The sequence below is a fragment of the Perna viridis genome, chromosome 7, assembly GCF_037379345.1.
Source record: "Perna viridis isolate PV_CMFRI_1.1 ecotype Kerala chromosome 7, ASM3737934v1, whole genome shotgun sequence".
In the NCBI taxonomy this organism is placed as follows: Eukaryota; Metazoa; Mollusca; class Bivalvia; order Mytilida; family Mytilidae; genus Perna; species Perna viridis.
The window spans coordinates 38,268,639-38,319,469 of record NC_142451.1 but is presented as its reverse complement, the minus strand read 5'-3'; the positions used below and the strand labels follow the sequence as shown (position 1 = coordinate 38,319,469).

General features: G+C 34.1%; 1 protein-coding gene across 12 annotated transcripts; it reads left to right on the top strand.

The window, feature by feature from the left end:
- Positions 1–13,476: 13,476 nt before the first annotated feature.
- Positions 13,477–42,649, top strand: LOC148612600 (ceramide synthase 2-like). 12 transcript variants are annotated; one of them, XM_088594192.1, is made up of 13 exons: positions 20,009–20,306; positions 22,672–22,771; positions 23,361–23,464; positions 25,418–25,620; positions 26,119–26,248; positions 27,313–27,419; positions 28,053–28,110; positions 30,276–30,326; positions 31,442–31,534; positions 34,763–34,891; positions 36,475–36,581; positions 37,797–37,980; positions 40,068–42,649. In XM_088594192.1, the coding sequence occupies exons 4-13, from the start codon at positions 25,445–25,447 to the stop codon at positions 40,233–40,235; spliced, it is 1,203 nt and encodes a 400-aa protein (XP_088450318.1). In that variant the 5' UTR covers positions 20,009–20,306; positions 22,672–22,771; positions 23,361–23,464; positions 25,418–25,444; the 3' UTR covers positions 40,236–42,649. The 12 variants fall into 12 exon arrangements, with proteins under 12 accessions (XP_088450321.1, XP_088450326.1, XP_088450318.1 ...); XM_088594194.1 differs by having other exon boundaries at positions 23,361–23,577; XM_088594193.1 differs by lacking the exon at positions 20,009–20,306 and adding an exon at positions 21,783–21,799.
- Positions 42,650–50,831: the final 8,182 nt, after the last annotated feature.

Here is a 50,831-nt window from a genome sequence, read left to right as displayed (position 1 = left end):
ACACTCCTGTTTCTGACCCTACCTCATCATTATACAGACTTCTTGTCATCATTTTGGATATTGGTTTCCATAGATTCTTTAAACCAGTCTGTGTGAAAAGTCAAGATGAAGAAAAAGGATCATTTCTTCCACTACCGTTTGTCAACAAAGATATAGATGCAATTAATTTGCCTTACATCCTCCATCACAAAAACGTTACCAACAAAATTCCCCCATATTTCAAAGACAAATCCATACCAACTATTTCATATTCCTATACTTCACCCATTGCATCCAAAATTTTCAATTATAAAAGGCTATTGCAGAACCTCGAGTTTGAGGACTTCAAGGTTAAACCACCTGACTGTTCTTGCAAAAAACTATCCATTCAAATATGGTTCTTCTGGTCACGTCGTTACGGGAGATTTAACCATCATCGAAAACGAACCTCTGCGTAATATCCTTTTTAAAGGTCCCAAGTACATTGAACCACTCTCCATAAATTGGAATAATAACTTTAAAGTTCTTATGGATGCCGTGGAGGACTAAGCCAGAAAATAGATAAAGCGAGAACAAGAAGACATTGATTCTCTGTAAGAGTGGTTAAAGGCCGTGATGTCTTTAATTTTGAAACGAATGAAAGTTTTTAAGTAGGTCAATGAGTGCTAATTCTACATCAGCTTTCAAAGACCCGATGTAGCAAAAAACATTGTCTACTCTACATGACAAATATGTTGTCGTAAGCACAAAAAAACATTGTTTTTGTCTGCAAAACGTTTTACATCCAAAGTTTATTATCAGAGGTAGACGAAGAAAATAATAGAAGTGAGACCTATACTGCTACCACACTCTCCAAAGAAGAGATTGTGGAAAACCATAAATGTGTGCTATACTTTTTTGGTCTCTTTTCCAAACACGATGATTATGATTTACCGACTATGTACTCGATTCCCTAACTCCACTAGAATCCACACAAACAACGTTTTATAGCTGGAGCTGCAAAATGTACCACCAAACCTATTTCAAATATTTTAATTTCTACACTCACAGCTGTGAAATAGGGTCTGCAGTCCTACCACAACACTTGTTACTCCCGTAGTGGTATTAATTCAATGTGGATCCTGAAAAATTCGAAAGATGTTTTGGAGACAATCAGTTCAAGACTATTATCAGAATATAATAGCATTAAAACCTATGTGTTTTTAACACTGTATACTTCTATTCCCCATACTAGTTAAAGTCCAGACTTAAAAAGATTATACGTTGTCGTTTTTTCCCAAAAAGATGGTCCATCTAGATACAAATATATAGTTCTTGGTAGAGATTCCTCATACTTTGTAAGAAATAATTCCAAATCATCTTCCGATTAAATATACAGAGGAAGATGTTTACAAAATGCTGGATTTTTTTATCGGCATTATATTTGTCCAGTTTGGTGAATGCGTTTAAAAAAAACAGTCGGTATTCCAATGGGAACAAATTGTGTTCCTATACTTGCTGACTTGATTACTCTTTTATTCCTTCACTCTTATGAGGCTGCCTTTAGAGCTAATCTGATCCGAAAGAAAGAATATCGTTTTGCTAGATCCTTTAATCTCAGTTTCCGTTTTGTTGTGTATGTGTGTTTTCCATGCCTGGTCTTTGTCCCTGGATTACATTCTTTTGATTACCGCTTTCTTTATTCCCTTGATTATTCTTTGATTTCTGCTAGAATCTTGGTTCTCTTGACTACTTTTAGAAGTGTCAAAGGATGCAGAAAAGCGAATTCAACGTTACTATAGAATGTTATAGGATTAAGGGTAACAACAAAAATATCTAACACAAATCCGATCCATAATCAAGTCTAATCAAAAACAAAGCTGGCAAAATAAATGTTACACCACCGGTGAAGCTGTTACCATAATTGTCCTGACTTGGTGCAGGCATTTCAAACGAAATTGTGGGTTAAATCTAGGTTTTATAGCGCGCTTTACCTCGATCTTCGATTGCGGCTTGAATGTATTAATGGTGATTAAATAGCAGTTGCATACTTTTGCGTCATAATCGGTAAATCAGTGGTCACATTAGCACAAAAACAATTTACAAAAATAAAGCCATTACTCATTATTTTAGAAAAAAAACTAAAAACAAACTTAGTATTTTTCATCCAAAGGTGAGTTACTCTCTTTCGATGATGAGATTGCAATACATTTTTATATAATTTATGCCTTCAAATACTGATAATTAAAAAAAAAAAAATTCTATGAAGCTCGGGATTTTGTATTTTGTTAAAAGAATACGTCTGTAGTTTTTCTGTGAATGTACTGCAGTCAACCGATACACACATTACTCAATAAATTTGTTATTTGGTATCAGTGTTCCTTGACTTCAAAATACAATCACAGAGCTGCACATGTCGTTAACTGGTACAAAAAAAAAAGATATAAAATGGCTCAAACAGCAAATTGTAACCATGGTGAAAGCAAAATCCAAGGCTCATAATCAGCATAACCAAAAATGAAGAGTAATCTTCGCCAGAAACATTTAACAGCATAAAGAAACCAAATGAAGTACACAAATAAAGTAAAATAAATGACAAAATCAGCCTTTGTTATTGCAAAAGTTAAAATAAAAAAAAGGAAATTAAATTGATTCAAAATGAATGAGAAAATGTTTTTCAGAGGACAGAATATTCACGCTTCTAATGAAAATAAATGTTATTCACTTCTCACGTATAAATGATATTGACAAACAGTCGGATGATCTGCACGTATTGGTAGGGCTGCTTTTTATAATAACAATATTATTTCATACAAAGAAAACTTTGGGTCTAAATGCCAACTGAAAGTATTCAGTTCGTTCTATATTTCAAAACAACTTTTCAAATCAAAGTTACAAGAATATTACATTTCAAAAATTAATTTTCATTTCTCTAAAATTAAAGACGAGCTCTTGAACTCCATAGAGTCTGTGCAAAATTTTAACAGCAAGATAATAAATAGCTTCAATATTCAGAAATAAATTTGCAATAAATAACCAAACTACGAAGTAGTGCTCCTTCACTAGTATTGAAATTGGTAGATATTCCAAACCAAGACCTGAAAGGCTTTGCAAGTTTTATGGAGGATGAGATCCATTTTTTATTAGAGTGCCTCCATAATAATAATTTGAAAAGGCATTGCAAATTTTGTGTTGATAAAGTGGAGGATGAGTGACTCCATTATTATAGTGTGAGGGTAAATTATGAAATCGATAAAGCAATATGTAATACACAAAGGATAGTAACAAAATTGCCGAACTGATGAACAGTAGTAAAAAGAGTCAGTGTAACAACACATGGCAATATCAAAGAGATATCGAAATGTTGGAATCACTGCAATGATCCTGATTTGGTACACAAATTTCCAATGGAATAGAAATGAAGGGAACCAAGATTCTGGCAGAAATCAAAAGAATGCAATCCAGGGACAAAGACCAGACATGCAAAATAGACAAACACAACAAAGAGCATAAACTAACTAAATAATACATACAAAGTAACAAAAGTAAATGAGCAACTCGGACTCCACTAAAAAGTGGAAGCATTGACTAGATGCAGCGGTAGGGTAAGCGTCCTCTGCTTTTCTGGAAACACCCACCGAGTTGCTCATAAAAAGTCAAGTCCAGGGTAGACGAAGAGGAAAGGAAAACTATGAACGCATTGAACAAACAGTTTTCATGGGGCAGATGGATACACCGTAACAGTATCCTTTATCACAAGTTCTTTGGGGTAGATGCGATGTATCAAATCCCCGAAACCAGGATTGTTTAACGATAATACGTCATCTATATAGCGGAAACTGAGATTAAATGATCTAGCTAAACGAAGTTCTTTCTTTCGGATGAGATCAGCTATAAAGTCAGCCTCATAAGAGTCAAGGAATAAGTCAGCAAGTAGAGGAGCACAATTTGTTCCCATTAGAATGCCGACCGTTTGTTTAAAAAAAAACGCGCCATCCACATTGGACAAATATGTTGTCGATCAAAATGCCAGCATTTCGAAAACATCTTCTCCTGTATATTTGGAAGATGATTTGGAATCATTTTTACAAAGTATGAGGAATCTCTACCAAAAACTCTATATTTGTATCTAGGTGTACCATCTTTTTTGGAACAACAACGATGTATAATGTTTTTGAGTCTGGAATTTTAATTGAGTATGGGAAATGGAAGTATAAAGTGTTGAAAATTCATAGGTTTTAATGCTATTATATTCTGATAATAACCTTGAATTAAGGATCTTAGAAGATTTTTCGAATTCTTCAGGATCCACATTGAATTGATACAACTACGGGAGTAACAAGTGTTGTAGTAGGACTGGAGACCCTCTTTGGCAGCTGTGAGTGTGGAAGTTAAAGATTTGAAAGAGGTTTGGTGGTACATTTTGCAGATCCAGCTATATAGCGTTGCTTGTATGGATTCTTGTGGAGTTTAGGAACGCAGTACCTAGACGGTAAATTACAATCATCGTCTTTGGTAGAGAGACCAAAAGAGGACAGCACAGATTTATGGTTTTCCACTATCTCTTCTTTGGAGCGTGTAGTGGCAGTACTTTTTTTTCACCAATCAAGGGAGGTTGTCAAAGCCAAAGTGTGGTGTTGGGAATGGGCTCTCAATATCATTTCAAATGCTCCTTTCGGCGTGCGTCTCAAACATCCTCTGACAACTCCAACCTTCACGAGGGGTTTACCAACTGGTGGACCTGGTCCGGCCGTTTCGACTGACTGGAGAAGGGGCGAAGGTGAGTCACTGGCGCCTTAAAACCAGATAGTCTCGGGTAGATGGGGCTCGTAAAGCTTGAAGGGTAGCCCATCTAGGAGAAGGAAAACTCTGATCTAAAACCTCCGCTGCCTTGCGGCTACACCCTTCGACAGGGAAAGGCTTCAGGAGACAATCTCGAGGAAAGTCCAGAACCAGAAATCTGTAACTTCCTTCCTGTACTTCCAGGATCAGAACTTCTGTTCAGAAGCTAAGAGTGAGGTAACCCCAACAGAAAACCTAGAGTGCTGAAGACGGAGGTGTTAGGCGATATAGCGCACTCGAACAGACCACAACACCACACACAAGCAGCCAAAATGACACTTGAAACCATGAACACACGATTTGTTGCTCGCCCTGTGAGGACCCACCAGGCAGGTGCCGTGCCGGGCTCTCTGTCTCGAAGGAGCCCTTAGTTTCGTCTTGTGGAGTCAGGCGACAAACAAGGAGAGCTACTGACCATAGAAAGATCAAACCGAAAAGAAAAGAGCAACCACATATTAACATCGTGTAGTGGAATGCAGAAGGGGTATCAAACAAGAGAAAAGAACTTCAACACTTTCTTCATGAAAACAATGTGAACATCTGCTGTATTTAAGAAACACATCTCCAAGAGGACAAACCTTTTAAGGTCAGAGGTTAACAAATCTTCAGGAGTGATAGAAAAGAAAGAAAGGTGGTGTAATGACTCTTGTAAGAAACAACATTAATGTAACAGTCACCCCAGACAAAATGTCTCTTTTAATTTTATAATTTTTACTGCCACCTCTCGGTTCAGAAATAGGGGAAACAAAGTTGTTTTCTCGCTTGGAATTGTCTTTTCAGATTATTTACCCTTTTATTTAAAGTCATGGTACTGTGTCCAGTCAGTGTCTCCCGAATACTAAAATGATCGTAGTATGGTTCAACCAGCCGTAGTTTTCTCGTGTTGTTAAACCACATGTTCACTTTCATTTTTGTCTGTGTGTAATTTAGCTATTGTGGCGTCGCCTTTTGTTTTGACGGCGTAAACATTATGAATATTTATGAAATAGTGAGTGACCTTTACTTTGTTGTGGTCAAATATAGATAAAAATAGAGAACGCGCGTATGAATAACATTCTAATTTTACAGATAGATTTTCTCTTTATTATTTATTAAAATATCAGATATTATTATTTCACTGCACTTCTAAGATATTTTAGAGCTCCGTGAACATATTTTTGTGAAGCTTTTACAGATAATTTATGACTATCGGGGATTATTTGTCCACTTAATACGGTTTCCACGATAGGCCTATCGGAAATCGGTAGTTGACCCGATATCATAGAATATAACTGAACGCAAACTGAATTCCGGGTTCCTTTTCATTTGAGTGTGGAAGTTCCTGGTTAGATGTGCTGAAGTTAATATTTTCGGTTAGTTTAAACTTGCCTTTTGGAATGATTTTCCATACATTATGGGAAACTATAGTTAGATATTTTGGCTATTAATTTATATTCAGATTTACTTAATTACACTCGCTTTTGCAGTGTTTTCTATGCAGTAGACACAGTTGTCTACTAGATATTTTCCAAATTAATTGCAAAGTTTAGAACTGTGATGCTTCTTGACTATACGTGTAGTAAAGAATATAAATAAAATGTTTCTGGTGATTCTGAGACATGTAGACTCAAACTTTGTTTAGCTAATGCTATTACATTGGGTTTCCATGTTGTAGGATTGCAAATACCCATTCTCATGAATAAATTACAATTATGCCTGATCTTACCCCATCCAGTCCTAGTAAGGGTTGTTCAACTGTGTGACCTTGGATGATATTTGTCTTTTGACAGTATTAAAGGTGCGTTTAAATAATGAAATCCAACTCCGGTATATTAGGGATAAATTAATCATATCCTAAATAAGGAAAACTTGTATTTCCTAAGATAATCTAGGAAGTACGGATTTCATCACTATTTATTCTTTATCATAATTAATTAAGAGTAACACAATATTAAATGACTAGATAATCATTATAAGTAGGTTTCACAGTTAAGTTGGCTGGTTGAACGCATGGCACTATGATGCATGTATTTTGACCACAGATTGTGTTTTTATCATTTATACATTGAAGACATAGTAGAAAAATGTATTGTCCTGTTATTGAATATTGATCTCAAATTAATAGATATATTCTGCTCCATATTTGTGTAGATTTTATATTACCCTATATAGTTGTCTGGTTGGTCTGGCTTTGTCGTTCCATGGTATTTAATCCTAGGAATTGTCACATGAGAGAATAGCATCCCAAACCGAACACAAAAATCTATTTAATCGTCTGACAATAACATTCATTTGCTGGTGAGATGGATCCTAATACATATTTAGCTTCCTCGTGAATGTAGTACATCACAAAACACACGTATCACGAATTGACACTTACACGAGAGTCTTACTAGTAAGCAAACCGCCTTTACGCTTTTTTGTAGTTAAACAGAGTATCATTTATCAATAATACAATCATTTCCCTATTAAATTACACATTGAAAACTGAACAGATTCACTCTGTTATAAACCTGAGAAACCGTGACCGTTTCTTCTGTGAGTACTAGCTTACTATGAGGTCCCTGTGTACCTTTTAAACACAGGTGGTGGCAGCACATTAACTGAACACCAAATTATCAAGCCAGGTAAACGTTACATTAATGCCTTAGAGACAAAAAAAGTTTATGGAGGAAGCAGAATACATTGAAATCAAAGCAACTATTGGGGAAAGCTCGTATAACATCGTTAACTTCTACTGTCTCTATGATAAGAAACTGTCACTAGACACCATACAAATACCAGACAGTTCATTCCTCATAGTAGGTGATTTCAACAGCCAATCACAAAGTTGGGGATATAATACCATGTACAAAGGAAGACTGGCAAGGAGAGCATTCAACACTGTTGTATTAAAGGCAGCAAAGGAAAGTATACCAAGAGGTGTAAGAAAGGCGACAAGCCACATTGATCCAGTGAGATACAGGCAACACACGAGGCACTCACAAGGGCAAGGGATGATGCAGAATTAAATCCCAGTCAGGAAAATAACACCAAACTCAAAAAGTGCAAGGCCAAACATCTAAGAACAAAGATTGAATGTCAAAGGAAAGGGTGCAGAGAGAAAACATCAGCTATGGATATGGAAAAAGATACAAAAAAGCTTTGGAACTTGACAAAAGCACTGAATGATGAGGGAAGCAAAGGTGAAAAGATCACGCTAGACGTTAAAGGAGAAACAACCATAGGGAAAGCAGCAGCAAATGAATTTGTTAAAGGCTATGAGAAAGAAAGCAACACTGATATACCACCATCACGGAAAAAAGAAATAAGAACTGAATTGAGAGAAAGATCAAAGGTGCCAACACATGAAGTTATGCAGAGAGATATCACCATGTTTGAGATGAAGGCAGCCATCAGAAACATGAAAATGAAAAAGGCACCAGGTCCAGATAACATCACCAATGAAATGCTTCAACACCTTGGCACCGTAGCATTAATAATTTTGCTAGAAATTCTCAATCTGAGCTGGAAACAAGGTCGAGTCCCTCAATATTGGAAAGAAGCCATAATGATGCCAATACTGAGTGGAAAGAACAAGTCGAAAGCCTCAAGTTACCGCCCAAATAGCCTAACAAGCAGTTGTTGCAAATTAAGGGAGCGTATAATCAACAAGAGCCTACAGACATACTTGGAATCAGAGAACATTCTTGGTCATGAACAAGCTGGTTTTAGACAGTAAAAGAGCACAGAAGATCAAACAACACATCTATCTCAAGTAGTCGGGGATGCATTTCAATCAAAGAAAGTAAAGCTAGCTGTCTTTGTAGATCTTAAGAGAACATTTGACAAAGTTTGGAAAGATGGCCTTCTTGTGAAACTTCTTAGATTTGGAGTAAGTGGAAGAATGTACAAATGGACCAACTCATATCTGTACAATAGAAGGCAAGAGTACTCGTAGATGGGAAGCACGGCCGAAAAATACTTCTAAAACAGGGTGTACCACAAGGAGGAGTATTGTCACCAACTCTCTTCATACTCTATATGAATGACCTAGTTCCAGAGCTACCAAATGGTGTTCAATCAGCACTCTATGCAGATAATCTTGTTCTATGGTGCTCTGAAGAGTATGCAATTACTGCAAGGTACAGGATACAAACAGCATTAGATATGGTAGTCAAATGGGACAATGAGTGGTATGTAACCATCAATAGAGAGAAAACAACAGCAACCCACTTTACATTCTCACCTAAAACCCAATCTGTCAAACTGACCATGGATGACATCCATATCACAATGGAAGATCAGCAAACATACCTTGGTGTAACCTTCGATAAAAGACTTACATGGGAACAGCATATAATGACAGCAGAAGCCAAAGCCAGACGAAAACTAAACATCATGAGAAAACTTGCTGGTACAAACTGGGGTGCTAATGAGAAATTTTTAAAATCTTTAAAAAAAAATGTACGCCCACATCTAGAATATGGCTCTAGTGCTTGGATGACAGCAGCCAAGTCTCACCATCAGACTCTAGATAAAGTCCAGAATCAGGCACTCCGCGTCATCAAAGGAGCCATGAAATCAACACCTATTGCTAATATGGAGGAAATTACAAACATACAACCATTAAGTAAGAGAAGAGAATGTAAAGCTGTGATACAAGCCACCAAATATCAATGCTTACCAAACCACCCAATGAATGAGAGATTGAAACAACTATCCTCAGGCAGACTCGAAAGATCCAGCTTCACTCTAGAAACAAGAGCATTGCAAAGAAAACACCAAGAACATCTACCTAAGCATGTTCAAACCTACAGATTTTAAAATGAATGACAAACTATATGCAGAGAAGGAGGACAATGTAACCATTCAGACAACAGTTCCGTTACTCAGTGCCAAAGATGAACAATCAAACATCGTCAGAAAAACCGTAACAATGAGCATGCTGGAAGAAGAGTATCCACCAGGATTGTGGGCAAGAGTTTACACAGACGGATCAGCCACAAATGCGACAACAAAAGGAGAGGCCGATATCTACATAGAATACCCAAATGGAGTACAACAGCCAATGGCAATACCAACACAATTACATTGCTCCATCTACAAGGCTGAAGAAGAAGCACTCATATATGCGGCAAATTACATCAAAGAAAGTGCAGAAAATATGCAAGTGGTATTCCTAACAGATATCCTCTCCGTAATACAAGCACTGACCAACAACAAACTACCACAACTTGAAAGAGCTATTTATTTCATCAAGAGCCTTAAAACTGTCATACAGTGGATACCTTCACATTGTGGAATCAATGGAAATGAAAAAGCAGATAAGCTAGCAAAGAAAGGCGCTCAACAACAGCAAGATGAAAATCCTGTCTGCTATGCAAAGATGAAGACCATCATCAAGTCTCTGCACAATATCCCTCTAGCTACCATCAACTAAAAAGATTTGAGCAAACTACAATCTTCAGGCTCAGGACAGGACACAACAGACTCAACGAACATCTGTACAGAGTTTTGAAGGTCATACCATCACCTATGTGTCCCTGTGGAGAAGCAGAGCATAATACAGAACACTTTTTTGCAGACGTGCAAGTTACACCAGGCACAGAGAGGAAAGAGAGGGAAGATACGGGATAAACCAACCCTCATTACAAAGAAACTGTATGGACCTGTGGAAGACCTTCAGAAGACGGCTAGATTTGTTAAGGAGACTGGCATTCAAGTGTAATGGCGAAGGACAAGAAGAAGAAGACCAATCAAAAATCCAAACCGTCATTTTGTGCAGGATATCCTAAAAACAGTAATACTAAGTTTCATTTAATTCTGTACAGGAGATTCCGAGGAGAAGATTTATGAATGTATTAATATAAAAAAAAATCCAAAAAGGGCAATACCTCCAACATGGGTCAACATATTTTCACCAAATTTTCATCTCATCATAATGAACACTTTTACTCCATGTCAGAAATTGGTTAAACCTAACGAAATAAATGCAAAAAACTGCGGTTTATAAGTGTACACTGTCGTAAACGAGGTTTTTTCGTACACAACTTCTTCAAAAATAAGAAATATTATTCAAACGCGATGACTTTTCATTCAGTATTGTCAACTTTCCTTTCATCTTTGGCAACATCTCTTCAGCATCTGCGTATGGAGTTTTCATATCACAACTAATATGTTATGCCAGAGTTTGCTGTCGTAACTGCGGTAATTTTTTGTACCGCGCCTTCTTACAACAAGGCTTCTGGAACAAGATCATGTCGCTACAAGGTTGAAGTCATCACTACAGAAGTTTTCTGGTCGTCATCATGAACTCGTCGATCGTTACGGTGTATTCATCCTGCACCATGAGTACCGATTTGTTCAACGTGTCATAGTATGCCATTCCTCCTTCGTTGCTTTGTATGTCTTATTTTGGTAATTTTACGTTCTTTGTTTTGGGTGTCTATTTACCTGTCTGTTCTTTGTCCCTGTATTATATTCTTTTGATTTCCACTGGAAACTTTTTTTTATTACTTTTTCACTAAAATTTGCTATTTTTAATCATAGTTACTTACTTTAAAAATAGAAAAATAGTCTTTTTGTTTTTGCAAGAAATATTACGACAAAATGTCAACACGTGTACAAAACGTGTATCATCCAACCAAAATCAATTCGAAATTACAAAACTACATAATATTATATCAATCTACATTGTACCATTCAAGCGTGAGTTTTCTACATAAAAAATAGCAATCATATAAAAGTGGCAAATTTCCGTATACTGTACACGTGTCCATGTTTTAAGGAGAAACCTCTCATTAGCAGCATAAGAACCAAATACTTCAATAATTCAAGATCCAAAATTTAAGTATAAACAAGCAGTACTCAAAACCAAGATAGCCAAATCCAGCACCGATAAGTTCTAACAAAAGTATGAAAAGACGTAATTGTTCTTCATCATAATAATTCTTATAAATGTACTTCCTTCTGTCCTGGACTATATATATCTCGTGGACGATACTTCGCGTAAAATAGTTACAAAAAATGGAACCGATGGGACTCGTTTGATTCATCGGAAATCTAGTTGAAATTAACAAAGAGATATACATGTAACCATCCATCCTGTTACAAATCAATGGTATTATTTGTTGAGTGTAAATGTACTTCTTTCTATGGCAAGCCAACGTGGACAAAAATAAGCATTTTCTAATATTAAAAAATGATTTTTTTAATATTACAAATTCATTTTCTAATATTACAAATTAGATTTCTTTTATCACAAAACACTTTTTAATATTAAAAAATCATTTTTTAATATTAAAAATTCAATTGAACTTCTAATATTATAAAACTATTTTTGAATATTAGAAATTGATTTTCTAATATTAGAAAATGGATTTGTCGTATTCAATGACGATTTTTTAATATCAGAAAATCATTTTGTATTATTAAAAAATGTGACTGATTTTTCTAATATTACAAGTTCAATTTGTAATATTACAAAATGTGTGATATTTTATAAAATTACTAAATCAGGACTTTGTAATACTAGAAAATGAATATATAATAATAGAAAATGAATTTGTAATATTAGAAAATGAATTAGTAATATTAGAAAATAAGTGCTTTCTAATATTAAAAAATTATTTTTAATATTACAAATTCATATTCTAATATTACAAGTAAGATTTCTAATATTAAAAAAACGATTTTTTGATATAAGAAATTGATTTTCTAATATTAGAAAATGGATTTGCTGATTCAGTTGCGATATTTTTTAAATTAGAAAATCATTTTGTAATATTAAAACATGTGACTGATTATCTAATATTACAAATTCAATTTGTAATATTACAAAATGTGTGATATTTTATAAATATTACTAAATCAGGAATTAGTAATATTAGAAAATGGATTTTTGACATTTCAAAAGATGAATTTCTAATATTAAAAAATCTTTTCTCATATTAAAATATGATTTTGTAATATTAAAATTTCATTTTCTAATATTACAAAATACTGATTTTTGTCCACTTTGGCTTGCCATATCTTTCAATGTAATTGTTTGATGTGAAGCATTTAAGAAAGTAAACGTAAGATTAGGGACACAGCTCTTACAAATGGTTGGAACGTTTATATTCAGCATTTTACATCAATCTCATGTAAGCATCAAAATAACTTGTATTGATTTCATTCTGTTTCAAATGAAAGCTTGATAGGCTTTGATGAAATTGAATATGATACCAACATATCACTGATTTCAAGAGTTATGTCCCTTACCCTAGGTCTACCTCCTTCATGGTTCTTATCAATTTTGAAAAAGGTATCTATTTGAAACTGTAATGTAGGGTAAAGTTAACAAATAGCACAATTAAGTTTTTTTAATCAAAAATGATTTGCGTCATAGAGTGTTTAAAAACAATTTCACGGGGACGACTTTTTGCGTTTTTCTGTCCACTGCAAAAATTGCGAAAAGTAGTACACCGCGAAAATTAATAACGTTTCAACTGCTGAAAAGTATTAAAAGTGTAAAATGTACTTTAACTCTTATTAAGTCTATGTATAGAAAAAATATTAAGGGTTGAAAAGCAAATTAAGATTTTCAGTTGTCGCAATTCAAAGTGGACATACCAATAGGCGCATCCAAAGCATTCAATACAGTCAAATGTACTGTGTGTATATATATAAATGATAATTGTAAGTGAACTTGAACTTATCATACTAAATATGATAATCAAGTATCACCTCACTATGTTCTTACCTATCACGGTAAACTTTGATCTGTAACTACATAAAAACGAGAAGATGTAATTTTACAATTGTGTGCAGGACGATACGTGTTTTAGAACCTAGGTAAGACAATGATATTACACAAATACCGTTTACTCCTAGTTTCAAATACTTCTAATTCTCTAAAAGGTAGATGATCAATTTATGCGTCTCCGTACTAAGCCACTTTCAATTATGACCGATCGTATTCTAATGTGTATGTTGGCTTCCTGGTTCGGTGGGGAATGATGTAATGTCACAAAAAGCATGCGAAACAATGATAACATAACTGACAAAGCTATTAAAACTAATCCCCATGTTTTACAGTGAAACCTAGATTGATATGAGTCCTTGCATGTGAACTCTCATAGATAAGTTACCGTATTTCAAGTCTAAACCAGTGATCATATCAAAAGGAAGATGTAATGTATTAATCTCCGTTTTCCCCGAGAATCGGATTATCGAAATTTCCGTCTTCCGCATTTGCGTCTGCAATTAACACAAACACTTGTGCTTCTAAATGACATTTTCTATTTTCTTTTGATTTTCGAGTAATCAACACCTTGAATGAATGAACATTAATTTATGACAGTGGTTTAGGTGCCGCCATTACCCCGAGAATATAAAACAAAAACGAAAATATCTATATCGCCGAAAGTGGTAATAGGGAATTCTGGTTAGGATATGCCTTTGGTTAAAAAAAAAGTTGAAAGCCTATTAAAGGTAGTTTATAAAAATGGACCAAATTTGTCGTAATTGAATAAAATGATTTTCGTTATTGCATTTATCACACTGCTGTTCTTTTGTTCCTTTATCGTTCTGTCATTTTGCTTACATATGTAAATAAATGCCCATAAGTTGAAGGAGGCAACTACCCCCTCTTTATAGTTTATATATATATTACTTATAAATAATGCGTATGAATATGTTGTCTATGTTTCTCCATAAATATGTTTAAGGTGTGGCTTGCCCAATCTGCATTTAAAAAATCAAACTACCAAGTAATGCATCGAGAAACATAAAATAATTAAATCAAATATTTTTATGAAGTGTAAATGTCTATGATAAACAAACTGGGGCGGGTCCAGGTGAGGGCGTAATGGGTTTACGCTCCCACTATTCAATGCAAAAAAAAACAAAAAGCTATCGTAATCTGTTAAATATTGTATTGAATATGGCAACAATTTGTCATATTCAAACATTAAACATGTCATAATCTGGTTTTCTTTCATACTGATTCTCGTAATTACATCCTTTCCCTTCATAAAATCTTGGATCCGCCCCTGACAAATACCGTTGTTAAGAACATTGGTTTGTTATCAAATGATACAATGCTTGCAATGTCAGATTCTCCAATTTAATTCGTCGTAGTTGAGTAGTGCTTGTGTAACATAAAATTATGACTATGTCATAATGACCGTTATCATATTGCCCGATCACGTCTGCTTTTAAGTAAACAAAGTACCATTTTAGCCCCATAATTTTATCATTAATGCACTCATACCTTGTGGGTCATAAGACCGCAACAAATAAATTTATTCCTTTTCGTGTGTTGTGCATGCTGCTATATATATTCCATCTTCTGTAACTCGGACAAGACCGTTTTCGTCCACGTGGTACAAAGTCCGCCTGATTTTCTCTCCTTATTAGGTTTCCAACGTAGAGGTTCCTATGCCGTCTGTGTTTTGCAATTTTAAATTTTAAGGAGTAAACAATGGAAACAAGACTCTAGTGGACTTGAAAAGAATGTAGTCCAGGCATGAAGACTATAGACAGGGAAAACAAACATATACAACAAACAAACAAATAATATGGTCTCTGCGTTAGTGTCAGATTCTAGAATATATTAAGTGGAACCATATTTTGAATACATTAACAAGGATGGAAGAAAGCTGTACGCTTGACCCAATTTTCGACGTTCAATCTTTCCTGACTCGGAAACCAAAGGAAGCTTCTTTCCAAACTGGTACTGACTTTATCTAATACCGATTAAAATCCTTTGTTGGGTCAGTTTTTCTTTATGATCGTTAGATTGGTAAATTTACAGGGCGAACATCGTTAAACGCTCATCGAAAACGGGCGTACAAAAATATTTTTTGTATACACAGTTCACCTCAAAACCGACAAGGTTTGCTACATATATATCTTAAATGAACATTGGAAAGGCTAATCAATCTGTAATAGGAATGTCTTAACCACAAAAGTACAAAACTTAAAATGTGAGATATGACCACACGGTGAAGTTATACGTCAAGTCCCGTTGTAACCGATCCTATTGATCACGTGATCGAAAGACTATGGCGGTTGGAAATAAAAATTGAAATAAAGACTTACCAGGGCCAAGCTATATCCAAACACCTGGGAGGTCAAAATAGAATACGAACACATGAACGTTTAGATAGGAACAACGACTGACATAATACAGAAATCAAATGCAAAAAAAAAGAAAATTGTTATACCTTGTCTGGTGTTACACGGGAAAAGACAACTATAATAATTGAAATGATTCTGTTTGTATGATGGAGTTGGATGTCCCATATCGGTCGACAAATAAATGATAAGGTGTCGTTCAACCTTTTAAACGATATTTATATCTCTATCGTACAGTATTTAATTCGTAACAAATTCAATACTATTTCACAGGTACGTAAAAATATGATAATACGATAATGAGGGGAGGGGTGGGGGGGGGTTATGGGGGTGCCATACAGCGTCCTGTTCTCACGTACCTGTGTACTCATTACGTTTTGGACGATGTTGAATATGAACGGTGAATGGATCATGGTGAATGGGTGATTGTGAATAGGGCATGGTGATTGGGACATGGTGAATTGGGAATGGTAAATGGTAAATGGTAAAAGGTAGAATGGCGAACAGAGAGAATGGAAAGTTTACCCCACACAGGAGCTGTACTAAACTTGCTCCAAAATCTTGTCGGTATAGGTTCGTGTAATTTCAGCAAACTATCCATAGGCGGCTCCAAGGTTATGTTTGTTAAGTAAATAACTATCTAAATTTAATCATGCAAATTCATTATCTATTATGGGAGATCCTTTTCAGCCAAATTTGTTTTTTCTTTTGCATCACAACTCATTTTCGCCTAACTAACGTAAACATATTTGCGTGATAAATTATTTATGTATTTGATGAAAAAATTGAAATGAATTAGGATAAACTTGTCAGCATGAAATGAAATCAGTGAATGAAATACTTTTGAACAGCCAAGACTTAAATAACCACCATTCCTCCATTCAAGGAGGTAGACCTTAGTAGGGGACACAACTCTTACATCAATCTCAAAGCATCAAAGTAACTTTGATTGATTTCATTCCGTTCAAAGGAAAACTTGATAGGCTTTGATGAAATTGAATATAATACAAACATATCACTGATTGCAAGAGTTATGTCTAGGTCTACCTCCATTTAAAACAGTTCAGAACATATGACTTTTGATATTGTGTACACGTGTTTCAAGGAGTATAACCTCTCAGCAGCAGCATTGAAAATGGAACGCTTTAAAAATATGTAATAAGTGCAGAAAGATTCTTTCCTACAACATTCCCTTATTGCCTTATTAAATTGATGTCTATTTTGTTTTCATTTTTATGAAGAGAAAAAGTCGGTCCAATCTCCTCAAACTTTTTTTTATACATCTTTGTCACTGTTATTGAAATACACAGTAATTCCGAAAAAATATTTTGTCCTGTGTTGTTCTACTTCTATTATCATCGTAAAAAGTCAAGCTAGATTTTTAAGTGTATTTTTCCTCCACATTGACAAAGATGTTAAATGCATGAACTGAAACAATGTGCACAGATATTTTCTTGTTTTGTCATGCATATCGTGTTTTGAGTAAGTTTCGTCCACTTGACGTATACTTTTAAATAGCATTCATCATTGTTAGCTTATCTTTTTAACTTATTATCAACAATAACTACTATCTAATAATACGAAAGTATTTTACTAAGACTTTTAAAATGAGAAAAATTAAAATTCATCTATTAATATCCTATCAAAAGAAACATTTTTATAGTAGTTGCAAAAACCAAAAATGTATAAATAATTTGTTTCTACATAATCCAAATGAAAGCTTAATCGTTGCTCCAAGATTTTAAGCGTATATATTTAGAATGTAAAAAATAATCTTAGAACAAAAATATTTTGGCTGCCAATGTCATGGTGGTGAGAGTATCAATTTTACCAAAGATAGAATCTTCTGCTATTATTTCATCTTGAACTTGACGCACTTTCCCACAAAGGTCAAGATTCTTTGAAACTCGTGGCTTGAATTTACATAAATTTCATTGTATTTAGTTAATGTATTTTCACTTTTTTTATTGTTCATGTTTTGGTACTGTTTTGACAACTGATTTTACCGATTTTTACTGATGTCAATTCCATGCTGCCCGTTTGTGTTGAAATATACCGGAAATTATTAACGTAATAGAAGCAGGAGGTTCAGCGCTTAATAAAACCTGGCTTAACCCACATTTCATTTCGAAATGCCTGTATTAAATCATGATCTTAGCGATGGATTCCAACTTTTTGTTTTTTACCCTGATATTGCTATTAGTTATACGGACTTTCCTTTTGACTCTTCCTTTTGACTGTTCCTTTTGACTGTTCCTTTTGATTATTTCTTTATATTAACAGGGAGCTGTGAGATCGGCTTTTAATAAAAATGCAGTATTCTATGAGTTTCGGTATTTTGTACTATGACAAATGTCGTAGAAAGCTTACATAATATCTTTTCTATCTATATAACAGATGGGACTTTAGGTTGCACGACTGGCTACAAATATAGCTCTAAAGCAGCATTAAGTAGTCTATGAGGCCCAATAAATACGATTTATTCTCCTTTATCAATATGATCAATAAGTAGAGTTTCGTGTATTTCCATTAATTATAGCTATTAAAACATTGATAGCAATACTTTGTTTAATCTATCAGTAATAACTAGTCTTTATAACTGGATATTCCGACAAAATATTTCCATGTATGACTTCACTTTCGCTCTCTATCTCCTTTACTCATAAAACATGATTATCGATTCGCCTTAAAAATGATTTTCCTTCTATCAGCTTCATTGTCGCATATGACGCTTAATAATGTCTATCTAACTCGGTGAAGTTCCTTCATTCATTGTCTGCTTTACTCACTTAAGGTCCTTCATTCATTGTCTGCCTTACTAACTTAAGGTCCTTCATTTATTGTCTGCCTTACTCACTAAAGGTCCTTCATTCATTGTTTGCCTTACTCACTAAAATCCTTCATTCATTGCCTACCTTATTCAGTGAAGGTCCTTTATTAATTGTCTACGCACTAAAGGCCCTTCATCCATTTTCTGCCTAACTTAGTGAAGGTCCTTCATCATGTTCTGCTTTACTCACTAAAGGTCATTCGTTCATTGTCTGCCTTACTCATCGAAGGTCCTTCATTCATTGTCTGCCTTACTCAGTGAAGGTCCTTTATTCATTGTTTGCCTTACTCACTAAAGGTCTTTCATTCATTGTCTGCCTTACTCAGTAAAGGTCCTTCATTCATTCATTGTCTGCTTTACTCACCTAAGGTCCTTCATTCATTGGCTGCCTTACTCAGTAAAGGTCCTTCATTCATTCATTGTCTGCCTTACTCACCTAAGGTCCTTTATTCATTGTCTTCCTTGCTCAATGGAAGTGGGAATTCTTTGTCTCAGTACTGATGGTTCCTTGTCTGAGTTTCCTACTTCATTAAACCAAGGCACTTTGTCTAAGTTTTTACTCCATCAAATTAAGGAACTTTGTCTCAGTTTCTCCTTCATCAATCGAAGTCACTTTGTCTCAATTTTGTCTCATAGTTTCTGCCTCACTCAGAGAAGGTCCTCGATTCATTTTCTGCTTCAATCCATGTAAGTCCTTGTCTAAGTAAATACCTCACTCAACGAAAATTCACGTACAGTATAAAATGATTTGCTATATGGAAAAAATATTTGAAAGTTTTGTGACCTTGATTCATTGAGCAAAAATGTGTGCATGGACTTCAGCGACGTTTTACCTTAAGTCTCATTTCCGTCTTCCCTTGCTACATATATGTGTTTTTGTTGACTAACGTTCGAATATAGGCCTAAATATGATCAAAAGTGCGCCAGTACGGGATTTATCCGTCAAATACGGATTTAGCCTCCAATACGGGATTAGCCGTCCAATACGACTTTTTTTCGTCCAATACGTCATATTGGACTGGTTAAAATCCATATTGACCTAGCGTACTAGACTAGTTAGCCAATAAAGGTATAATTGCGTAAGGTTTTCCATATTGGCTGAGTTCTTGGTCCTTGGCTAGAAAAATTGGACTTCGGCTACGCCTCAGACCAATATGGCTAGTCTCGGACCAATAACTAAGCCAATATGGAAAACCTTACCCAATAATACTATAATATCTATCTTATTGAAGTGTTTAAGGTGTACCTATATCAAATTCAATTTTATCAACAATAGAAGCCTTTATAATCCGGAAACATATGTTACCACTATATTTTGTGTGTATAGGTGATGAATAAGCTTCATGGATAAATCGACGATTTGAAAGTGATTTCAAAATAAATTGTCATACTTCGCATCCCCACACACGGTATATTAGGATATCAAAAGTGTCCAATTGACACATTATAAGGCAGTTCATCGAACCTAATCATATGACTCAAGTACGTGTGGAACAACTTAGGTATTCAAGTCATATGTTACATGTGAAAATTGTGATTGTGAATTTATGACAAATATGGATGCATCAGTTTAAATCTAACTAATATATAAACAGTAAGTTTCATATATTTATGTTTATTTTTATGTTTTATACATATATTTACGTTCATAAATTCGAACACCGGCGGCCTCATAGACATGATGTTTGGTCAACCACAGCGTGTTGATGACACGATGTTATGAAGTAGATTTTTTATCAAGTGTATAAATGTATTAAGTCAGGTGATACGTACACAGCAGATGTGCATTTATTTATAAACGTCAATTTGCAGTATCCTTTTTCAGTTTAAGAATTAGGTTTAACGGATAGTCACTTCCGTACATGTTCTGGTGAACCGGAATAGAATTATGAAACTCTTGTATAGCCCGGGAGATATCCGTTTGCATCAATTTCGTGTCCTTCAAACGTTTGACGTTTTTTTTTATTAAAAAAAAGTGCAAGAACTGTTTCAGCTGTCATGAAATATCTTATCAAGCAATAATCATCATCCAACATCCAAAATTCACAGCAACTCACTTGAAGTAAATGTTTAATAGAACATAAAAATGTACCCGATTTGTGAATCCTACTGGCTCAATTTTAAAATGACCAATTCGACGAAATAAAAGTACCAAAATGGCTTAAGCGAATGTGTTTGCGGAGCAAATGTGAGAAGATCGTATCAACATGAAAAAGATGAGATAAGATACGATTTGATAGTTTTATTCCCTAATGATGGATCCCCTCCGGTAGAAACAGTTTTTAACAATGATTGAAATGATTTTAAAACATCATCAATAACTAGACATACAGCCTTGTTTCGACCAGCAGATTAGGATGTAATATAGCGATGCAATAACCCCAGTAACACAGAATGACACCAATGGTCAGATATATAAATATGTAAAATTAACCTTGTGGTTTCAAGTTTCCGTGAGATTCCAAGCAAAAGTTAGTAGATAGATACATACAATCAATTAACTTTTTCATCTATTCTTAAGTTGTAAAAGATTGACTTGTCTGATCAAACTTTCCAGAAGGGTAACTACTCCACAGGGGGCTTGTGTACAGTGAGTATTTAAGATACCTAGACGCTTCCTCTCTCTCCAGGAAAGAGAGTGTGTGTCTGGCGATCTTCAATACTCACTGTATACTTGTAAGTCCCTGAGACTACCCTCGATGACACAAGGAATTTGAATTTCACAAGCAAGTCCGTGAAAACTGAAATGCAGACATGTGTTTGATCTATTTACGATTAACACACGTTTACGTGTACACTATTTTCTGACCACAACAGTTTACCTTGAAGCAACTTTGATAAACAAGATGATAAATGTACACATACATCAAGATACTGACCTCGAAATTATCATTGTCCAAGGGCGATAACTAAAGTCTATTGTTACCTTAACCTGAGAAATTTTGCAATTATTGTGAAAATCATTGATTAATGTGGACACTTCTAATTGTAGTAAAAAAGGGTGAATTTGCTTTAATTTTTGATAAGATTTCAGTGGAAATTTCTGCATGAAAGGAAATTGTAAATATTCACATTATAATTAAACTGGTAAGTTTATCTTGCATTAATACAATAGCGAGTCATGAGATTAATAAAAGGGAAAGGGGGAGGGGGGTTGGTACCAGAAAAAGTGAACAAAAAATAAGAGTCGTACTCATTTATTACATTAAAATTTAATACTACAAGTGTAACTTGCAAGAGTACCAAATTAAAAGTAAAGATATTTTGTTTAATAATTGTGCTTTCTAGAACTACAGTATAAATTATAAACATAACTTCAAAATGTGTGATATAAACAGAAAAAGCATTTTGTTTTTGTTAAATATGCAAAACTAGTATTAAATTAAAAGGTCCTTACTGGGTATTACAGGATCCTTCCAGACCAATGTTTCTAAGGTTGATGGTTAAATTGGTATCGATGACCATTATGAGTACGGTACTATTCTTATTTTTACTATATATTTATTTAAGTATGTTCTTTTATGTCTCATCAGTAGGGTAGGAGTTCAATTTATTGGCGGTTCGAGGTTTGAGACCCTCAACTCCTGACCTGCGACCTGACGTTCAAAGTATTATTTGCCTGGGTCCTGAACGTTGAACTCATTTCAGTGATTTTTTTTGTGACCTTTCGATTTTCTCCATATTGATTTGAAACTTGAAAAGTCCAAAACCATCCATGTATTTCATGGGTTCAATTTAATGGTGGTTCCTGGCCTGAAATCCTGACTAAGGACCAAAATATCATTTACCTCGGCCCTGACCTTTAACTTTGCTTCTCTTCAAATAGACCATTGATTTGAAATTTAGTTGGGAACGTCCGTGACCTTCCACGCTTGAAAATTAATTTGAACCACTGACCCCTTTTGATTCTCCTACGATTTAATGTTAACTAATTAAAACATCGTTCTTCTATTCTAAAGCACATGGTCTTGCTCAGCCTCCACAAGATTTTAGAGTGGAATAATGCCTGATATTTCATCAAATTGTATTTTGAAAAGTGGGCAGGTTTACAGGGGAAAGGTTTGTTTTTACTTATGTTGAATTTTTTAATCGAGTAGTTAACTCAACAGTAAAAAAAATGGTTTTAGACCTCCCCATGTTACCCTCTGTTTCATTTCTGGACTAAGTCACGTATACTTTAAGAATGCATAAATGAAAACTGCTGTATTGAATTAACAAAAAGCTTTAATACATCAATCTTGGATATATATATACACACTTAGTATCAGCAGTTAGCAGTTTTGTCAATACATGCTTTCATCAAAATATATCTAAGTTAACTGAAATTACATTCTTCATCCTGGGACACTAATGCGTTGTATTTGTTGTGTAGTTGACCGCTTTGTAAAGATCAAATGTTTCCTGCTCGATGTATTAAATGGGGTGTTACATGTACGACTTCCTGTAAAGTGTGTCGTACACAGAAATAACATCATTTTGTTACTTGTGGGAATGATACCCCGGTCACAGTTTATTGAGGTCAGTCATTTTGTTGTTGTTTCTGTATTTTGATATCTCATTTACTTATTGATTGTGATAAAGTCATAGATTTCTGTAATGAATGATATAATTAGATCTTTATCGTTTACTACAATTATCATCTTATTAGTGGTTGACTCAGTAATGGACAGAAGCTGCGCGTGCAGTGTTGATGTCGTCTGCTTTTCTCATCTGTTACTAACGAACTATACAGAAAAATGTCGACCAACTGCTGTAGGTTGCAAGTAGGAATGTGTATGGCTGATTGTTCTAGAAGAAAATGTTCTGTTAGTGGCAAATATTTTACTAGCAAACAGTAATATTTAGAGGAACATCGCAGACAAAAGGTTACTAAGTACTAAGCCATCATAACACAACTTATTAATTTATAGCATATATACAGAGAAAAAAAAATTACAATAACACAGTAATTAGTAGATAACCCACTATGAGTTACCAGAGAAAGAGCTATTAATATAAAAATATTCCTCATGAAAATATTGTTTATATTTTGTTACCACAGGATTATCCCGGGTTGGTGAATTCTATATATGTATTTTTTTCATCTAATTTGGTAATTATCACAATGCTCTTTTATCAGCTGGCGTCTCTTTATTTTCTTAAGACATCAAATGTCACTGTCGAAAATGAATGGGGTATGGAATAATTGAATAGTGCTAATGAATTATTACTAACCACATATTGTTTCGGACTTTCTTGTTTTGTTTTTTTTTATTTATTAGATTTAGTTCGACGAATTAGGTCATGTGTCCTGCTTCGGAGAGTTAAACCAAGGGATGGGGTGAGGTGGAATGAAAATGCGTAAAATTTTATCATTAAAAACATTGCACAAAATAAAACGAGCGTTGTCATTTCGTGTCAGTTACATATACTTAGAGGTAATGTAAACGATGCATTTTTTCAGTAAATAGATGCAAAACAGATATCTCACAGTAAAGCTATACGTGCCGTGTTCCGTATGGGAATTACTAGTGGTAACCTCTCTGAACTCGTTTTCACAATCGAAGGAGCAACTTGATTCAATAGTTAATCGACTTCGAATATTCTACTACAATAAAAGCTAAATAATATCATTTAAATATCGATGAGAAACCAGATGATACAAGTGTACCGAATTTGACAAATGATGTTTTATTTGACGCATATCATTGTAAATACCAGTCTTTGTAAAACTTGGGCAGGAATTTCCGTTTGTAACTAAAACGTTCACTAAAATTGTGCTTTTGAATCAAGTTAAGTGGAACGCTTTTCACAGTTCGTTTTTCTTCCATCAATAATAATCAAAACTGAATTTGAATTGAAAACGAGAGCGTAATCTCTTGGTTGCCAAAAAAATCAGAGGTAAATCGTTATTTGGGAGAATTTAGCACATTTCAATTCAAATGAAACCATTATTAGCAACAATAGCCTTATTATAATAGTATACGTAATATCTAGGTTTTACTTTATGTAGGCGAGTTCGTGACACTTCATTGACACCCTTAAAACTTTGCAGTAAACGCCCTGGCATAGATATGTAATAAGAATGAAAGTTATTTTCATATTTTTAAAAAATAATTTGGTTAGATTTTATATCTTTGATTAAATGTGTCATAGGTCACATTTTTAGGCAGGGTGTATAGGTGATGTATATTTTCACGATGGGTATCCACTAACTCAACGAACGCGGAGCTGTTTGGAGGCTTGCTACGAGTCTCTCTGTAATAATTAATATCACAACTACAAAAATTTTAATTCACTATCCATGTGCATTTCAGAGACAAATACAGAGAGACCTGTAGCATGTGTAAGCTGTTTGGGGAGACAAATGGGCAGCTCTATAGAGTCAATGTTAATCTAGAAACGACGGACCGCTGGCATACATGTATGAAACTTCGCGGTCCGTTGTGTCCAGAAAAATTAAACAATACCTCTGTAGCACCGCGTTGATTGTGTAGCTCTGCGTTCGTGGTGTCGCTCCGGATCGTTTTGCTAGAGTACCAGGCGTATGCTAGCATACTGTAAAATATCAAAAAGCAATTTTGAAATGCATACAGGAGCGCTGATGAAGCACGAGAACTATATGTCTTGCTTCTACACTGAATTGCTTTTTAAAAAGGCACATGCAATGAGCCAAAAATAAAGTAGCCTTTGACTAATTTTCACGATTTTCTTCCAACTTTTCAGATGTTGTAACCACGAGAAAACGTTACCATGGAAATAATAAATGCCATCAATGAACAAATCAACTGGTTTCAACCGGACATCATACGACCGAAAGACAGGGCAGCACTACCTCAAGATGCATACATTCCAATTCTGTCCGATATTGTTGTTCAATCTGTTGCCATGGCATTATTTATGATTTTTCTTAGATATCTTTTTGATAGGTAAGTACTTAACATGTTATCGTAGGTTGCACTTGAAGTGTTTTTAAAAGTCAATGTTTTAAGGTATTTTCATGTTAAATACTCGCTCATACAATAGAAAAAAATAAAAGATGTGGAATACCTGCAGAAGTTTCCTTGCGATACAAATTGCTTTTAAGGTATTGTCATTGACGGGACTGTTGTTTCTTCTTTTTTTTTGCATCTGTATAATTGTCCTTTTAAAATACTTGACTAGTGCATATTCAAATTGGATATACTAATTACGCAATCTCCCGTCTTAAAAGTGCATCATACATACATGTCATACACGTAAGTTATTGACTTACTGATTTCATAGTCAGATATAATTTGATAAGTGCATGACTTTACACAAGCAATCAACGCGTGTTTTTTTTCTTGAATTGTAGAACGGTCTTATTAACTCGCAGTAGACTCGCCACAAGTCTAAACTCGCAGCAGCCTTTATGAAGCAATTAACATTATGCCATTTTTTCATAGATTTGTTGCCTATCCGTTTGGTACATATTTTGGCTTAAAAGACCAGACGAAGAAAATACAAATATACCATCAACCCCTATTAGAAGCAGAATATAAAAAGTGTAAATCACCTAGTCATGATGCAATACTGGTGAGTAGGTATTCATGGGTAGTGAGTCATGATGCAATATTGGTGAGTAATTATTGATAAGTAGTGAGTCGTTATACAGTATCTGTGAGTAGGCACTAATAAGTAGTGAGTCGTTATGCAAGTAGGTATTATGTCGATCGTCATGATAGAATAATGGTGAATTTGTGTTAATATGTATATGCATTGAGTCATGACACAATATCGGTGTGTGTACCCCAGCAATGCTAGAGGTTGTCTAGAGCTAGAGCTATTTTCTGTGTGTTGTAAGTAGTGAGTCCCGACATAGTGAGTCCTGACACAATATTATTGAGCGTGTGTTTATTGCAGTTAGTGATGACACAATATCGGTGAATGTATGTTTATATATGGGTTAGTTTTGTGGGGACTCATAAACGTCAAATATGGCCTGATCATTAACGAGGAACTGTATTCAGGTTACGAGCTAATATAGTTGGAAACATCGGTCAATTAGTTACAATTCTGAAAGCTTCATGAGTTTGACACATTTATAAGTACGATGGAGTAAATCATGAAACAGTTCATACTGAGAGAACATTATATTTTTAAGTTTTTGTTTAAAAAAATGTATTTGAGTAGTAGAAAGCAGTAAGACGTAAAAATGAAAAAGAAATAAGTTACATTAATTTGAGGTATTGTCTATCCCCGGTTGAATCGTTACCAAAGACTTTAAAACAATTAGTCACTGTTTCATAGCCAAGCACGATGCACCACACTTGTAAATAAGATAAAATTACGAGTTATTCGCTATGAATCCCAGTGGAATGGTATGCCGACCTTTGGTGTGTTGCTTCTTTGAGAAAGCACATTTAAAATCCCACTCAGCGTATTGGTCCTGTACAAAGCATTGTCTGTTCATTGATTAAATATTTTCTTCCTGAAATGCATGTAATATCTGTAAGAGTACGTGAAATACAATCAGTTAATCACTCCATGAGAATTATATTCAGATATCATATTTATATCAGATTAACTTGTATCTGGCTTTTAATATACAAAAACATTGCCTCTCATTTTGCTCGTTAAATCATCTTATTTCCCTCCAGAGTTTATCTAAAAAGACTGGTTTGAAAGAGCGCAGTATACAGATATGGTTTAGAAAACGAAAGCAGTTAGATCAAGCATCAGATATAAAACGGTTAAGTGATGCTGGGTATGTACACAACTAAAATGTTGCGATAAACTCATTACAGCTGAAATAATCAAGTATGAAGAACCAAACTCTGGCATTTTACATTGTTTTACATAAGTTGACAGTGAACTTTGTACATGTGCCAACTTCTCTATATAGTCTATACTAAATATCTTTAAAAAAATCTTTTCTATAGTTTGTTCTCAATATCTTATAAAAACTTAACCTAAAAAGTATAGGTATTTTTTTTAAATGATAACAATAAGTAAGTAAAATGCCCAAGTAAGAAAAATTTAGCTGTTCATATTTGATTTTTTTTAGCTAAAATACCTTCGAATTAAAATATACATAGATAGATTAAAACGAAATTCATTGTTAGATACGAATTGAAATTTCTACGTAAGTAAAATAGTATTTTCGATCATATCTTAGTATTACACGATTATAAATTGTCAGGGACATCGTTAGAAGGCAGGAGCAACCTAACTAATTTATTTGAGCCCACTACTTCTCTTGTTTATTTTAAAAATAATTACTTAAAGTTTATAACTCGACTTCTCTTGCTTCAAGGATTTAACCTTGCCTGTTGCAGGAATGAAACATAAATATCTTCTTTGATTCTTCGATTAATATTCTCTTTTTTGTATATTTCAGGTGGTCATTCATATTTTATGCAATTTTGTCATTTTACGGACTTTATGTTTTATGGGATGTAAGTTTATAATTAGTGATATTTTAGTACTATAAATTTATAATCAAACTAACAGCAGCGGATGAAAAAAATCTGAAAAGGGACATGGCCCGATTACTTGCCTAAGATGGGCTCTCTCGAGTGATGTCCTGGGCTACAAATGTTGTTTCTTTAATTTCTCATATACTGATTTTAGTTGATGGAGTCACTTGGCTCGAAGAATTGCGGTAGCCGGAATTGCTAAGCCGGTGACTCAAACTTATTTACTAACTTTAACATTCTTTCAAATTTTAATTCGAAGTCAAGATTAAGTAAAACGATAAGTTTTCAAAATACGATGGAAAATGGAATTTAATCATGTCATAAAGCCCCATGTTCAGTATTTATTCATCCTTAATAGTAAATCCAAAAACATGTGCATCTAAGGTGTCATTTTCCTCAGTAAGTCTCAATTTGTATCTTGTATGACTTCATCAACAATATATATACTCCATTTCAAAGTTTTTACACCTCCTATATCCTAGCAGAGGGATATATAGAAAATCAGGAACCGGTTATACTGCGAATGAGATTAATATGACTTATTATACACCCCCTTGAAAAGCAGGAGGTATATATTGATCATACTGTTCGGCCGTCCGTTTGTCGGTTCGTCCGTTTCTTGTGCCTTGAATTGAATCTAGTCAACTGGAACGCTTTCCAAAGTTTTTGAACAATTAATAAATAAAACTGGTAAAAATTGTTAAAACATAAATTGTGAAAAATCTATCGACTATCACGGCTGATTATATGAGGACGACTATGCATAGTTAAAATGTAACGGAGACAAATAAATTATGCCTAATTAAATGCTCATTTTGTGTTGCTTTGACCATCTCAACACTTGTTATTAACTTTTGATAAAAATTTGTCTAACTCAACACAGGTATGCGGTGTTGTATGGACATTAAATATCTAATCCAATATTATGTGTATGGAGGTGGACAAAATAAGCCAAGAAAGTGTAAATGTGCATGGAGGTGGACAAAATAAGCCGAGACAGACATCCACAACAAAGAACATGAAGTAACTAAAATCATACACACAAAGCAACAAATGCAAATGAGCAACTCGGATTCTACTAAAAACTGGGAGCATGGACCAGGTGCACCGGTAGGGTGAGCGTCCTCTGCTTTGCTAGAAACACCCACCGAGTTGCTCATAAAAAGTTAAGACCGGGGTAGACGAAAGAGGAAAGGAAAACTATGACACGTTGAATAAATCAGTTTTCATGGCGCAGATGGATACACCAAAAATGTTTTAAGTCGACACATTTTGTCTACCTCAGCGCAAAAGGCGTTGACATAGACAATTTTGCCTTACTCAACAAAAATTAGGCACATAGCCAGTTATTGTCAAATTAAACACATTTTATGTTAAAGCCAATGAAAACAAAATGACTAACGCCACACTTTTCGTAGTTGTGGTAGTCAAAATGCATTTCTCAAAGGCAGATTAAGCTTTATGTCTTCGGACTCTGTGTGTCTGTATTAGTCATAGAACGACTTAATATATTGTGTATAAACATTCATGGTAACAAAATTACCGAACACTAATCCGTTTCATAATCAAGTAAAGTCCAAAATAAATCTGACAAAATAGATATTACACCACTTGAGCAGCTGGTACCGCAATGGTCCTGACTTGGTATATGCATTTCAAAAGTAATGGTGGGTTAAATCTAAGTTTTACAGTGCACTAAACCTCCCTCTTCTATTGCGGCGTATTTATACCAGTGGTGATTAAATAGAATTTTCATGCTATCGTCATAATCGGTAAATCAGCGGTCACATCAACACAAGACTATTTACAAAAAGCAATCATTACTCATTGCTTTAGAAGAAACTGAGTATTTTTCAACCAAGGACTGAAAAAGATTCATAACCACGTGACGTAGATTTTACTTTGAATCAAAGCCTGTTTTATACAAGAAATATTTCTCATAACCGTTTTATCTAAGAATAATCAAACTTATAACTATGCTATGTGGTTAAGTTCTTTTATAAGACAGAAATTCTGTTGCATCAATCTGTTAACTCTATACACTTTTAACAATTTTTTGTTTTAAAAAGTAACCAAGAATCGTTATTGTCTGTTTTTTTTTCACACCTTATCCTTCTGTTTTATGTTTATGCTATTCGTTTCAGAAACCTTGGTTTACAGATTCTATGCAGTGCTGGTATGGTTGGCCAAATCAGGTAAACATTGGGATATGTGCAAATATAAAATAAGTTAACATTGCTTGCAAAGATGGCTTGTCGGCAAAATTCTTGTGTGTTTATTTCTTTATGGTGGAATCATTTATGCCCTTTATATATCACTCTATTCCTCCATCTACAACAACTCTTTTGAAGTTATTTTTTTAAACTCTAACAAATAGACTTCTGGGGAATCATTTATGTCCTTTATATATCACTCTATTCCTCCATCTACAACAACTCTTTTGAAGTTATTTTTTTAAACTCTAACAAATAGACTTCTGGAACAGGGTTATGTTGCTACAAGATTGAAGTCATCACTACAGAAGTTTTATGGTCGTCATCATGAACTCGTGGATCGTAATGGTGTATCCATCTGCACCATGAAAACTGATTTATTCAACGGGTCATAGTTTTCCTTTCCTCGTTTGTCTACCCCGGACTTGACTTTTTATGAGCAACTCGGTGAGTGTTTCTAGAAAACAGAGGACGCTTACCCTACCTGTGCACCTGGTCCATGCTCCCAGTTTTTAGTGGAGTCCGAGTTGCTCATTTGCTTTTGTTACTTTGTATGTATGATTTTAGTTACTTTATGTTCTTTGTTGTGTATGTGTGTTTTCCATGTTGGGTCTTTGTCCCTGGATTACATTCTTTTGATTACCGCTATAACCTTGGTTCCCTTGATGACTCTTTAAAAGACATTATTAATTGAAAATTTTGTTATCATCTTCAATTACAACTTGTAAATTGTAGTATTAAATGTTATTGTGCTGAATATTTTAGATATCTTGTCAAACGCACGAATTATCAAAACACGCTCCATTAGAGCAAACCTTATGTACTTTGATCGAAAGTTTTTTTTTGTGTGTACAATGTTTTTTTCTCAATTCAATTGTTTTCTGCTTCAGATAATTATATTAGGAGAAGACGATTAATTTAATTATGAGCAAAGGAAACATCGTAACATGTAGTCCAAAATCGATATATCAAGAAAAGTTTTCATGAACCATCCGATCAGGTTGTTTCGAGCTTCTATTTGCCCGAATTCATAGTGCATTTTAAATCTTTGTATATGTTTATTATAGATACTTTAATCGAATATGTCTGTATTTCAGCACGTGACGAAAGATATCTACTGGTACTATCTTATAGAACTAGGATTTTATATATCATATTTATATATGTTATTCACAGATCATAAACGAAAGGTAAGCACGAATAACAAATGATTTGGTTAATTGATAAATTGTTTTGAAGAGGACGCTTACCCTACCAGGTCCATGCTCCAAATTTTAAGTGGAACCCGTGTTGCTCATTTACCTATATTTTTTTGTACGTATTATTTTGGTTATTTCAAGTTCTTTGTTGTGAGTGTTTATTTTCCATGTTTAGTCTTCGCTCGAATTTTGGTTCTCTTGATTTCTCTTTCAATCTGCTTATTTTCCTTTCTAGTGTTATGGTTTTTTGTTTGTTTTCTTGACTTTGCTTCCTTACCGAAGCACCCTACGAGGTTAGCCAACATTCTAGTGGGTTAGTGCTTTTTCATTGTTATTTTTTGTTTCTTTGTTTTTTGTTGTTTTTTTTTTTTTTTGGCGACTTGTTATTTCTTCGTTCTTTTAATGTTTAAACAAAGGATATCCCGTCTGTATCTCTATTTGTTCTTTGACATTTCTGTCCAATATTTGTTTCTTTTGATTCAGACTTCTGTCTTATAATGATTTCGTTATTAAGATATAGACGAAACAATAGTTTATTGGAATCAGTTATAATCCGAGTTGCTCTTACACTTTTGTTACTTTGTATGAATTGTTTTGGTTATTTTATGTTTTTGTTGCGTTTGTTTCTTTTCTATGTCTGGTCTTTGTCCCTGGATCACGTTCTTTTGATTTTCGCTAGAATCTTGGTTCCGTTGATTTCTATTTCTGCTTTAAAGTACTAAAAAATAAGGGAAGAGTAAGATAAATCAGCGATAAAAATATGGCAGAATGTAAGAAAAAGCTAGACAATTTCTACTTAATACTTTTTACCAGAAAAATACTTTTAAAAGTAGTTAACCTGGACCCATAAATACTCCTTTCACTTAAGCTTTATTCAGTGGCATCAATTTTTTTTCTTTTGATCGTTTAAATGAACGATACTCGACACCTCGCCGACATTATCCTGCATTATTAAATTAACGTTATGTTCATATGTAATACAAGATCGTTCATGTACATTCTACCATGTCTTTGATGCGAAAATAACATTATTAAAGGGCTTAGACACCTAGCATGCCAATACCATTAGGTGAAGTATCTTATTTGAAACACTAAATGATTCCACATCAAACTGCTGTACTTGACAGCTTACTCCCTCGAGGCTAAAAAAAATGAGAAAACTGTCCATCTTTTGTATCACAAATTCAGGAAGGTGTTATCAATGCAATGTATGTTTTCAATTGATTTGTACTTTCTAGACTGTAAATAATAAGCTATGGTATATAGTTAACACATGAATGACTGAACCAGATAGACAACTATCGATTTTGTATTCAAATGTATTCTAGAATCAGCAGTACCTCACTTCGAATATCAAACAAACTCAATAATATCATCTGCAAATTGAAACATCACTTTTCAGCACTATAGGATTCTTACAATTAGGCTTTTGTAACAGGGTACGTTGATACAAGATTGAATGTTTTATGGTCGTCACCATGCTCTCGTGGATCGTCTCTTTTTCAACCCCGGACTTGACTTTTTATGAGCAACTCGGCGTGTGTTTCTAGAAAAGCAGAGGATGCTTACCCTGGTCCGTGTACCGATTTTTAATGGAGTCCGAGTTGACCATTTACTTTTGTTGCTTTGTATGTATTATTTTTGGTTATTTTATTTTTGTCATGTATGTCTGTTTTCCATGTCTGGTCTTTGTCCCTTGATTACATTCTTTTGATTTCCTCTAGAATTTTGGTTTCCTTGATTACTTTTTTTTACTTTCAGGAGCATTTTAGTTACTTTATGTTCTTTGTTGTGTATGTCTGTTTTCCATGTCTGGTCTTTGTCCCTGGATTACATTCTTTTGATTACCGCTATAACCTTGGTTCCCTTGATTACTCTTAAATAAGACCATATGAATTCATGTTATCAAATGTTTTTGTGATTCCCTTCTGTTTCCTTAAAACATTTTTGCATTTTTAATGGTTTTTTAGGCATCGATTTTACGTGGGAAATTATCATCAAAAGTAAAACCTGAATAGACATGGTTAAAGCGATATCTGAAGTTACAAAGTCAATTGACAAAAGGAAGCAATTGGAAAATATCAGACATAATAAACAGACACGATACAACATGAAAAAAAGTAAATTAGTAACATACCTTTTTTTTTTAGCAATTAAACGTCTTTATTTACCATCAAGTAAAGAATTGAAGGGCTTCAATAAGATTATTAGGAAAATGTTCGCCATGACTCACATTTTTCATTCTAATTCCGGATTTCAGAGCATCAAATTAGTAGCAAGTAACACCATGGTTATAGATGCTATCTAACAGACCTACACATCTTAATTACTGTTTATGGTATTAGTTATCGTTGTTTCGTATGTTGGTCAAACTACAGATTATGTTTTTTTAAAGAAATGTAGATCATTAGTATAAACATTACCTTTTATATCAAACCGGATGCATTGCTTTTGCACCAATTAGTATATCATCTGCGCCAAAGAAATCTTTCATTTGCGCCACAAACATTTGTCAGTTGTTCAAAACTACAGGCGATTTGAACATAATATAGTAATACTTTTTTATTTATATCATTGTTTTAAATGTACCTCTTCAGTTTGCAAACATTATCTGTTACCTCTGCACACCACGCGGAGGTGGGTATATGAATGTTAAAACGGTAAAAACGCTTACTTTACATTTTCAACATTGTTATTTACGATTTGTCATCATTTTTCAAAACGTTTGACGATCTTTAGTCAGGATCGTCAAACATCTTCCTCTATTTGTCTCGGATAGGGTCATGTCAATCGTGAAATTTGTGAATGTATATAACTTTTACACCCGATGCTTACAGCTTTTTATGAGTACAAATTGTTAAAACTTTATATATCTTACTTTATCTAACGTTTACCTGGAAAATGGCTCAAATTAAATACTTAGTCTTTGGCGCAAATAAAATACAACCTTGTGGCACAAATGAAATGGAGAATATTTCATAAAATTGCACAAACGCATGACGCCCATTAAATTCACAAGTTAACGAATTTTGTCAACCTACAGTATTACAATCGATACCAGCGGTCAAGTATGTGTAAACAGTTTATTGAACATAAATTCGTAGTTCTATGTTTAGATAACAACCACGACTTACGAATTTTCGCTAACCAATTACAATTGTGTTTAAACAGCATGTTTCTATTATTTATGAGTGTTGAAATTGTAAAAGTCTATTGCAGGATTTTGTAGAATTCCTCGTTCATCACAGTGTCACAGTAGTGTTAATGCTATTGTCCTGGTCCATAAATGTTGTCCGTATTGGAACACTAGTGCTCGTAATACATGACCAAGTAGATTATTGGTTAGCGGTAAGTCCTTTTTCATGCAAATATGTGCAGCGAAACTAATAAACCGATTTGCGGGTTATTTTTTCACATCATATGTACATGTATAAGAGCATATAGGCAGGCGGAATGATATGTAGTAAATCAGGAAGCAGTATAGGTCTGCGGAGGAGAATGTCTGTATGCATGATCTTGCCGCAATATTACGCAGTCATAAGACCTACTCAGTTTAATTGATCATATCAATTTTTTATCTCGACAGATTTTACGTCTTTTTATATAAAAGTCAGTATCACTTTTATCTTATTTAAATACACGTACTTTAGGAAAATAACATGGAAAAATGTTTGTTTTCGGATAGGTCTACCTTATATGAGTGAATAACCATTAGACCTATTCAACCACTTCTGATTTATCTGAATGCACCAAAACATTTAATGTAGGTTCGATATCAAAATCACAAAAAGGCAAATGCTTAAGACAGTTCTTAAAATTTTGTACAAGACATGTAAATAGATTGCATGCCAGTAATTACATATATGCTAGAAATTATTGAGAAATCAACATAGATACACGAATAATAAAAAGAAAATGAAAGTGTATTGTACATTTTATGTGATGTTTTTAGGCCACAATGCATTATTATTTCACAAGAGCCCCGTGCAGGTCCGGGTGTTAAAAGAATAGGCCTGCAGCAGCACTAAGCTTGTCGTATAAGGCGACTAAATAGTGCTCAGAAACCTAGCCGGGGGCTAGGCGCTCTGCCCACAGAGCAACTGGGATGTGTGCCCCAGGTGTTGGAATGGGGTACCCCTGGCATGTTACATGCTGGGGTTGTCAGGCTATAATACGGAAAACCTGACCGCAAACCATAGTGGTGCCCCGTGTTGGGAAAGATGCCACGTTCCTTGCACGTTTAAGAACCCTGCTGTGGTATTCGATAGGAGTAGGAACCTTTGCGCTCCGCCACAGGAGGCTAAATTGCCCGACCTTACCCATCCCCCTTTTTCCAGTGGCAATCAAAGTTTGTCGACCCTATTGTCCTTGTGTCCCATCTTTTTTTTTTTCATTTCATGTTCATTTTATCATCCATTTCATGTTCATTGTCTGAATATAGCTGAAGTATTGCTGCTCGGACGTTAAACCCCAACAAACAAACGTTATTTCACAAGAAAATATAATAATGGGCTCTACATCTCTTTTTTTGTATTTAAACATTTATTATGTATGCATTGCATCCTGCAGCCTAACTCGTGGATACATTTACATAAAATTATAATGTAACATTCAAGTTTCAAAACAAATTATATTAAAATTTACATTTAAATACGTGTGTTGCTAGGAGGCTTCAGTATAATTCTGACGTTAGCAGGCATATGATATGTTCAAATCTTCCATCGGTATTCATTTTATTAATATAGGATGAAAGTGTTTCCTTAAAAATTCTGACCATTTACACGAGAATGGATACTGCTTTTTAATTCTTATGATTAATCATCTTGAAATGCGTACCGTTGATTAATTTTGTATTGCACAAAGCCTGCTGTAAAATCAAGACAAGTTCATCCTATACCAACTCAATTTTAAATCTTCATTTATCATTTCAGGTTGCAAAAACATTCGTATACATAAAGAAACATTTGTTAGCAGATATATGTTTTGTTATATTTATGTTATTTTGGATCGTCACCAGACTTATGATTTATCCTTATGTGTAAGTACAAAAATCATTAATCATTTATGAAAGACTTATATTATTTTCTGTCTATGACGAAATGCCATCGATGTAGAAGTGCATTATACTGGCTATATTTGAAGTGTACACCCGGATTATCCCAGTGGTTCCTTATAGTTTTTCAGTAGCATTGAATTACACGTAAAATCATGAAGTTGTGTAGATGGTATTACTGTCACATATGTGAAGTACATATGCGTCTCAATCTCATTAAAATTAGACATATCATTTGTTCCATCCAGTCACTGCATGTTGGATCTAACAAGTCCCCATTCTACTTTCTGTTCAGATTAACTTTTTGATGAGCCAATCAGAATTCATCTGCCATGCTTTTGAAAGCATTATTCAAAGGGAAAAATCTTCTTTAAAAGTATTCTGGGATGGTCTTCTGAACAGAAAGTAGAATGGAGTGATCCTACATACAATGACTGAATGGTACAATTGATAGGTCTGATTTTACCATTGCGGTAGTTTTCCAACTTTTTGATTTTTTGCCCTGATATTGCCATTTGTTACTTGGACTTTCAGACCACTTCCTTCAGCCAAGATTGAATAATTCGGTAATTCTGTTATCAACCTTTAATTTAATCAGAATGTATGCGTCTATGAGATGAATGTTAAACACTGATAAAAGGGTTAAATTCAACACTGCAACATGGGAAGAAAAAAATATTTATAACGAATAATATAAATAGGGATTCAAATATTTTTTTTACCAATAAATGATGAAGAAGGTTTGTCCTGATTACAAATAACGATTTTTTTAACATAACAGCTGACTTACGCAATATGGCTTGGATTTCATTATAAAATATCAGGTCTTTGATTTTATCCTCAAATATTTCATTTCAAGCTATTTGGCTGGTCCAAATTTGAGTTGATGAATTTGAGAAAAAATATGATTTTGAGATTTTTTATGAAACTGGGCGCAGTACTCAAAATTTTATAAGTGCAAACTTCAACTGTAAAATTTGAATCATGACAATTACGTAAAAAGGGGCATAAGTTAAGTGTAACAAATATAACAGTTTAATAATTTCAGATGCATATTTCAGTCCCTTTAAAGAAATTACTTAGTTTTATGAAACAAAAAGGTCATAATTTCATAACTCATGAGATTACAGAACAAAAGTTTTTTTCTCATTTTCAAAGGTACAAGACAATTGATATACAAATAACTCATGTTGTTTTCAGGGTTTTATACTCAGTGTACATCGCTTTACCAGCTTATGCCGAGGACAAACCTTTCATTAAATCTTATGACAGAAGTGTAGTGGGACAGTTACTTAAAGCTTTACTGGTAGTTCTTCAAATACTTCATATAATATGGACAATAATCATATTTAAATCCGCCCTTAGAAAAGTTGTCGATGGAAAGGCAAGTATTTTTTTACAGAGAATTCAAAACAAGATATCAATCATTAGAGATAGTAATCAAGGGAACCAAGGTCATAGCGGTAACCAAATAAATGCAATCCAGGGACAAAGACCAGACATGGAAAACAGACATACACAACAAAGAACATTAAGTAACTAAAATCATACATACAAAAAACTCCACTAAAAACTAGGAGCATGGGCCAGGTCACCGGAAGGGTAAGCGTACTCTGCTTTTCTAGAAACACCCGCCGAATTGCTCATAGAAAGTCAAGTCCGGGGTAAACGAAAGAGGAAAGAAAAACTATGACACGTTGAACAAATCAGTTTTCATGGCGAAGATGGATACACCGTAACGATGCACGAGTTCATGATGACGACCATAAAACTTCTGTAGTGATGACTTCAATCTTGTAACAACATAACCCTGTTCCAGAAGTTTATTTGTTAGAATTCTAGCGCGATGCAAAAAGTCTGCGTAGTTTCGGCAAACTCTGGCATAACGTATGGGTTTTGATATGAAAACTCCATACGGAGGTGCTGAAGGGATGTTGCCACAGATGCAAGGAAAGTTGACAATCCTGAATGAAAGGTCATCAGTGTGTCGTAAAGTTTGGTCAATAGTTTTCCTTTACCATCGATTTCTAAGTGTAAGTCAATATATCAGGCTGACCTCACAGTGTCTGTAGTATCCTTTTTCTCAAATTCTTTGGAGTAGATGCGAAGTATTAAATCCCCGAAATTGGGATTGTTTAAAGATAATACGTCATCTATATAGCGGAAACCGAGATTAAAGGATCTAGCTAAACGATATTCTTTCTTTCGGATCAGATCGGCTATAAAGTCAGGATCATAAGAGTGAAGGAATAGGTCAGCAAGTCGAGGAACACAATTTGTTCCCATTGGAATGCCGACCGTTTGTTGAAAAACGCGTGCACCACACTGGACAAATATGTTGTCGATTAAAAATTCCAGCATTTTGTAAACATCTTCTGTATATTTGGAAGATGATTTGGAATTATTTTTCACAAAGTATTAGGAGTCTCTACGAAGAACTATATATTTGTATCTAGGTGTACCATCTTTTTTTTGGGAAAAAACAATGATGTCCAAAAGATCTGACATATGTATACTAGTGCTCTTTAAACAATGTACGACATATGATAATCACACATGAAAAATCAATTGTCTTTCAATTATATTGATACCAAGTGATGCGAAATGACCTTTAGGGCAGTTTACCACTATAACCTTGGTTCCCTTGATTACTCTTACACTTCATAAACCGTGAACGTTTTATAAACAAGCTTAGACTGCCCCCAAAGTGATTTATGCCAGCAATTAAAACAATTTTTATAACTTAATTGATTAAAGTCAAAATTATGGATTTGTCCCTTCAAAGCCGTATTCAGTTTGGAATTAATTGAAATGCCGAGTGTGATGGTGATGACGTCATAGTACCAAGTTAATTATGGAAAATAAACGATCTTGCCCAGAGGAGAAATAAGCAGTCAAATTAAATTATATGTTTGTTGATCCTACATATAGAAATATTTTGAATTATAAACATAAAAATCTCGCTTCTTCAAGTCGTAAAACATGTAGACATGATCATGATGAACTGAAATTAAAAGAATATAATGTAAATGATAAACACTAGACATGAAAAACGGACGCACGCAACACATAACATGAAATTGTCAAAATTACACGTTACAAAAAAAGTAAATAAGCAAACCCGAACTCCACTAATCAATGAGAGCATGGACCAGGTGCACCGATAGGGTAAGCGTCCTCCTCTTTTCTAGAAACAGCCGCCGAGTTTCTCATAAAATGTCACTTGCGGGTTAGACGAAAGAGGAAAGGAAAATTATGATACGGTGAATGATTCGATTCTAATGGAAAACACAAATATTGCATTATTAAATTTGCACTAATCCTGCTGGAGCCAAATATTAGATTGTTTTTCCCTCCCTTATTTTGTCTCATTAAAAATAGACCTTTCTTTCCGCGGAAAACAAAGTCAGCATATTTGTAGTCATTATTGATGGTTCCTTTGAAATCATGCCTGAATGTTTTTGTTTGTAGTTACAAGACAGCCGAAGTGACACAGAAGATGAAGAAGACGGATATGAAAGTGACATTGAAAACAAAGATGACAATGACAAAATTATTAATGGTCAAACAAACGGTTCAGTCGTGACAGATAAAATTCAAACCAATGGTAAAAGTCATGTTGGAGAGAATGGTTTCTAAAATATGAGGGGATTAGGTTGAAATTACCTGGATCTTCAGGCTCGAACACCAGTTTTTGGTTTATTTTATGTAAAATATGACTGACATGGGTGGAAGTGGTACAAATAACTCAATTGAGCACGTGTGGAGTTTATGAAGATATTTTAATACTGAAATGCTGGGACCAAATTATTTACACTGCAATTATCCGTTATTTTTTTGTGACAAACAGGGTAATTTGTTAATCTGGAGCCTTATATGCTCTCTGATGAAAGTAAGGAATGCGTGTGTTATTTGTTAAATATTCTAATTAGTATGGCATTGAACAACATCTTCAATGACGCACTCTTGTGAAAATGGATTAAAATTTTGAAATTACGTAATTCTTTGCAATGTCTTTAACTGTTTTAATTGTATATGTTCAATGTTACTTTAATGCATTTAGGTTCTGAACTATATAAGTTGTCCTGATATAAAGTAGAAAGGGGATCATCCTAAAATTTATAAAGAACATTTATTCGAACAAATATGTTGGATAAGGGGAAGAAAAGAAGAGAAAGCGCCAAAATGTTCATTCGAAACAACTGATAAGTGTTTGTAATAAAAATTAATGGTAAGATTTTGAACAATCTTTATCCCTTTTAATTGTTTAATTTTTCTTTTGTAAAAATGTAAAAGATGCACAATATTTGTATTTTTAAGCCAGAAAATGTACTTGGATATTAACTTGATTTAAAGGTAAATTGTACATAGACCCAGATAAAACAGCGCGAAAATTACTATTTTTGATTTGTAAGTTTCAGAACTGTTTTATTTATCAGATTTATTCACCTGAAAAAAAATTATTAGAATATTGATTCAATCCATTGCTTGTACGCCAGTTAGTATATCATCTGTGCCAAAAAAAAAAATCAATTGCGCCACAAACCATATTTCAGTTGCGCCAAAAATTAATAATTGTCGTGCAAATTACAAGAATTTAATATGGTATAGTAATGCTTTTTATATCTTTCTTTTACTTGTACCTCTTCCATTCGTAAGCATTATCTGTTACTCCTGCTCACCGCCGGCGGGGCTGGGGGTGGAAGTAGGAATGTTTAAACACACGGACTTGATGTTAACAATATTTAGTGTATTGCCGAGGATAGTAATTTATAAAAAATCGTAAAAACAGCATTTTAGTGACCATTTAATGGATCTACCTCGTGACATCAAGTCCCGGTGTGTTTCAATGGTTAGAACACCAAAAATCGCATTTACAGCATTTTCATCTTTATATTATCATATGCGATTCGTCATTATTTTTCAAAACGTTTGAAAAATCTATACGTAAGGCTGTCAAATATTTCCACTTTTTGCCTCAGACTGGATTTTGTCCGTCTGGACTCTTCGAAACTTTGAGAACATAAACAACTGACACACCCGAGGCTTACAGTTTTGTATGAATTCAAGTAGTAAAAACTTTATTTATCTTGAAAATAGCGCAAATGAAATACAACCTTGTGGCGCAAATGAAAAGGTGAATATTTCAAAAATTTGCGCAATCGCATGACGATTATGCAAAATCATAAAGTATTAATTAGTCAGATGGTATTGGGTTGATTGTAGTCTTTGCAGACTGAATACATCAAGAGAATGTGGAATGGAGAGTATCGGTCTTCCAATCAGCAAAAAAGTGCCTTTTGTAGTTTAGTATGGTGAATTAGACTATGCAAGCATGCTATGCAGTGTTTTAAAATTAATCGTAAATGTAGTATAAAATTTTGTATTTTTTTGTTTTATATAAATGGCGCTTTTATGATTTTTTTTTCTTTTTTTTGGAATTTTAAGGTATTGCCTCTTTTTTTAATTTTTCGAGTTACATACGCTTTAGTATATCCTAAATTTCCTGAATTTATAACTCTAGGTGGTTTGGTGTCTACATAAGATACCGAATTTTATTTGTGTAAAGGAGTAAATGTACATTTCAATTTATTTTTGTCAATTGAATTGAATGTCCATGGAAACATAGTGAATTACATACATTCAACTGAAAATCAAAAGAATAAGAATTTGGCAAAATTTGGCAAATTTTCTGAATCATTCATATGGAAATTCCTTCATTGTGACAAAAAGGTCTTGTACTAAAAAGTATAACCATCGGATATCTGATGTATTTTAAACATCAGGAGAAGTATGCTGCATTTTATAATTATATTACCCTGTCAGTGTGATGGGATTGCCAACAAATACTTCAAGATTGGTTTAAAAATGTATCAAAAACGAAATCGCCTGATGTGTATATCATACAATTTGATCTTTCATATTAGGTATGAATAATTTAAGAACTTAAATTTTATCTCTTTCATCTTTGTATATTTTTAATGTGCATATTATTCAATATTATATTTTATACTTTACAACTCAAGGTGTAATAAAGACTATTAAAGATATAACAGGGTTGTTTTATATTTGGATTTATAGTTATGTTGTATGATGAGTATATTCCACAGTCACGAAGTCATCTTGAAAAGTTATGTTTCCCTTAAAAACTGAATCTTTATTTATCATTGAATCTTATCATATATTGCAAATCAGAATCTTGAAATTGCGAGATGTAATACATTGTATATGACATACATGTACCACCGATATTCAGAGTAGTCGAGTATCAGTTTTTGGAAGAATCATGCAAATTTTTAATTATGTGATACACGCCAGAAAAAAACACATTTTTATATTTGTTATTAAATTGCTTTATAGGTCTATATGATGAAATGTATAATCACTTTTCCAATCTGTCTGCACTTTTGAAATTCACATCGAAAGCCCCAAACATTGCAACACCGTAAGCAATTTCACAGAGAATGTCATCTGTCTGACTATAAACTGTAGATCATTAATCAGAAAAGACATACTTGTTGGACAATTGTTTCGTGAACAAAATATAGACTTTGCAATTTTAACAGAAACTTGGTATTCTGATGAAAAACAGCACCAGTTTGAGACATCAGACCTTAATCAAAATGGATACAAAATCAGCGTTTGTAATAGACATAATAAAATTGGCGGTGGCGTTGCTCTTTCGTGTATAATTGAGGTAAACATGCGTGAACTGTTATCTGGTATTGAATCAAGTTTTGAATACGGAGTATGGCGATTGATCTTTAAAAACATTACCATTCATTGCGTCGATGTATACAGACCACCAAATACTTCAACACCAACCGAATTTGTTTCGGAGTTCTTTAAATTCCTGGAAGATATTGTTTCCAAACATTCAAACATCATAATCATGGGGGATTTCAATTTGCATCTTCAAGATAACAATAGTGCTGTTTCGGACTTTAATAACTCTCTTTTTGCCCTATGGTTACAACAACACGTTGATTTTCCGAAACACATTCACGGCCAGAGTCTCGATCTAGTCATCACTGAGCTCACTGACGGTATAGATATACGGTCATGCGAACCGGGTCTGTTTGTGTCAGATCATTGCGCGGTCAAAGTTGTTACGAGGATCAAAAAGGAAAATATTGTTAGCAAATCTATTTCTTTTCGAAACTTTAAAAACATGAACCAAGTTGAGTTTGCAAATCATATTTCTCAAATGGCAATACCTTCTGAATCCGTGGAATCTTTCGTAGATAGTTTTGAAAATCAAATTGAGAACTTGCTTGATAAACATGCACCTATAAATGTGAAAGTACAAGTCTGCAGGGAACCGAAGCCCTATTTCAGTGAAAATATCCATTCATGTAAACGTAAGATGCGTCGCGCAGAACGAATATGGCGGAAACACCGAAAACCGAGTGATCATGAGACTTATAAAGACGCTATTAATAAATACCATTATGAACTTAGAAACGAGAAAAATCTAGTTCTTAGTAAAAAGGTACTCGACTCCAAAGGAGACTCGTAAAAACTTTATAAACTTGTAAAAGAGCTTACCGGAAGCAAGTAAAAAACCCTTTGCCACTTGAAGAAAATGACAACACACTAGCCGACAAATTTGCGGATTATTTTATGAATAAAATACAGAAAATACGAGAATCTCTCAAAGACTTCGAGAATTTTGAACCATCTATCAAAATTGTGCCATCATTTTCTTCGTTTGAAAAACTATCGCAAGATGAAGTAAAAACTTTAACCAATCAGTCACAATCTAAATCTTGCGAACTCGATGTCTTACCTACTAAGGTACTAAAACAATTTTTTGGAAGAACTGTTACCAAACATCACGCAACTCGTAAATCTTTCTCTGACACAGGGAATTTTTCCCGCCAAATGGAAGCAAGTTATAGTCAGACCTTTGTTGAAAAAAGCTGGCCTAGAGCTTACATTTACGAATTATCGGCCAGTCAGCAATCTGTCCTTCTTGTCAAAATTAATCGAAAAGGCCGCACTCCACAGACTGAATAAACATGTGAATGACTATAACCTACTGCCGCAAAATCAGTCAGGGCATCGCCAGTTTCACTCATGTGAGTCCGCGCTACTTCGACTCGTGAATGACATTCTTGGCGAGATGGAACATCAGGAGATTACTGCGTTGATTGCTATTGACAAGTGCTGCGTTTGATACTGTTGATCACAGTATTCTATTGAATGTTCTTCAGACCCAGTATGGCGTCTGCGGCGGAGCGGCACTCCAATGGGTCGATTCCTACCTGAGACCTCGCAGTTGTAGAGTTACTGTAAACTCGGCCGTTCATCACAACGGGAATTAGACTGTAGTGTTCCTCAGGAAAGTTGTCTTGGTCCATGGCTATATCTATCGTATGCAGGGACAATATTTGACATAGTGTCTCCATCAGTTACTGTTTATGGTTTCGCTGACGATCATACAGTGAATAAGCAGTTTAAATCTACACCCGCAGATGAAGCCATTGCCATTCAAGAACTAGATAACTGTGCTATTGATATTAACAACTGGATAACAATGATAAGCTAAAGATGAACAATTCAAAAACAGAATTTATTCTTTTCGGATGCCGGTCTCAACTTGGCAAGTGTTCTACTAAAGAAATTTCTATTTGTGGCGAAAAAATTAAGTCAGAAAACTGTATCAGATATCTGGGTGCTTTTTTGGATGACACTAAATTTCAAAGAACATACAAAAAGGAAATGTGGAACAGCCATGATAATTTTTTTCAACATAAAAAGTATTAGAAAATGTTTGTCAAAAGAAGCCACGGAAACTCTAGTGTTATCTTTAGTTGTTTTACATTTGGATTATTGCAATGTTATTTTGTATGGTATTTCTCAGAACGAATTGTTAAAACTTCAACGGATTCAAAACATGTGCGCCAAATTGGTATTGAATCGCTCAGATTATGAGAGTTCTAAACAGGCTCTATATGATTTACTTTGGCTGCCAGTAAAAGCTCGAATCAGTTTTAAAATATTAACATACATGTACAATTTTTCTGTTGGTAATGCACCGTCATATTTAATTAGTTTATTGTCTCCTCAAGTGTCTAAACGTACACTAAGGTCATCAGAGTCTTCTGTAGGTTGTTATGTTATTCCTTTTAACAAGATGAAATTATTTTCAGATAGAAGTTTCTGTACTACCTGTCCTAAATTATGGAATGAGTTACCAGTTAGCATAAGAAATTCCAAATCTGTTGATATTTTCAAAAGTCAATTAAAGTAACTGTATTTTGAAGATTATTTTTCATTATTCTGAGCTAAAGTAGTCATAAGTTAACAGTGTAAGATGCCAGTTTTATTATTGGTATAAGTATATATGTTTTGTACAGTTGCTCTATTGTATGTTCATATTTTTATTTTTTGCATCGTACAACGCCATTGAATATACATTGTGTAGAAATAGGCGTTTAATCAAATAATAAAGTTTCAAAGTTTCAAAGTCCAATGTTTTCTACTGTATTTTAGTGTCATTTACAGAGTTATCACCCTTAATTTTGAACTCTATAGTACATACTCTATAATTAATATCTCTTATGAACACTGGTTCTATGAAAATCTACATGTTAATTTCTGTTTACTTTAACATTTTAAACAAAATATCAAAAATAAAAATATGTAGACTTTCCAACCATGTACAAGTATCATATTTTGCATGGTTCTTAGCTTGAGTGCAACTTAGTAACAAATGGTCTTCTATCATTATGTTTCACAAAGTTAAAGATTGAAACTTCGATGAATTTTTATGTGGTTTCCCCAACTTTTTAATTAAAATAGACCAACCCGCCTGTCTGATTGCTGATTTTAAATCATCTTCATGGTTCAACTTTTCAAAAAGGAATTCATGACTAGAATGGACGTACCATACTCAACAAGATTCCTACAACGTCAATGCTCCATTGTCGATGGACATGAGCTTTGACAGTGTGAGGATGACTTGACACGAGCAAAAGATGATACATACAAAGTATAACTTTACCATTATGACAACGAAAAAAAGTTATACATAAATATGTGAATTTATAAATTTTTACAGAGTACAAGATGTAGCAGTTATATGGGACCATGTTGAACAATATTTAGAAATTTGTGTAGATTGAGTTCATACTTCCGTGTGGAATTTTTTTCATATCACAATGCATACGTATGCCAGAGTTTGTCGTAAATATGCGTTCTTTTTGAACCATGCTTAGACTTTTAACACACACAACAAAAAAAAAACATGAAATAAACCACGACTTTTGATGTTCATCGTTGAAATACAAGCCATATGTATATTGCAAGCCTTACGATCGAGAAATTATTGAAAGTGTTTTTTTTTATATTCGGAACGTAAATATATTAATGCCTTTTTCTAATCATTGCTTTAACGGCTTGACACAACTAAACACCTTATTGAACGGTTTGTCCCTTATAACATTATTAACACATTTTTGGTTTTAATCATTGAAAACAGTAGGTGCATTTTATTATCTTAGGTCCAAAAAGATAACTCATTTGCCATGTTTGGCATTAGTTTCCCATCTAAATATTTTCCGGGAAAGATATTCATGAATCGCTGTCTGAATTGTGATTTCATGTAAATATATGCTTTAAAACTTGGAAATCGAAGTACGAAAATTATGCAGTAAGAACAAGCAAGCATGTACGCAGTAGACCCAACAACATTATACTTCGTTCTCAACATCATAGCAGGAACTGAGGGCATAAATCGAAAATTAACGATACGAAAGAAACTTAATATATCAAGGTCAGGGTATGGGGTAATGTATTGTGTGAATGTGTAGCCAACTGCTCGAATGAGATATACGTGTTATTAAATAATCCACTGAGCAAAAGCGTGACGTAGCAAACGATCTTTCCAAAGAAGACAATCAACATATTATCAAGATCACCTGATTAAGTCAAAAGTCTATAGTCTTTCGCCGAAGTTAAACATGTGACTGTTAAGGTACCAGTATCGCATTGCATATCCCTGAGCGGGTGTACGTCAAAACATGGGTGCTATAGAAATATGGTGAATTTTCTTTTTGCCTCTCTACAAACTAATGTTATGTCGAAAGATATGAACAATGACTTATAAAATAGAGTAAACATCATACTATAAGATGACAAACTTTTTTAAAAAAGAAAATCTAACATAATGACATAAAAATGTTCCACTGAAAAGGTTGGTTTGATGAGTGCAAAACGAAAGTGAAATTAGAGAAAATGGCTATTTATAGTTCAAGACTACTTTTCTGTCCGATCTTCGTGGACTCACCCTATTTTCTTTGCGGGAAATTATTTTTTCATATGTCCTTAGAAATGCTACATAAGTGAAAGTTTTATTGAATCAATTTACACATTTAAAAAAAAAATCCTAAAAATATGCACTTCACTATAGAAGTCAATGGGAAAATTAATACGATACTGAGACCTTAAAATATTCACTACCAAAGGGAGGTAACTTAATTTTAATCAAGGTAGATCAAACCATTATATTGTTTTCTGTCATCTAGCAAAATGACACAAAAGCATATATTTTCAATGGGCTAATAGTGTTTGAAAAGATACGAGAAAGAAAAGTCTTTGAATTATTCAAATACATTTTTTGGCATAAACCTAGTATATGTGATAAAATTCAAGGGAGAGATATATACAAAATAAAGTTCGGTGACCCAACTAACACATACAAAGTAACAAAAGTAAATGAGCAACTCGGACTCCACTAAAAATTGGGAGCATGAACCAGGTGCACCGGTGGGGTAAGCGTCCTCCACTTTCTAGAAACACCCGCCTAGTTGCTCATAAAAAATCAAGTCCATGGTAGACGAAAAAGGAAAGGAAAACTATGACACGCTGAACAAATCAGTTTTCATGGTGCAGATGGCTACACCGTAACGTTCCACAAGTTCATGATGACGACCATAAAATTTCTGTAGTGATGACTTCTTGTATCAACATAACCCTGTTCCAAAAGACTAATTGTAAGAAGTCTACCGTGATACAAAAAGTCTGCGTAGTTACAGCCATTATATTCTAAGACGTTGGCGTTTATGTTAATGTACATGTGTCTGAGAGTTTTGCGTTCATTCATCTAGGTGTTCCATGTAAACCGACATCAAATCTGAATATTCGCAAACTGGCGCACTGCTATGATGCATCGATCATGAATTTGAAATCATGTGTGTTTTTTGTAATGACCTTCGTAATCTAATAGTGAATATAAAAATAAATGAAAAAGTTCAATACTGACCATTTACAACAATAAGCTTATGTCTAGATACGATTGAATTCAATCTCCGTATTTTCCTTTTATCCCCATTTCTACAATTTGACGATTATTTGAGACAAAAAAAACCCCCAAAAAACAAAAAAACAATCGATCGACATAAATTGATTCAGTACATGAGTACTTTGATTTAGTTGAAGTGTTTACTTCATAAACGAAGTATTTTTTTTTTGTTTTTGTTTTTTTTTTAGTTTTAGTTTTTTTTTTGTTTGTTTATATAATGCTTATTATTCGTCTGCAATAAATTGACAATATCTTTTTTTTATTTTTAGAGACAGAATATAAAAATACAGTTTTCCTGAATAATTCACTGACAGCATTATTATGTTCGATAATAAAAATTCATGATTCATGCTTCTATATTCACTCAAAGCAACTTTCTATTGAACCAGTGGCGGATCCAGACGGGCGTGGGCGTTTTGAAATTTAGATTTTTCACAAGTTCTACAAAAAAAGTTGTTTGCCTCGCTTTTCTCGGCATTTAATTGCATTTCATCCCCAAACCTGAAATCCTAGACTGTCCCTGTACACTTTACTACTGTCTATAATTTCTCTATTCAGTAGCGAACCTGGGTTTATGACCAGTACATATGCATATATAACCGCTTCCCGATTTACTATGTAACAATACATGTATCACTCCGCTTGCTGACCTATCCTTTGCAGTGGTGGGTCCAGCATTTCGGGTCGAACGAAGCATGGCAAAACAATTTTGGTTATAATATGTAAATTTTCAATTAATATAAGATCTCATGAAAATTTTTTCCCGAATTTTATGGAGGCGTATACCGGGTCCGGCCCTATTATTCCTCGCCCTCCCTGCACAATTATGACCAGTAAGCCATAGGATGAGAAGTGGTAATCAGAGAAGACAACGATATCTGATACTCTCTCATGTTATTCAGATATAAACTAAACCCGCAAAATTCTGGTGTCAAATAGAGTTACCTTTCTTGTATATAAAAAGTGTGTTGTCAGAAAAGTTAAACACCATTTCGCAAAACGTTTCATTCAAATAAATTATGATTAAATACCGTATAAATAAAATTCGAGGGGGTGGGGTGGGCACTGATTAAAATCATTTGCTATATGATATTCCAAATTTGATAGCTGAATGAAAAGGGTATTATTGTGTGAATTCAGTACTCGTCTTCGAAACATATTGAAAGGTCTACACCCATGTACTCACTATTTATAAAATGTGTTCCAGAGAATATTTAATCATGTACTGATCATGCCTGGGCTGAAAAGTCTAGTGTTTAATATATTTTGATAAAATTTACTTGCAAAAATAATTTATTAAACCGGGGAACTGACTCTTAACTTGAAAAAATATTTGAGAGTATGTCTCAGAAGTTAAAGGAGCTGCCCCAATGCTGGTAGTCTCGTACCCCATTAGCAGCAATGAATAAAATATGACTTCGGTTCACCACAGGGGCTTGCTCCCACTATCAAATACGCAGCTCCACTTTTATATAACCTTTTATAGTGGGAGCAAGACCTTGTGGGTACACTAAACAAAGTGAGGTTATTCAAGTTCAATAATGTCATATTGGTCAGAGAACTTGCACTTGCTCTTGATATTAGGACGGGTGCTAGCGTCAAATTTGGAATAAAAGGCAGGATTGAAAATTTCAAGAAATAAAAGGCCAGGACATGTCATAAGAAATAAAAAAGACAGGATCTATTAATGTCCTAATATTGTTTGTCTATATTTAAGAAAATAAAAAATTCCGGCGCTTAGCACCGAAGAAAAAAAGGCAGGACTTAAATTTTCTTAAATTAAAAAATTTGATCCTATCCCCCGAACCCACCCCCATTAAAAATCAAATGGTTTCTCCCTTATATTCATGTTGCATTCTTGTCGTAAGTGCAGCTGTCCTACTTTTTTCATTATAAATCACATTTAAAATAGAACAAACTTAATGTTG

Bases quoted from the DNA above. Each gene is read 5' to 3' on its own strand.
- LOC148612600 (XM_088594195.1), top strand. From the start codon at position 25,445: ATGGAAATAATAAATGCCATCAATGAACAAATCAACTGGTTTCAACCG. The intron at 28,111-30,275 runs GTAAGTTTATAA...TATTCGTTTCAG, and splicing joins GACTTTATGTTTTATGGGAT to AAACCTTGGTTTACAGATTC. The intron at 37,981-40,067 runs GCAAGTATTTTT...TTTTGTTTGTAG, and splicing joins GAAAAGTTGTCGATGGAAAG to TTACAAGACAGCCGAAGTGA.